The 72,089-nt window shown below is 39.2% G+C and overlaps 3 protein-coding genes across 4 annotated transcripts; all 3 read left to right on the top strand.

Moving 5' to 3' along the window:
- The first annotated feature begins 777 nt into the window (after positions 1–777).
- LOC129624491 (olfactory receptor 7A17-like) lies at positions 778–1,710 on the top strand. The gene has a single exon (XM_055542501.1). The coding sequence runs from the start codon at positions 778–780 to the stop codon at positions 1,708–1,710; it is 933 nt and encodes a 310-aa protein (XP_055398476.1).
- Positions 1,711–14,255: 12,545 nt separating this feature from the next.
- LOC129624484 (olfactory receptor 7A17-like) lies at positions 14,256–21,891 on the top strand. Of its 2 annotated transcripts, none has more exons than XM_055542487.1 (2): positions 14,256–14,268; positions 14,474–15,396. In XM_055542487.1, the coding sequence occupies exons 1-2, from the start codon at positions 14,256–14,258 to the stop codon at positions 15,394–15,396; spliced, it is 936 nt and encodes a 311-aa protein (XP_055398462.1). The 2 variants fall into 2 exon arrangements, with proteins under 2 accessions (XP_055398462.1, XP_055398466.1); XM_055542491.1 differs by lacking the exon at positions 14,256–14,268 and adding an exon at positions 21,879–21,891 and having other exon boundaries at positions 14,464–15,374.
- A 22,164-nt stretch (positions 21,892–44,055) lies between these two features.
- Positions 44,056–45,027, top strand: LOC129619693 (olfactory receptor 7A17-like). The gene has a single exon (XM_055534978.1). The coding sequence runs from the start codon at positions 44,074–44,076 to the stop codon at positions 45,025–45,027; it is 954 nt and encodes a 317-aa protein (XP_055390953.1). The 5' UTR covers positions 44,056–44,073.
- Positions 45,028–72,089: the final 27,062 nt, after the last annotated feature.

Here is a 72,089-nt window from a genome sequence, read left to right as displayed (position 1 = left end):
ACATAAACTGCATCTCCCTCCCTCTCTTGCTTGAGGTCACTGTTCAAATGTCACCTTGTTTGCAGATCTTACCTAAACACCCATGCAAAATATAAAGCCTAATTCACCCTTTCCTTTACATGAGCTTACCCTTTCTATATAGCACTTGTCACCATCTGAAATGTAATGATCTCTATTATTTGCTTAGATTTTCTATCTCCATCATTGAATGTGTGTATATGCTCAGTGATGTCTATCTTTCTGTGACCCCATGGACTATAGCCCACTGGGCTCCTCTGTCCATGGGATTATCCAGGCAAGAATACTGGAGTGGGCTGCCATTTCTTTCTCCAGGGGATCTTCCTGACCCAGGGATCAAACCCTAGTCTCTTGCATCTCCTGCATGGGCAGGTGGATTCTTTACCACTGCACCACATGGGAAGTACTCCCATCATTTAATAGTAGGGTCCTATTTTGTTCTTCAGCAAACTATACTTGTTGCCTAGACATTGGTAACATGGTCAGCTCTCAATTTTACTACTGAAATGCATGAAAAAATTTCTAATGAAAATTATAGGATGCATAATCCCTCAGGGAAAGAGTTGACAAGGTCAAAAATTCCGTATCAATGGTGGCATGAGGGAATCTAAAGGAGACCATATTCATACACAAAATATATTTTATTGAATTACATGATGGAAATATGTAAATGCCAGCATTTAAAATGTGGGAGTAAACCATGTAGTTATGAAAATTAGTCATGTCTCTTTCCTCTTTCTGTGAAGCCACTTCCATCATATGGAACGAGGTAATGATACACGAATTTCAGAATTTCTTCTTCTGGGATTTTCAGAGGATCCAGAACTACAGCCCATCATATTTGGGTTTTTCCTCTCTATGTACCTGATCACTGTGTTTGGAAACCTGCTCATCATCTTGGCCATCACTTCAGACTCCCACCTGCACACCCCCATGTACTTCTTCCTCTCCAACCTGTCCTTTGTAGACATCTGCTTCACTTCCACCACCATCCCAAAGATGCTGTGGAACATCCAAACACAGAGTAAAGTGATCACCTATGAAGGCTGCATCACCCAGATTTATTTTCTCATCCTCTTTGCAGTGTTGGACATTTTCCTCCTGACTGTGATGGCCTATGACCGCTTTGTGGCCATCTGCCACCCCCTGCACTACACAGTCATCATGAACCCAAGACTTTGTGGACGGCTGGTGTTGATGTCCTGGATCATAAATATTCTTAATTCCTCATTACAAAGCTTAATGATGCTGCAGCTGTCCTTCTGCACAAACATTGAAATTCCCCACTTTTTCTGTGAACTCAATCATATGGTCCAACTTGCCTGTTCTGACACCTTTCTTAATAACATAGTGATGTATTTTGCAGCTGTCCTGCTGGGTGGTGGTCCCTTTGTTGGTATCCTTTACTCTTATTCTAAAATAGTCTCCTCTATACGCAGAATCTCATCAGCTCAGGGGAAATATAAAGCATTTTCGACCTGTGCATCTCACCTCACCGTTGTCTCCTTATTTTATTGTACGATGCTTGGAGTGTACCTTAGCTCTGCAGCTACCCACAATGCACACTCAAGTGCAACAGCCTCGGTGATGTACACAGTCATCACACCCATGCTGAACCCCTTCATCTACAGCCTGAGGAATAAAGACATGAAGAGGGCTCTGAAAGTATTCTTTGTGAGAGGAACTGTATAAGAGCTAGTTGTCTTAAAACTGAAAAAGCACTTGAGATTGCAGAGGTCAAAGCCTCAGAGTCAGAAATTGTGACTATTTGATCAGACAATGATATTAGAACTTGCTCTTTTTATTTTTTTTAATTTTATTTTATTTTTAAACTTGACATAATTGTATTAGTTTTGCCAAATATCAAAATGAATCCACCACAGTTATACATGTGTTCCCCATCCTGAACCCTCCTCCCTCCTCCCTCCCCATACCATCCCTCTAGGTCGTCCCAGTGCACCAGCCCCAAGCACCCAGTATCGTGCATCGAACCTGGACTGGCAACTCGTTTCATACATGATATTTTACATGTTTCAATGCCATTCTCCCAAATCTTCCCACCCTCTCCCTCTCTCACAGAGTCCATAAGACTGTTCTATACATCAGTGTCTCTTTTGCTGTCTCGTACACAGGGTTATTGTTACCATCTTTCTAAATTCCATATATATGCATTAGTATACTGTTTTGGTGTTTTTCTTTCTGGCTTACTTCACTCTGTATAATAGGCTCCAGTTTCATCCACCTCATTAGAACTGATTCAAATGTATTCTTTTTAATGGCTGAATAATACTCCATTGTGTATATGTACCACTGCTTTCTTATCCATTCATCTGCTGATGGACATCTAGGTTGCTTCCATGTCCTGGCTATTATGAACAGTGCTGCGATGAACAGTGGGGCACACGTGTCTCTTTCCCTTCTGGTTTTGTCAGTGTGTATGCCCAGCAGTGGGATTGCTGGATCATAAGGCAGGTCTATTTCCAGTTTTTTAAGGAATCTCCACACTGTTCTCCATAGTGGCTGTACTAGTTTGCATTCCCACCAACAGTGTAAGAGGGTTCCCTTTTCTCCACACCCTCTCCAGCATTTATTACTTGTAGACTTTTGGATCGCAGCCATTCTGACTGGTGTGAAATGGTACCTCATAGTGGTTTTGATTTGCATTTCTCTGATAATGAGTGATGTTGAGCATCTTTTCATGTGTTTGTTAGCCATCTGTATGTCTTCTTTGGAGAAATGTCTATTTAGTTCTTTGGCCCATTTTTTGATTGGGTCATTTATTTTTCTGGAGTTGAGCTGTAGGAGTTGCTTGTATATTCTCGAGATTAGTTGTTTGTCAGTTGCTTCATTTGCTATTATCTTCTCCCATTCTGAAGCCTGTCTTTTCACCTTGCTAATAGTTTCCTTTGATGTGCAGAAGATTTTAAGGTTAATTAGGTCCCAGAACTTGCTCTTTTTAAATAAATACATTCATGGAATTTGCATTTATTTGACTAACTTTTCTATTCAATTTGTGTAAATCACTTTATTAAGCTTCCTTTTCTGACATCCATCTGCTTTCTCTTTGTTTTATTCCCACTTTCACAAATTTACTTCATCAATGTTGGGAAATTCCCACTGACTAAATGAGACAACATAGATTTTTTTTTTTTTTTGTAGAATAACTTTTCACAAATGACATACCTGCTTAGTCGCTCAGTCACGTCTGGCTCTATGCAACCCTATGGACTGTAGTCCACCAGGCTCCTCTGTCCATGGAATTTTTCTGGCAAGGATACTGGTGTGGGTTGCCATTTCCTCCTCCAGGGATCAAACTTGTGTCTCTTTCACCTGCATTGGCAGGCACATTCTTTACCCCTAGTGCAACCTGGGAAGCCCCACAAATGACATTTGTCTTACCAGATATTTTTCTTCTGTTTCTCTAAAAGAAGTGTCATGAGTTGTACTCTTCCTACCAAAAAACATATGTTTGATCATGAAGACAATTTATATAATTTTATAACAGAGGAAAACCTGAGACACTATTTTCACCTTTATATCCAATATTCTCATGTACATCACTATCTTATCTGCCTTTTCTCGCCATTGAGACTGTAACATACTATTGTGATTTGTGACAAGTCATTGATTTTTATTCTTCTCATTTGGATCCTGTTCTTGGCATCCATATTGCCCACAATAGCCACTGTCAACATTATCAGATACATGTCTGCAAAAGGAGTCCCCACTGAAAGACACATTTTAATCAACAGATTGACCTAATATGGCTTTAGAATCACAGATGAATATCAATATTTCAGTTCATTTGCTCAGTTGTGTCCAACTCTTTGCAACCCCATGGACTGCAGCATGCCAGGCTTCCCTGTCCATCACCAACTCTCAGAGCTTGCTCAAACTCATGTCCATCCAACCATCTTATTCTCTGTCGTCCCCTTCTCCTCCTGCCTTCAATCTTTCCCAGCATCAGGGTCTTTTTCAATGCGTCAGCTCTTCGCATCAGATGGCCAAAGTATTGGAGTTGCAGCTTCAGCATCAGTCCTTCCAATGAATATTCAGGACTGACTTGTTTTAGGATTTAGGTTTGATCTCCTTGCAGTCCAAAGGACCTTCAACACAATGAAACAAAATTGTGATTCATACATTGTATTACTTTGAAAAATACTCATTTTCCATGCTGTATATCTACTCATTGGAGAATGGAGGATTGGTGTCCATGTGTTAAGGGGAGGTTTATACATATTAGTGAAAGATTGATTAACATTTTTTTCTTTTTTTATTCAATTATCTTCCTGTTTCTGCTTGAAAACTTTCAGGGCTACCTGTAATATGATTCATGTCATTGATTTAATGAAACTGTATCTCCACTGCATTTTGTCATAACCCAAGAAGGATGGTGAATGATCACTATCATCCTCCATAACTCTGTTATACGCATGATTCTATTCACATTTTATGATCAAAGAGTGACTCAACAGACATCTTGAATTGCTGTCCAGTCATGTGAATCAGAGTTACCAGTCTTTCTTCCTACATAGACATACCCGTCCTTTCAACCTCTTCTGGTTACTGAGAAATGAACCGCAGTGAGAGATTTCAATTACAGTTATCTGAAATGAACTGAAATGACAGGGTAACCACGAAAGCTATCCTGAAATATAAGAACAAATGATGGCAGTTCAGGATTGGGAACACGTGTATACATGGCAGATTCATGTTGATGTATGGCAAAACCAATACAATATTGTAAAGTATAAAAAAAAAATCCCTTACAAAAAAACAACAACAACAAAAAAAAAAGAACAAATGACAAGAATAATCAGGAGCAATTATAACTGTCCTCATTCTGTTCACTTTGATTATTGTATCAGTTAGATATTGTTGCATAACAAGCCATCCTAAAGCTAATGCTGTAATATACTGTCTTTGTTACCAGATGAGATTATAAGGTAGAGTTGTTCTGAGCTCTGCTGATCTCCTAATGAGTGTAAACTCAGCTGTGAGTCTCTACATTGCTTTTCTTAGGTTTATCCATGATACGATGTGTGAGATGATACCTTTTTCACTTGACCCAATGTGATCAGTTTGTTTCTCTGGTTGTATCTTGAATTTTACCAAGAGAGTACCAAGAGTGAATTGCTTTAATTTACTTCTATTTCTATACCCATATATGACACTTTTCTTTTCACCTGGGTAATGAGATATCTCTCATCACTGCTCAGTGTGCATCAGCTATCTGTGCTCTAGATCCTACTCCGATCCACACACCTTTAGACTTCAAAGTGATGCACTGGAAAATAATTGCATACCATAAACTGCATATTTTGAAATGATAAATAAAATGATCTGTACCAAATTTACAATGCATATAGTATATTTCCATTGCACATAATTCATGACAGTGCACAATAACTTTAAAGGCTTTTAAAAGTGTTTAAATATGTTAATCTCCCTGAGCCTAAATCAGTATCTATGTAGGTAATGTGGGATAATAAACATAACTTCAGAGGAAGATTTCAAGAAATTAATGATGTAAGTGGATGTATTTTTGTGGAATCCTAATAAAATGTTCAAATGTAAACTTGTGTTTATTTATTTATATAAATTTATCTTTCAAATGAGCATAAGCATACCTATGTATGTACACACAGAAATGCATCTGTGGTTCTATGTTTTATATAGAAAGAAAGCTTGAGAGAAAGTTGGAGAGGATACACTACTGGGCATATATACTGAGAAAACCATAATTCAAAAAGATAATTCAAAGCACATGTACCCCAATGTTCATTGCAGCACTATTTACAATAGCCATGATATGATATGGAAGCAACCTAGATGTCCATCAACAGATGAGTGGATAAAGAAGATGTAGTACATATATACAATGGAATATTACTCAACCATAAAAAGGAATGAAATTGAATCAGTTGTAGTGATATGGATGAACCTAGAGCCTACCATACAGAGTGAAGTAAGCCAGAAAAACAAATATCATATATTAATGCATACATACAGAATCTAGAAAACTGGTGCTGATGAGCCATTTGCAGGAGAAGAACAGAGATTTAAATGTAGAGAATAGACCTGTGAACACAAAGGAGAAAAAAGAGGGGGAACAAACTGAGAGAGTGGCATTGACATATATATACCACCATGACTAAAATAGATAGCTGGCAGGAAGCTGTTGTATAACACAGGGAGCTCAGTTCAGGGTGCTCTGTGATGACCTGAGATAGGGGGTGGGGTGGGAAGGAGACTCAAGAGGATAGGAATATATGCATACATATAGCTGATTCACTTTGTTGTACAGCAAAAATTGACATAACATTGTAAAGCAATTATATTCCAATAAAAATTTTAAAAACAGTATGAGCAAAAAAAAAAAGAAGAAGACTGTAAAAAGTCTACAGCTACACGTGGATCAAGTCCCTCTGAAAAAGACCTGAAAACTAGCTGAAATGTTCCTTTGTATCAAGTGAGAAAAGACTACATTGAGGCAGATAGGAGAGACTGAGATGATCTCTTGCCAAAACCCCCAACCTTGATGCAGCAACCCAAATTCAGAAGGGGTTTTACAAATCTGGAGCCTCTTCTTGAGGATTAAAATGTTCATAGCCTATATTAAGACCTGCTCTTAATACTAAGACCCCAACTCTTAAGACCTGCATGTGGGAGATGAGCCATCAAAATACTATCTTTGAAAACCATCAGGATTTATGTCTATGAGATGCAAAGAGACATAGCAAATGGAGACACTGCTTTTAAAAGATTCACACATAGACTCAATCACCACATAAACTCAAGGCTCACTGCTGAAGCAAAAGTTTGAAAAGTGCCTAGACTATATGTGAGGGACTGTTGCTGTTTATTTAGTCGTTAAGTTGTGTTCAACTCTTCACGATCCCATGGACTATAGCCCACTAGTTCCTCTGTCCATGGGATTTCCCAAGCAAGAATACTGGAGTGGGTTGCCATTTCCTGCTACAGGGGATCTTCCCCACCCGGGGATCAAACCCACGTCTAGTGCATTGGCAGACAGATTCTTTACCACTGAGCCACCTGGGGGATATTGAGTTGCTAATCTAACTACGCCCACCAAAAGGCCAGAAGCCTATTGAAATTCTCTCTTGGCATGGAGGCATTGGTGGGAGCCATCTCACACTGTCATTCTGCATCACTAAAGTCAGCAGATATAATTCCTTGGCTCATCCTTTGTTAAGTTCCACACTACTATTATCTCCTAGAGGGGAGATTTGCACATGTCTGGTCCTCTATGATTTTTTTTTCTTTATGTGCAGCATCCCAGTTTCTCTGGCAGCATTCCAGAGGACATTCTTTGTGTCCCTGGCTCTAGAGGCCAGGATACTTGCATTCCAAGGTCTGACTGGATTGCAAAATCAAAAAGACAGTTCTTGACAGCCTACCACCTCCAGGACATTGCACAGGTAGCAGACTGAATCACACTCCAGCCTTTCTGGAATAGAGGCCCCCGCTTGCTTGTCCAGGAGCTTTGGCCTGAGGGGCAGGCTTCTGTTCTGGTGTGCTCCTAGAGGTCTGTGGCTATGATCTCAGGGAACAGAGATGAGCCTGGTGGATAAGTCTTTGTGCTCTGCCTCTGCTCTGTTTCAACTTGATACTGAGCTTATACCCTTGTCTGGCCTCCTGATTTTTGCAGCTGCTTCCTGGGACAACATTCCCCTTCCCAGGAAGACAGTGGAGCTTGTACTCTCAAGAACTGCAGGACTATAACCAAGGGAGGAAGAGTTCTTAAACTGCTACCACTTTCAGGACACAGGAAATAACAGACCTAGATACTCAATCTTTCTGTGAAATAAGCTTACAACATTATCATCAATTGTAGCTGCAGCCTTAGAGACAGGCTTCTCATTTAACACATACCTACAGGCTTCCCTGGTGGTTCAGTGGTAAAGAATCCACCTGCCAATGCAACATGGGTTCAATCCCTGGTCCGGGAAGATACCCTGGAGAAGGAAATGGCAGCCCACTCCAGTATTCTTGCCTGGGAAATCCCATGGACAGAAGAGCCTGGCAGATTACAGTCCAGGGGGTTTGCAAGAGTCAGACACAACTTAATGACTTTACAATACAAGGACATGGTCTGACTATAAACCTTTCCAGTTACCTTGAAAGGTGGATATTATCTTCATGCTGTCTCTTTACCATGCCCCAGACCCCCAGTATGCCTTGGAGTGGAATTCTCATATGTGTCTGGTGCCCCAGTTTTTACATCCAATGGCCTGGATTTTGTATCTACTTCACAAGGAATCATTCTCAATTGCCTGGCTCTGGAGGCTGGAGGTGGGGAGGCTTGTATGTAGTGCCCAAGGTTCACTAACAAAAAAACTCAGTTCCTCCCCCTGTTGAAAAGGGGAACAGAACTTTTCTGGAGGTTCGGAATCTGTGTCCCCATCATAAATCAAAGCTTTGAAGACACAAGAGACCCAATCCAGACAGGTTCCTCAGTTTTTGACTTGGGAGAAAATTCTAATTGAGAGCTGAGATAAGATGCTAAGAGATTTAGAGATACGAAAGGGGGGCAATTTAATGGAGAAAGAGTAAAAAGAAAACAAAACTGGATTCAATTGACTTCTACACTGGCCTCTTGTGACCAGAAAATCATTAGGAAAAATTTCCTTTCTTCCAGAAGAGCTTTCCACAGGGGAATTATGTACTTAGAGGTTGAAATAACAAGAGAGAAGTGTGCTTACTGAGCAGATACAGGGAGCTATAAATATCTCCACGTCTGAAGTCTCCTCGGTGTTTGCAAACCTTGCCTAGAAGGGCCTTTATTTTGTTTTGTTTGATTTGAGTCCTAATCCTGGCTGGGGGGCTGTAGATTCACTCTTTCCTGCTGCTCGTCTGGGGACAGAACCTTAGTCTCCATCATTAACCGTCCAAGGAGGGGTTCAGACTCCTCCTCGGAGACCTTCCTCTCAGTTCCCATCCAGGTGAGTCCAACAACCCAGATGATGGTGTATGAGATGGTCAGAGAGAATGGAAGCCAATTCAACTCAGCCCAGAGGCAAGAGACTGCTGCTCTTGTTCCTTTGTTTGATTAATTAATGTGTTTATTTCTGTGATTACATATTTCACAATGCAAGAGTGCTATTTACACCTTTGACCATCTTTCACGTTCTTTATCATTAAATTGCTGTTATGTCAGTGCTAGAAAAATATGTTGAGATTGTTAATTTAAAACTGTGCTTCTAGTCAGGGGATTAGATTTTTCCCCGGGGAACAATTGAACAATGTCCAAGGACATTTTTAGCTGTCACACTGGAGAGGGATGAGTGGAGACCATGGATGCTGTAAACGTCTTTCAATGCACAGGACAGAGCACACAATAGAGATATTCACAGCACTTGGGGTTGAGAAAGCCTGAGTTAAAAAAACAACATTTATTGCAATATTTATAGTTGTCTTGAGAGTCCCTTGGACTGCAAGGAGATCCAACCAGTCCATCCTAAAGGAGATCAGTCCTGGGTGTTCATTGGAAGCACTGATGTTGAAGCTGAAACTCTAATACTCTGGCCACCTGATGCGAAGAGCTGACTCATTTGAAAAGACCATGATGCTGGGAAAGATTGAGGGCAGGAGGAGAAGGGGATGATAGAGGATGAGATGGTTGGATGGCATCATCGACTCAATGGACATGGGTTTGGGTATACTCCGGGAGTTGGTGATGGCGTGCTGTGGTTCATTGGGTTGCAAAGAGTCGGACACTGCTGAATGACTGAACTGAACTTACAGTTGTCTTCAGGTTTCTTTCCAATCTTGTAACATTTTATGTTTCTAACAGCAAAGTTAGAGAACTGCTTTTGCTGCCAGTTTAAAAGATCTAATCACAATCAACGTGACAGTTCTTTAAGGGTTCCCCCCACTCCACCAGGCTGATGGGTATGAAAGACACTTCTTGTTTCTTAAGCTATAGCTCAGATTCAACACACTTTACGTATTTGATCACCATTTTGATCTACCTATTATGCTGCTGTTGTTGTTTCATGGCTAAGTCATGTCCAACTCTTTTGTGATCCCATGGACAGTAGCCCTCCAGGCTCCTCTGTCCATAGGATTTCGCAGGCAAGAACACTAGAGTGGGCTTCCATTTCCTGCTCCAGGGGATCTTCCCAACCCAAGAATCAAACTCCCAACTCCTGCATTGGCCTATATAATAATTACCTATTTTTATACAGTTTTTAGCATTTCAAAAAATTTCTACTGATCATAGCTTTTCAATTGACTTTTGCAGGATATTTTTGGCCATAAAAAGTTTTATTTTATTGAAATATATCTATATTCTTAGTTTTGAATTTCTTGTTTTATTGGATGGTTTTGCCCCCTGCAAATTGAATATGTCATTTTCTAGATGTTCATCTAAAATGTATTGGTTACCCCTACACAGAGCGTGGATGCAATATGTTTCTTTTGTATGAAGTTTGAGGGAGCAGAACTGTCATAGTGGGGACAGGACTTATAGAACATGCCCCATGGCAGCCTCTGCATGTTGGATGAAGTCCAGAATCATGATTAGAATGTGCCCACTGAGAGTCTCAAAAAAGAGATGAAATATTACAGAACGGGAATGGTAAAAGAAAGATACCACATGAGAAATTTGAGGAAAAGGCTAATCTCATCCATTATTGGGCCATACAAAAACTGTATGGTCAGGGACCTCCCTGGTGGTCCAGTGGTTAAGAATTCGCCTTCCAATGCAGGGGGTGTAAGTTCAATCCCTGGTACTGGACTCCACATGCCTGATGGCCAAAAAACTAAAATATTAAAAAAAAGAAGAAGCAATATTGTAACAGTAAAGACTTTAAAAATTCAGTAAAGACTTTAAAAATGGTTCACATCAAAACAATCTTAAAAAAAAAAAAACCTAATTGGTCAAGTAATTATGGAATAGGCGCAGGAAAAGTAAATCTACTGCATCATACTAACAATGTCCAACTTTTGTTATACTGTATGCATTTTCTCTGGGGAAATGTTGGTTTATCCCTTTGTTCATTTTTTGGTGGATGTACCATATATAAAGTGCTTGACACCATTAAAGAAAATCAGTGCTGCTGCTGCTAAATCGCTTCAGTTGTGTCCGATTCTGTGTGACCCCATAGACGGCAGCCCACCAGGCCCCACAGTCCCTGGGATTCTCTAGGCAAGAACACTGGAGTACTTCTGTCTTTTAGACAAGTTTTTTTTTGTTTTTTTGTTTTTTGGTTTTTGTTTTTTGTTTTGTTCTCTTATTATTTTCTCTGGGCATCAAGGGAATGTAATCAGGGTTGGAATGCTGCCAGAACCAAGGGAGATTATTCTTCCTCACAATCTCTCTGGGACCAGCTGAGCTTATTAGATCTTTTCCTCCTGACCCACTTTATTTTTTCTCTCTTTCTGTTAATTGAACAGATTCTTTTTTGATTAAAAAAAATCAACCAAAAATGGCTCTATCAGTATGGAGTCCCAGGTTTATATGTCCATGGGAAGTTGAAGAATTGGAATATCTGAGGACCATTTCTGCATTCTACAGGGGAAAGATCACTGATTGGGCCAGTTTGGGTTTTATGCATTTCTAGTGCAAAGCTCAACATTCAGAAAACTAAGATCATGGCATCTGGTCCCATCACTTCATGGGAAATAGATGGGGAAACAGTGGAAACAGTGTCAGACTTTATTTTGGGGGCTCCAAAATCACTGCAGATGGTGATTGCAGCCATGAAATTAAAGGATGCTTACTCCTTGGAAGGAAAGTTATGACCAACCTAGATAATACATTGAAAAGCAGAGATATCACTTTGCCAACAAAGGTCGGTCTAGTCAAGGCTATGGTTTTTACAGTGGTCATATATGGATGTGAGAGTTGGACTGTGAAGAAAGCTGAGTGCCAAAGAATTGATGCTTTTGAACTGTGGTGTTGGCGAAGACTCTTGAGAGTCCCTTGGACTGCAAGGAGATCCAATCAGTCCATCCTAAAGGAGATCAGTCATTGGAAGGACTGATGCTGAAGCTGAAACTCCAATACTTTGGCCACCTCATGAGAAAAGTTGACTCATTGGAAAAGACTCTGATGCTGGGAGGGATTGGGGGCAGGAGGAGAAGGGAACGACAAAGGATGAGATGGCTGGATGGCATCACCGACTCGATGGATGTGAGTTTGAGTGAACTCCGGGAGTTGGTGATGGACAGGGAGGCCTAGCGTGCTGCGATTCATGGGGTCGCAAAGAGTCAGACACGACTGAGTGACTGAACTGAACTGAGTGCAATTAGTAAAGGAAATCAAAGCTGAATATACACTGGAAGGACTATTGCTGAAGCTGAAGCTCCAATACTTTAGCTACTTGAAGACCTGAAGACCCAACTCATTGGAAAAGACCCTGATCTCAGGAAAAATTAAAGGCAAAAGGAGAAGAGGGCACCAGAGGATAAGATGGCTAGATAACTGACTCAATGGATATGAAATTCAGCGAACTCTAGGAGATAGTGAAGGACAGGGAGCCTGGCATGCTGCAGTCCATGGGGTTGCAAAGAGTCAGACAGGGCTTAGCAACTGAAAATCAACAACAACAAAGTGTAATCAGAAAGGCGGTGGCTGAGAAAGACATGGAAATACTACAGTGCTGGAGGCCACTGTGTGTGTGTGCGAGAGACACTTGTGGAGTGTGACCAGTCTTCAGAACAAGAATACAAGGACTCATACATTCCAAGATGATTCTAAAGTCCTGGGACCAGAACTCAAACAGAGGAGATACTAAGGAGGGGAGCTGTTTCTTTTTTAAAATATTGACTGATTGACTTGGCTGTGCAGAATCTTCGTTGCAGCCTATGAGATCTTTAATTGCGGAATGTGAACTCTTAGTCTTCTCATGTGGGATCTAGTTCTCTGAGAAGGCATCAAACCCTGGCCCCCCCTGCATTGTAAGCAAGAGTCTTAGCCACTGGATCACCAGAAGAGTCCCCTGGGGACCCTTTAGCAACAAGATGAATAAAATTCAAGTTGTAGTATGGAACAGGAAATACCTGTACCCTGGAGTTTCAGCAGTGGCAGAGAGACCACCTCCCTCCTCAACATGTGTGACACCACCTCTTCTCAGTCTTTCAGGTCCATTCACTTGCAACACTGCTTCTCTGTATTTTAATTGAGCACAGGAAACAAGCACCTTCTTTAGGGCCTTTGCCCTGGCTGTTCCCTCTGCTGGACACACATGTCCCCACATAGACCCAATCTCTCCTTTGTGCCTGTCGTTAGTTTCATGACAGAATCTGTCACCATAAGATGATATATAATTTTACTGTTTAAATAGTCATTCTCTGTTTTTATGTCCTGATTCATTTTTTCAATTTATTTTTAATTGGAGGATAATAATTACTTTATGATGTTGTGCTGGTTTCTGCTATACAATAATGTGAATCAGCCAGAAGTATACACGTATCACCTCCCTCTTGAGCCTCCCTCTCACCCCACCCTGTCCCACCCCTCTAGGTCATCACCAAGGACAAGGCAGGACTCCCTATGTTACGTATCAGCTTCTCACTAGCTATCGATTCTACACATGATAATATATAGATGTCAATGTTATTTTCTCAATCCGTCCCCCTGCTTCCCCTGATGTGTTCACAAGTCGATTCTCTACATCTGCATCTCTATTCCTACACCTCAGATAGGTTCATCTGTATCATTTTTCTAGATTCCATATATATGCATTAATGTGCAATATTTATTTTTCTCCTTCTAACTTACTTCACTCTGTATAACAGGCTGTAGATTTGTCCACCACCCTTCAGTTGAATCAAATTAGTTCCTTTTTATGGCTGAATGATATTCCATTGTGTATATATACCACAACTTCTTTATCCATTCATCTATCCATCTAGGACATCTAGGTTGCTTCCATGTCTTAGCTACTGTAATACTGCTGCCCATAAACTTTGGGGTACATGTGTTGTTTTGATTTATAGCTTTCTCAGATTATATACCCAGTTGTGGGATTGTGGAATCATATGGTAGTTTTATTTCCAGGTTTTTTTAAGGCATCTCTACACTATTTTCCATAGTGGCTATATCAACTTACATTCCCACTATATATTCATTCTCTATAATTGAAATGAGACTTTGGGGACTTTTGCTTTTTAGCACCTTTTACTCAGTGCTTAAAAACGATAGACTGTATTACATTCTTGAATTACACTATGAAATTCTCATTAAAAATGCAAAACTCATGACCCTTATGGTAAAAGCTGGTTGGGGAAAAAATTCCACATTATGTGGGGCACAAAGATACCTTCCATGGGGCTATACAAAATACACAAAATATCAAATTAATATTTGACAACAAAATATAAATTTGAAACACCATTTTGAATATGTGAGTAATACAAGTTTGTGTGAAAATTAACCATGTTATAGCCTTTCTTTTCCAGAAGTCACCTTCCTGCATGGAACCAGACAATGATACACAAATTCTAGAATTTCTCCTTCTGGGACTTTCAGAGGAAGTAAAAGCACAGCCCCTCATATTTGGGCTTTTCCTCTCCACGTACCTGATCACTGCCTTTGGAAACCTGCTCATCATCTTGGCCATCACTTCAGACGCCCACCTGCACACACCCATGTACTTCTTCCTCTCCAACCTGTCCTTTGTAGACATCTGTTTCACCTCCACCACCATCCCAAAGATGCTATGGAATATCTGGACACAAAGCAAAGTTATCAGCTATAAAGAATGCATCACACAGATTTATTTTCTCATCCTCTTTGCAGTGTTGGACATCCTCCTCCTGACCATGATGGCCTATGACCGTTTTGTGGCCATTTGTCAACCTCTCCACTACACAGTCATCATGAACCCCCAGCTCTGTGGACTACTGGTGCTGATATCCTGGATCATAAGTGTCCTGAATTCCTTATTACAAAGCTTAATGGTGTTGCAACTGTCCTTCTGCACAAACATTGAAATTCCCCACTTTTTCTGTGAACTCAATCATATGGTCCAACTTGCCTGTTCTGACACCTTTCTTAATAACATAGTAATGTATTTTGCAGCTGTCCTGCTGTGTGGTGGTCCCTTCTTTGGTATTCTTTGTTCATATTCTAAAATAGTTTCCTCGATATGCAGAATCTCATCTGCTCAGGGGAAATATAAAGCATTTTCCACCTGTGCATCTCACCTCACCATTGTCTCCTTATTTTATTGTACGATGCTTGGAGTGTACCTTAGCTCTGCAGCTACCCACAATGCACACTCAAGTGCAACAGCCTCGGTGATGTACACAGTCATCACACCCATGCTGAACCCCTTCATCTATAGCCTGAGGAATAAAGACATGAAGAGGGCTCTGAAAGCATTGTTTGTGAAGGGAAATATATAAAGGCCAATTACTGTAAAACTGAAGAAGTACCCAAGATTGAAGAGGTCAAAGCCTCAGAGTCAGATCTTGTGACTGTTTGATCAGACTATGAAAGCAGAACTTGCTACTTTTATTTTCTTGAATTTCCATTTCTTTGATTTCAACTTTTCTATCTTAACTTGTAGCTCATTTTATTTTTTTAATTTTATTTTTAAACTTTACATAACTGTATTAGTTTTGCCAAATATCGAAATGAATCCACCACAGGTATACATGTGTTCCCCATCCCGAACCCCCCTCCCTCCTCCCTCCCCATTCCATCCCTCTGGGTCGTCCCAGTGCACCAGCCCCAAGCATCCAGTATCGTGCATCGAACCTGGACTGGCAACTCGTTTCATACATGATATTTTACATGTTTCAATGCCATTCTCCCAAATCTTCCCACCCTCTCCCTCTCTCACAGAGTCCATAAGACTGTTCTATAAGCTTTCTTCTTCCTTTGATATCCAGCAAATTTCCCCTTGTTTTATATTTTTTAATTTATTTTTTTTATTTAAGGATAATTGCTTTAGAGAATTTTATTGTATTCTCAACATGAATCAGCCATAGGTATACATATATCTCCTCCCTTTTGAACCTCTCTCCCATTTCCCAGCCCATTCCACCCCTCTAGGTTGATACAGAGCCCCTGAGCTATACAGCAAATTCCCATTGGCTATCTATTTTACATATGACAGAGTAAGTTTCCATGTTACTCTTTCCATGCATCTCACTCTGTCCTCCCCTCTCTCTATGTCCGTAAGTCCATTCTCTATGTCTGTTTCTCCATTGCTGCCCTGTAAATAAATGCTTCAGTACCATTTTTCTAGATTCCGTATATATGTGTTAGAACATAAAATTTATCTTTCTCTTTCTGACTCACTTTATTCTGTATAATAGGTTCTAGGTTCACCCACCTCATCAAAACTGACTCAAATGCATTCCTTTTTATGGCTGAGTAACATTCCATTGTGTATATGTACCACAACTTCTTCATCCAATCATCTGTCAATGGACATCTAGGTTGCTTCCACGTTCTAGCTATTATAAATACTGCTGCAATGAACAATGGGATACATGTGTCTTTTTCCATTTTTGTCTCCTCAGGGTATATTCCTAGAAGTGGTATTGCTGGATCATAAGGTGGTTTTATTTCTAGCTTTTAAGGAATCTCCATACCGTCTTCCATAGAGGTTGTATCAATTTACATGCCCACCAACAGTGCAAGAGCATTCCTTTTTCTCCACACCCTCTCCAGCATTTATTGTTTGTAGACTTTTTAATGATGGCCATTCTGACCAGTGTGAGGTGATATCTCTTTGTAGTTTTGATTTTCATTTCTGTAATAATGAGTAATGTAGAGCATCTTTTCATGTATTTGTTAGCCATCTCTATGTCTTCTTTGGAGAAATGTCTGTTTAAGTACGTTTTGCACTTTTTGATTGAGTTGTTTGTTTTTCTGGCATTGAGTTGTATGAACTATTTGTATATTTTGGAAATTAATCCTTTGTCAGTTGTTTCATTTGCAATTATTTTCTCCCATTCTGACAGCTGTCTTTTCACCTTGTTTATAGTTTCCTTTGCCATGCAAAAGCTTTTAAGCTTAATCAGGTCCCATTTGTTTACTTTTGTTTCTATTTCCATTACTCTAGGATGTGGGTCATATAGGATCTTGCTTTGATTTATGTCATTGAGTGTTCTGCCTATGTTTTCCTCCAAGAGTTTTATAGTTTCCGGTCTTACATTTAGGCCTTTAATCCATTTTGAGTTTATCTTTGTGTTTAATGTTAGGAACTGTTCTAATTTCATTCTTTTACATGCAACTGTCCAGTTTTCCCAGAACGATTTATTGAAAAGGCTGTCTTTGCCCCATTTCTCCTTTGTCAAAAATAGGGTACCCATCGGTGCATGGGTTTATTTCTGGGCTTTCTATCTTGTTCCATTGGTTTGTGTTTCTGTTTTTATGCCAGTACCATGCTGTCTTGATGACTGTAGCTTTGTAGTATAATCTGAAGTCAGGAAGATTGATTCCTCCAGCTCTGCTCTATTTCTCGGGACTGCTTTGGCTATTTGGGATCTTTTGTGTTTCCATATGAATTGTGAAATTTTTGTTCTAGTTCTGCGAAAAATGCCATTGGTAATTTCATAGGGATCACATTGAATCTGTAGATTGTATTTGGTAGTGTAGTCATTTTCACAATATTGATTCCTCCTACCCAGGAGCATAGAATATCTCTCCATCTCTTTATGTTGTCTTTATTTAATTCATTAGTGTCTTATAATTTTCTTTGTACAGTTCTTTTGTCTGCTTCGGTAAGTTTATTCCTAGATATTTAATTCTTTTTGTTGCAATGGTGAATGGAATTGATTCCTTAATTTCTCTTTCTGATTTTTCATTGTTAGTATATAGAAATGCATGTGATTTCTGTGTATTGATTTTGTATTCTGCAACTTTGCTAAATTCACTGATTAGCTCTAGTAATTATCTGATACTATTTTTAAGGCTTTCTATGTACAGTATCATGTCATCTGAAAACAGTGAGAGCTTTACTTCTTGTTTTCCAATATGGATTCCTTTTACTTCTTTTTCTTCTCTGATTGCCGTAGCTAGGACGTCCAAAACTGTGTTTAATAATAGTGGTGAAAGTGAACATCCTTGTCTTGCTCCTGATCTTAAGGGGAATGCTTTCAATTTTTCACCATTGAGAATAATGTTTGCGGTGGGCTTATCATATATGGCTTTTACTATGCTGAGGTAGGTTCCTTCTATGCCCATTTTTTGAAGAGTTTTGATCATAAATGGGTGCTTAATTTTGTCAAAGGTTTTTTTTCTACATCTATTGAGATGATCATATGGTTTTTATCTTTCAATTTGTTAATATGGTGTGTCACATTTGATTGATTTAGATATATTGAAGAATCCTTGCATGCCTGGAATAAACCCAACTTGATCATGTTGATGTGTTGTTGAATTCTGTTTGCTAAAATTTGTTGAGGATATTTGTATCTATTTCATCTGTCATATTGGCCTGCAGTTTCCTTTTTTGTGTTGTCTTTGTCTAGTTTTGGTATCGGGGTAATGGTGGTCTTGTAGAATGAGTTTGGAAGTGTTCCTTCCTCTGCAGTTTTCTGAAAGGGTTTTAGAAGGATAGGCATTAGCTCTTCTCTAAATGTTTGATAGAATTCTGTGAAGCCATGTGGTCCTGGGCTTCCGTTTTGGGGGAGATTTTTTATCACAGTTTCAATTTTAGTGATTGTAATTGGGTTATTCATAATTTCTATTTCTTCTTTGTTCAATCTTGAAAGATTAAACTGTTCTAAGAATCTGTCCATTTCTTCCAGGTCCATTTTATTGCCACATAGCTGTTCATAATAATGTCTTATAGTCCTTTATATTTCTGCATTGTCTGTTGTAACCTCTCCTTTTTCATTTCTAATTTGTTGGTTTTATTCTTCTCTCTTTTTTTTCTTGATTAGTGTGGCTAAAGTCTTGTCAATTTTCTTTGTCTTCTCAAAGAACCAGATTTTAGTTGTATTAATCTTTACTATTGTTTCTTTCCTTCTTCATTTATTTCTTTCTTTCTTCACTTTTTTTTATTTATTTCCTTCTACTAATTTTGAACTGCAGTGATGGAGAAGACTCTTGAGAGTCCCTTGGACTGCAAGGAGATCCAACCAGTCCATCCTAAGGGAGATGAGTCCTGGGTGTTCATTGGAAGGACTGATGCTGAAGCTGAAACTCCAATACTTTGGCCACCTCATGCGAAGAGCTGACTCACTGGAAAAGACCCTAATGCTGGGAGGGACTCGGGGCAGGAGGAGAAGGGGACGACAGAGGATGAGATGGCTGGATGGCATCACCAACTTGATGGACATGAGTTTGGGTAAACTCCGGGAGTTGGTAATGAACAGGGAGTCCTGGCATGCTGCGATTCATGGGGTCGCAAAGAGTCGGACACGACTGAGAGACTGAACTGACTGACTGAACTGACTAATTTGGGGGATTTTTTTGTTCTTCTTTTTCCAGCTGTTTTAGGTGTAGAGTTGGTTGTCTATTCGATGTTTTTTCTTGTTTCTTGAGGTAAGGTTGTATTGCTATGTACTTCCCTCTTAGAACTGTTTTTGCTGCATCCCATAGGTTTTGAGTTGCCATGTTTTCATTGTCGTTTGTTTCTAGAAATATTTTTTATTTCCCTTTTTATTTCTTCAGTAACATGTTGGTTATTTAGAAACATGTTGTTTAATCTCCATGTGTTTGTGTTTTTTATAGTTTTTTTCCTGTAATTGCTGTCTAATCTCATAGTGTTGTGTTCAGAGAAGATGCTTGATATGATTTCAGTTTTCTTAAATTTACTAAGGTTTGATTTGTGACCCATGATGTGATCTATCCTGGAGAATGGTCCATGTGCTTTTGAGAAGGTGTATTCTTCTACATTTGTATGGAATGTATTGATATCAAAGAGATCCATCTCATCTAATGTATCATTTAAGACTTGTGTTTCCTTATTAATTTTCTTTTTTGATGACCTATCCATTGGTGTGACAGGTGTTAAAGTCTCCTACTATTATTGTGTTACTGTCAATTTCTCCTTTTATTTCTGTTAGTGTTTGTCTTATGTATTGAGGTGCTCCTATGTTGGGTGCATAGATATTTACAATTGTTATGTCTTCCTCTTGGATTGATTCCTTCATCATGATGTAGTGTCCTTCCTTATCTCTTGTAATCTTCTTTATTTAATGGTCTATTTTGTCTGATATTAGGATTGCTACTGCAGCTTTCTTTTGCTTCCCATTTGCATGGAATATATTTTTCTATCCTCTCACTTTCAGTCTATATGTGTCTTTAGGTCTGAAATGAGTTTCCTGTAGACAGCATGTATATGGGTCTTGTTTTTGTATCCAATCAGCCAGTCTCTGTCTTTTGGTTGGAGCACTTAATCCATTTACATTTAAAGTAATTATTGATATATATGTTCCTATTGCCATTTTCTTAATTGTTAGGGGTTGATTTTGCAGATCTTTTTTCTTCTCTTCTATTTCTTGACTATATAAGTTCCTTTATCCTTTGTTGTAAAGCTGGTTTGGTGGTACTGAATTCTCTTAATTTCTGCTTGTCTGAAAAGCTTTTTATTTCTCCATCAATTTTAAATGAGATCCTTACCAGGTACTGTAATCTTGGTTGTAGATTTTTTCTCTTTCAATACTTTAAATATATCCTGCCATTCCCTTCTGGCCTGCTGAGTTTCTGCTGAAAGGTCAGCTGTTAAGCGTATGGGGTTTCCCTTGTATGTTACTTGTTGCTTCCCCTTACTGTTTTTAATAGTCTTTCTTTGTGTTTAGTCTTTGTTAGTTTGATTAGTATGTGCCTTGGTGTGTTTCTCCTTGGATTTAATCCTGTATGAGACTCTTTGTTTCTCTTGGACTTGATTGACTATTTCCTTTTCCATGTTGGAAATTTTCCACTGTAATCTCTTCAAAATTTTTCTCATGCTCTTTCTTTTTCTCTTCTTCTTCTGGGACCCCTATAATTCAAATGTTGGTGTGTTTGATGTTGTCCCAGAGGTCTCTGAAACCATCCTCAGTTCTTCTCCTTCTTTTTACTTTATTCTGCTTTTCAGAAGTTATTTCCACCATTTTACCTTCCAGCTCACTGATTCATTCTTCTGCTTCAAATATTCTGCTATTGATTCCTTCTAGAGTATTTTTAATTTCAATAATTGTTTGTCTCTGTATGTTTATTCTTTAATTCTTCTAGGTCTTTGTAAATTGATTCTTGCATTTTCTCTATGTTGTTTTCAAAGTTTTTGATCATCTTTATTATCATTATTCTGAACAATTTTTTTTTTGGATAGTTGGCCTATTTCCTCTTCGTTTATTTGGACTTCTGTGCTTCTAGTTTGTTCCTTAAATGGTTTAGTATTTCTCTGCCTTTTCATTATTTTTTTTTAAACTTAAAAAAAATACCTTGTGTTTAAGATTTCCTTTTCCCAGGCTTCAGGGTTCAATTCTTTCTTCCTTTTGGTTTCCGCCCTCCTAAGGTTGGTCCAGTGGTTTGTGTGAGCTTCCTATAGAGTGAGATTTGCGCTGAGTTTTTGTTTGTTTGTTTTTCCTCTGATCAGCAAAGCTGAGTGAGGTGGTAATCCTGTTTGCTGATGATTGGGTTTGTATTTTTGTTTTGTTTGTTGTTTAGATGAGGCATGGCAACCCATTCCAGTAAGTACTCTTGCCTGGAAAATTCCGTGGACTGAGGAGCCTGGTAGGCTCCAGTCCATGGGGTCGCAAAGAGTGAGACATGACTAGCGACTTCACTTCACTTCACTTCCTGCACAGGGTGCTACTGGTAGTTGGGTGATGCCAGGTCTTGTATTCAAGTAGTTCCTTTGTGTGAGTTCTCACTATTTGATACTCCTAGGGTTAATTCTCTGGTAATCTAGAGTCTATGAGTCAGTGCTCCCACTCCAAAGGCTCGGGGCTTGATCTCAGGTCAGGAATGAAGATTCCACAAGTCGTTTGATATGACATTAAGTGAGATTAAAACAAATATCCAAAAATGAGAAACCAAAGATGAATCCCAGACAAACAGCAGTTACAAAATCAGGCAAATACTAATTAAAATAATGAAATATAGATATATACATATACACTCATGAGCAAAGTGAAAACAGTCCAACAAAAATAAAGTACAGTACATTGACCCAGCAAACAAAGTAAATCAAAAATTATATTTAGCAGTTAAGAACAAAGCTAACTAAAGCACAGACTTGAAAACAAAACTAAAGCAAAGTTCCAAGTGGGGGATAAAGCAATGAAAACAAAACTAACAAATATGTTTAGAGGAAAGGAAAGAAAGAATAGATATGCAAAGTTAATAGAGGTAGATGAAGAAGATTTATATTCATTAAAGATTAATGCAAGGGGAAAAGAATAGTAGGAAAGGAAAACAAAGGAATACGTTTAGAAAAAATATAATAGGTTTTTTAAAAATTAAAACTATAAAAATGAGAAAAGAAAAAAAAATGGAAGAAGAAAGAAAAAAGGGAAAAAAGAAAAGGAAAACTCCACAGAACTGTAAAAGCCCAACAAAGAGGCAGAGATTTATAGCAACAGTAAAAAGTGTGACTGAATACACACACACACACACACACACACACACACACATATATATATATATATATATATATATATATATATATATACACACACACACACACACCCATAAGCAAAATCAAAACAGTCCAGCAAAAATAAAGTACAATAGATTGACCCAAAAAACAAAGGCAACTAAAAATTATATCTATACCAGAACAAAACTAGTTAAAGCACAAACTGGAAAACAAAACTAGAGCAAGCTGCCAATTGGGGGAAAAAAGCAATGAAAATAAAACTAACAAATATGTAGAGAGGAAAGGAAAGAAAGAAAAGAAAGAAAGAATAAATATGCAAAGTTTAATATAGATAGATAAAGATTTATATACATTAAAGATTAACTGCAAGGGGAATAGAACAATAGAAAAAGCAAAGGAATAAATGTAGAAAATAATAATAATAATAGGTTTTAAAAATTAAAATTGCTTAAAAAGAAAAGAAAAAGGAAAACTCCACAGAACTACAAAAGCCCAACGTAGAGGCAGAGGTTTATAACAGCAATAAAAATGTGACTGAGGAAAAAAAAAAAAGCTCAAAAGCTTGTAGTCCCAATAAAATTGACAACTACAACAGAGGTGGGAAATGGGGCGGGTGGGGGGGGGGGCGGATCCAAAAGCATCTACAGAGTAAGTCAAAACATAAGAATAATAAATGTTTTTCTTGAGTCACTGCTGTCAGAATCCTTTCCCTCAGGAGTCACAGTCCACCTCACCTCCCTAGGATGCCCTCCAACACTGTGGTGATCTCTGGACCTGCTGTGGGGGCAGCGCAGATTCTAATCAGGTCCTATTCCTCTGTGTTCTTGCCTCCAACGTCCACAGCTATCAAAACTAGTACATTTTCTTTTGGGGGAGCTCTCAATGGCCTTGTATATATTCCATAGACACAGAGTCTGCCTAGTTGATCATGTGGATTTAATGTGCAGCTCATACAGATGGTGGGAGGGTTTTGGGTCTTCTTCCTTAACAACACTGCCCCTGGGTTTCAATTGCGGGTTTATTTCCACCTCTGCATGTGGGTCGTCCACTGGGGTTTGCTCCTGAGGCTGCCCTGGAGGACTTGGGTTTGCCCCTGTGAAGGCCAAGTGTGGAGGTGGTGCAGCTGCTTAGGTTGCTGAGGTTCTGGCAGCACAAGGTACTCAGGAGAGTTGGCTTCTAGGACAGCAGGAAATATAGTGCTCTAGAATGGTATGGAAACCAGTATTGGCCAATAGGCACCAGTATTCTTGCCTTGAGAACCCTCTTCCCTGACAGAAAAGCCTGCCAGCCCACAGTCCATGGGGTCGCAAAGAATTGGACACTACCAAAGCAGCCTGCACACATAGAAGCAAGATTTTTTTTGCTTGTGGCAGCTCTGCCCCAGTAAGAGTTGAGCATGAAGGTGGTGCAGCTGCTTGGCTTGCGGGGACCCTGGCGGTGCCAAGTGTGCAGGGCATGGACTGCCTCCACTACAGGAGTTATGGCCCTATCCGAGTCTTTCTTCAAGCCTCTTGTAGCTGGCGATCAGAAAGCCTCTTTGGCCAGCTTTCTCCGTAGTTCCACCCATTCAGGCACTTAGAGGGCTCCCTTGCCTGGGGTCCTTCTCTGTTGCTTGGCACATCAGGCACTTAAAGGGGCACCCTGGGTGGAGTCCTACTCTGTAGTTTAATGTGTCAGGGGCTTGATGGGCCAGCCTTTCTGTTGTTCAGCTGCTGATATATTGTGCATGGTTCTATATACTCTTTTCCTCTGGTCAGATACTCCTGTCCACTCTCAGCTGATGTTCTGCATGCCCTTCTGTGTCTGAAGGTATATTCCTTGTGTATCCATGAAGAGATACATACTCCATGTCCAGCTACTCCTCCGCCATCTTGTTCTCCCCTCAGGCAATTACTTTTCAGCACAGAGCAAGCAGCTTAAAATGAAACACAAAACATCCTTGCCTTTGAACATCCTCTGGCCATTGGTGACACATAGCCTTCCCGCAGATTGTCAGCCTCCATTTTTTTTTTTTTTTAATATGACAGAGGAGCCTGGTGGACTAAAGTCCATGGGGTTGCAGAGTCGGACATGACTGAGCGACTTCATTGATTGATTGATGTATTTATTTATGTGGCTGTTCCAGGCCTTCATTGAGGCATGTGAACTCTTAGTTGTGGCATGTGGGATCTAGCTCCCTGACCAGGGATCAAACTAGGCCCCCTAAACTGGCAGCACAAAGTATCAGACCCAGGGATTGAACCTTGGTCTCCCACATTGCAGGGAGGTGCTTTACCGTCTGAGCCACCAAGGAAGTTCCTCCTTTGTTTTTTTCCTACTTTTTCAAATTTATTTCAACAATATATCAAAAATGTTTGGAAATTCCCCTTTGCCTAATGAGACAATAGAGATCTTTTGAAGAGGAAGAGGCAGTAAATTTATTCATATGCCTATTTGACAACATAGCAGCATAATTTCTACAACAGTGAAAATGGCAAACAGATAGGGTAATTTCCATTTTTAAAAAATACTTTTTCTCAAATGGCCTATAACACACCAAATATTTTTCTTTTGTTTTACTAAAAGAATTTTCATTAGTTGTATTAACCCTATCAAAAAAAGTACACTGGATGACCAAGGAAATTTATAATAGAGAAAAATCTAAGACACAATATTCACTTTCATACCTAATATCCCTTGTACATCACTATCTTGACTGTTCTTTCTCACCACTTAGACTGTAACATAGCACTGGGAGTTTAGCAGGCCATTGATTTTTATATTGGCTTCCCTGGTGGTTCAGATGGTAAAGCATCTGCCTGCAACACAGGAGATCTGAGTTCCATCCCTGGGTCGGGAAGATCCCCCGGAAAAGGAAATGGCAACCCACTCTAGTACTCTTGCCTGGAAAGATCCCATTGATGGAAGAGCCTGGTGGGCTACAGTCCAAGGGGTTGCAAAGAGTCAGATATGACTGAGCAACTTCATTGATTTTTATACTCCTCTTTAGGATCCAGTTCTCTCTTAGATGGGTGACCACCATGCTCATCATAGCCACTGGCAAAACGATTATCAAATACATGTCTGAAAGGGAAGTCGTCATTGATAGACAGGTTTTATCTAACAGGTTGACCTAAGATGGCCTTAGAATTATAGCCTTCAATATGATGAAGCAGAATTACAATTCATACATTGTATCAAATTGCAAATTATTTATTATGCTGTGTAACTACTCATTGGCGTATGAAGGATTGGTGTTTATGTGTCAGGGAAGGTTTTTACACAGTCATGAAGAATTGTTTGGCCTTTTTCGATTTGTACTTAATTATCTTCTTATTTCTGCTTGACAGCTTTCACTGCTACCTGTAATATGATTTCTCTCATTGCTATAGTGGAGATAAACACCATTCCTTCATTTTCTGATAACCATGAATGGGTTATGATATGTGTTGTAGACATTTGTTTTACCTCCACCACCATCCCCAAAATGCTAGTGAATATACAGACCCAGAACCAAGTTATAATCTTTGAACTCTGCATCACTCAGATGTACTGTTTCATATCCTTTATAGAATTGGAAAGCTTCCTCCTGAACGTGATGGCCTGTGACTAGTTTGTAGCAATCTGTCACCCTTTCACTACATGGCCACCATGAAACCCCAGCTCCCTGAACTGCTGGTTCTGGTGTCCTGGAACATCAGAGTCCTATATTCCTTGTTAGAAAGCTTAATGGTGTTATGACTGCCATTCTCTAGAGTTGAACATTCCCACTTTTTCTGTAAAATTAATCCAGTGATCCAACTTGCTTATTCTAGCAACTTTCTTAATGACTTCTTGAGATATTTTGCAGCTCAACCTCTGGGTGGAGGTCTTCTGGCTGGTGTCTGACTTCTACTCTAAGAAAGTCTCTTCCATTTGTGAAACCTCACCAGCTAGCTGGTGGCTCGGATGGTAAAGGATCTGCCTGCAATGATAGAGACTCAGTTTCCATCCCCGAGTTGGGAAGATTCCCCTGCAGAGGGGAATGGCTACCCACTCCAGTCTTCTTGCCTAGATAATTCCACAGAAGGAGAAGGGCTACAGTCCATGGGATCGCAGAGTTGGACACAACTGAGAGACTAACACACACACACACACACACCCCCCAGCTACCTAAAGCTGCATAACAAGCTTTCACAAATGGCATGGTTTACATAATGACTTAATTACCAGATGAGATTTTATGTTTCGGAGTCATTTTGATCTATGCTTCGATATTCACAGTCTATAGTCAGCTGTGAGCCACTACATCATCTTTTTATAGTTCATATATAATATTTTGTGAGACTGTTGTATATACCACTGTGCTAAGTCACTTCAGTCGTGTCCGACTCTTTGTGACCTCATGGACTGTAGCCTACCAGGCTCCTCTGTCCATGGGATTCTCCAGCCAAAAACCCTGGAGTGGGTTGCCATCTCCTCCTCCAGGATATACCACTGGCTTGAGCCAAATTATGTCAATGTACTCCATGTATAGGGACTTCCCGGGTGGCACTAGTGGTAAAGGACCCACAAGCCAGTGCAGGAGATGTAAAAGACATGGTCCATCCCTGGGCCAGGAAGATTCCCTGGAGGAGGGCATGGCAACCCACTTTAGTATTCTTGCCTGGAGAATCCCATGGACAGAGAAGCCTGGTGGGCTACAGTTCATGGGGTCGCAAAGAACTGGACATGACTGAAGTCACTTAGCATAGCACAGCAGAGCACTCTATGTATAGGTTAATCTAGTTTACAAAAAGATAAGTTTACCAAATTTGATTTGCCTCAAGTCAGTGTCACTTGCATCCACATATGACATTTTGCTTTCTATCTAGTGATATGTCTCCTTAACTCTGTTATTAAAACGTGACTCAGCTACCTGGTTCCAGGTCCTACCTTGAGCCATGCATCATTAGATATTTTTTTCCCTTTAATTTAACTGATTGAAGTATAATGCAAACATATACAGCACACGTGTAAGGTGTACAATTTGCTGAATTAAAGGAACCATATGAAAATTGAGTACATACTGCCTAGGTTTATTTATGTATTTATATAATTAGAGGAGGTGTACAAAAGCTTTAAATTCATTGTTAAATAATTATAAAAATAAAAGTTGAATATCCCTTAGCCTCAGGTTCTTTATTTCTGATGTTCATGTGGAACAATAAGCCTAATTCAGAAGAATGTGATGAGGAATAAATTAAATGTGTGAAAACCTTTTTGAGTATAAGAGCTATTTCATGAATTAGTAGTGTTTATGTGTATGTGTATTTATATAAGATTTTCTTATAAATAAACACACATATATGTACATGGGCTGCAAGTGGGCTAAGTCCCTTCAGTCATGCCCAACTTTTTGCGACCCTATGGACTGTAGCCCTCCAGGCTCCTCTGTCCATTGGATTCTCTAGGCAAGAATACTGGAGTGGGTTGCCATGCCCTCCTCCAGGGGACATTCCCAACCCAGGGATCAAACCCACATCTCTTATGTCTCCTGTATTGGCAGGGTTCTTTACCACTAATGCCACCTTGGAAGCCATATATGTACACAGAGAGATTCCATGATCTCATCATTTATGTTGAAAAGTTTTTAATCAAGAATTGAAGAAGATAGAAATAAAAATTGTTATAGGTGAATTAACAGGAAATTACTCAAGTGTAGAAAGTTAGACAAAAAGTTTTGAAGTAGAAAAGTTTTCCTAATTTTTAATAACAAATTATTTTTCCTACCTTAATGTTCAAACTCAAAGTCAGGACCACATTTGCATTTATAAAATGAGAAATCCTCGGTATCACATTTGTAGAATGGCCAAATTAACTTTAGATTTTTTTTTCTTCCACATACACTCGGTTTTCAATACAAAATGTTCTTACTCAGGGGAAAAAAAAGAAATGAAACTGAAAAGTTTAAATTTAGTCACCTCCAAAAACATTTTATTGGATAAATGTCTGTGTAATATTGTTGTTGATGCTATAACAAATTACCACACTAGAGCTTTAAAAGAAACAAATATATCTGCTTTTAGTTCTGGAAGTCAGAAGCCCAATTAGAATGCTAACGTCAAGATTCTGTAGGACTGGATTCCTTCTGGGTTTTCCAGGAGAGACTCCATTTCCCTCCATATTCCAGTTTCTTGAGCACACACATTCCTTGGTTCATGGCCCATCTGCCATCTTCAAGGTCAGCAGCATATACAAATCTCCCTCTGATTTCAACGATTTTGCTTTTTCCACATTCAAAGGACCATGCTGACTACACCAGTTTGTACATGAATAATCGTGGCCAATCTTTTATCTTTGGGCCACCTGATTAGCAAACATATCATCAGTTCAGTTCAGTCACTCAGTCGTGTCTGACTGTTTGTGATCCCATGAATCACAGCATGCCAGACCTCCCTGTCCATCACCAACTCCCGGAGTTCACACAGACTCATGTCCATCGAGTCGGTGATGCCATCCAGCCATCTCATCCTCTGTCGTCCCCTTCTCCTCCTGCCCCCGTTGCCTCCCAGCATCAGGGTCTTTTCCAATGAGTCAACTCTTCACATGAGGTGGCCAAAGTATTGGAGTTTCAGCTTCAGCATCAGTCCTTCCAATGAACACCCAGGACTAATTTCCTTTAGGATGGACTTGCTGGATCTCCTTGCACTCCAATGGACTCTCAAGAGTCTTCTCCAACACCACAGTTCAAAAGCATCAATCCTTCGGCGCTCAGATATCCGCTACCTTAATCCTCCCTTGCTCTGAAAACACAATATTGCAAGTTTCTGAGGACCAAGATGTGGGTTATGTTTTAGAGGATCTTATTGAGCCTACTATAAAATCTTTTTCAGAGATATGTTACTTGGTGACATTCAAGAGCCTTTATGATGGGAATACCAAACCACCTTATCTGCCTCCTGAGAAATCTGTATGCAAGTCAAAAAGCAACAGTTAGAACTAGACATGGAACAACAGACTGGTTCCAAATTGGGAAAGGAGTACTTCAAGGCTGTATACTGTCCCCTTGCTTATTTAACTTCTATGCAGAGTACATCATGAGAAACACTGGGCTGGAAGAAGCACAAGCTGGAATCAAGATTGCTGGGAGAAATATCAATAACCTCAGATATACAGATGACACCACCCTTATGGCAGAAATCGAAGAACTAAAGAGCCTCTTGATGAAAGTGAAAGAGGAGAGTTTAAAAGCTGGCTTAAAACTCAACATTCGAGACATCCGGTCCCACCACTTCATGGCAAACAGATGGGGAAACAGGGGAAACAGTGACAGATTTTATTTTCTTGGGGCTCCAAAATCACTGCAGATGGTGACTGTGGCCATGAAATTAAAAGATGCTTGCTCCTTGGAAGAAAAGCTATGAACAATCTAGACAACATATTAAAAAACAGAGACACTACTTTGCCAACAAAGATCCATCAAGTCAAAGCTATGGTTTTTTCCAGTAGTCATGTATGGATGCGAGGATTGGACTATAAAGAAAGCTGAGCAGTGAAGAATTAATGCTTTTGAACTGTGGTGTTGGAGAAGACTCTAGAGAGTCCCTTGGACTGCAAGGACATCCAGCTAGTCCATCCTAAAGGAAATCAGTCCCGAATATTCATTGGAAGGACTGATGCTAAAGCTGAAACTCCAATACTTTGACCACCTGATGCAAAGAACTGACTCATTGGAAAAGACCCTGATGCTGGGAAAGATTGAAGGCAGGAGGAGAAGGGGACGACAGAGAACAAGATGGTTGGATGGCATCACCAATTTGATGGACATGAGTTTGAGTGAACTCTGGGGGCTGGCGATGGACAGGGAAGCCTGGCCTGCTGCAGTCCATGGGGTCGCAAAGAGTTGGACATGACTGAGCGACTGAACTAAATTGGAGGATAATTGTTTTACAGTGTTCTGTTGGTTTCTACTACACAACAGTGTGAATCAGCCATAATTACACATATGCCCCCTCCATCTTGAACCTCCCTCCCACTCCCGACCCCTCTAGATTGTTACAAAGAACCAGGTTCTTTGCCACTAGCGCCACCTGGCTCATTTATTTTTGTTTTTATTTCCATTATTCTAGGAGGTGAGTCATAGAGGATCTTGCTGCAATTTATGTCAAAGAGCATTGTGCCTGTTTTCCTCTAAAAGTTTTACAGTTTCAGATCTTAAATCCATTTTGAGTTTGTTTTTGTGTATAGTGCTATAATTGATATATAGTTGGCATACAATCTTGAGAGTCCCTTGGACTGCAAGGAGATCCAACCAGTCCATTCTGAAGGAGATCAGCCCTGGGATTTCTTTGGAAGCAATGATGCTAAAGCTGAAACTCCAGTACTTTGGCCACCTCATGCGAAGAGTTGACTCATTGGAAAAGACTCTGATGCTGGGAGGGATTGAGGGCAGGAGAAGAAGGGGAAAACAGAGGATGAGGTGGCTGGATAGCATCACTGACTTGATGGAACATGAGTCTGAGTGAACTCCGGGAGTTGGTGATGGACAGGGAGGCCTGGCGTGCTGCAATTCATGGGGTCGCAAAGAGTTGGACATGACTGAGCGACTGAACTGAACTGAACTGAGTGTTAGTTTCAGGTGTAATATATAGTGAGCTGACATTTGCATACATTATGAATTGATCTACTGGTTCAGTTCAATAACCATCTGTCCCCAAAGTTATGACAATATTATTGACCATATTCCCTATACTGTTTATTACATCCCTGTGGCTTACTTATTTTATAACTGGATATTTGTATCTCTTAATCCCCACCACCTATTTTGCTCCATCATCACCCTCCCCCCTGTCAAACATTCATTTGTTGTCTGTATCTATGAGTCCGCTTTTTTTTTTTTTCACTCATGTGTTTTGTGTTTTTTACTCCAAATAAAAGTGATATTCCACATATAAGTGAGTCTTTCTCCATCTGACTTTTTTCACTTAGCAAAGTACTATCTGGAGCCATCATATTGTCTCAAATAGCAAGATTTAATTTTGCTCTCATCAGGAACATAAAAACAGATTTTTCAAGCTTAACAGTGAACTCAGAGTTGGGCTAAAGTACTGGGACCTTAAGGTTTATTGTTCTGGAAGACAAGAGATATCATGGAAGATGTAATAATCACTGAATTAATCTGGCTTGTAACAGTGTCTCCTAGACATGGAGAATGAGCAGGAAAATTCTGTTATTTGTCCAGACCAGTGTCCCAGAAGGAAACCAGTTATTAGAGATTGGCATAACAAGAGGGCAATATGCTAATGAACAGACATAGGGAGTTATAAATATCTCCTCTGTTTCATCCCTCAGCCTGTGCAACCTTTGGATGAACAGGACATGGTTGTTGCTTATGGACTCATAACTCTGGCTGGGGGAACCAGTGCTTGACTTCCATCCTGCTGTCTTGTCTGGAAACAGAGCTTCTATCTCCACCATCAACCATCCAAGAAGAATTTGGACCTCTATGATAAGATCTTCTTCTCAGAGACTCCACCCAGGTGAGCCCAAGAGTCCAGTAAATACTGCAGAAGGTCAGAGGGAATGGCAGGCAATAACATTTACCTGAGTTCACCTGATAGGCAACCCAGACTAATCTAGGGCCAAGATCACTGTGGTCATTTGCTTGACTAATTAATTAATGCCTTATTTTATGATGCCACAAATAAAAAGGAATATTGAATTCAACAATGCAAGGAGCAATGCTGACCATAAAACAGCGGACATGGAAGCCCAATTAGAAGAGGAAATGGGAGGTGTAAAGTGCTTCCAGTAAAACCTTGAACCTAAGTCCAAGCACTTCTACAATTCACTTGAGTAGAGACAAAGGGTATTAGCTGTGGAGGTTTGTACAGAGATGCAGGGTAGTTTTCTTAAGAAGGAGCATATTTGACTATGATAAGTAAGATCCAGACCAACAGCAGTTCATGAAACATACACTTCATAGTATCTTCCTTCTCTTAGTATTCAAGTGAAAATAATTATTCATTATGTGCAAATAGGTGTGCAAATTAGCTTTCTTTGCAATGAACAAATGCCCTGCAAATCTGAATACATTTGTTAGGTTAGTTAATTACTTCTTCTACTTGAAATTGCCTGCCAGCTCCTTTCCTTTCAAATAGTGAATTCAGCACATTTTTATTCCTGTTTTTCACTGTATTCTTCCAAACTAAAAATTGAATTTTTTTTCATAAAGTTTGCTGTTTGCCACTTAGATATGTACGTATACAATTATGTTTGCAGAATGTCTGAGGGTTTATAATTATTACAAAGTCTGTGTCAGTCATTTTATGTTCTCTCTATTTTTTAAGGGATGGAATTGAATCTTTGCCTTAAACAAAAGCAAAGATTACAGAACATTTGTTTTTTAGCACCCTACACTCCCTGCATAGACAATACATGGAACGTAGTCACATTTCAATTTATATTTTATACAGGCATGAAGGAATGTATCATTAAAACCGTGGAATTCACGACATGTTGAGGGGAAATCACTATTAGAGATGATACAGAGGATTCTCTAAAGAGGACCAAATCCATAAACAAAATATTGAAAAGTTGAGAATCTTTGCCTTAAACAAAAGTGAAAATGAATGGTCTTCTTACTTCATCTTACCCTGTCGCCAACACTAAGTTTTTTAATTATAATAAGTTTGTTAAAACATAATTGCATATAATGTGCTAGTTGCTTCAGTCATGTCTGACTCTTTGCGACTGAAAGCCCTCCAAGCTCCTCTGTTCATGGGATTCTCCAGACAAGAATACTAGAGTGGGTTGCCATTTCCTTCTCTAATATGGCCTCCCAAGTGATTCAGTGGTAAGGAATCCACCTGCCAAAGCAGGAGACACAGGTTCAATGCCTGGGTAGGAAAGATAGATCCCCTGGAGAAGGAAATGGCAAGCCACTCCAGTATTCTTGCCTGGAGAACCCCATGGACAGAGGTGCATGGCAGGCTACAGTCCATGGGGTCAGAAAAGAGAGCTGGACACGTTTTGGAAACTAAACAACAACATGTAATATACTGTATCCATTGAATGTGTAAAAATTGAAGAAATTAAAATGTCATTTAAAAATTAAGACTATATTCTGTTAGTTTCCGTTGTATGCAACTTGAGAAAGTCTAAAATAAGTTTTACTGCTTTGTTATGAATTTGTTTTAAATGGTTCATAGCAATACAGGCATACCTCAAGAAACAAGAAAAAAGTCAAATAAATAACCTAACTCTACACCTAAAGCAACTAGAAAAGGAAGAAATGAAGAACCCCAGGGTTAGTAGAAGGAAAGAAATCTTAAAAAATAGGGCAGAAATATGTGCAAAAGAAACAAAAGAGACCATAGCAAAAACCAACAAAGCCAAAAGCTGGTTCTTTGAAAGGGTAAATAAAATTGATGAACCATTAGCCAGACTCATCAAGAAACAAGGGAGAAAAATCAAATCAATAAAATTAGAAATGAAAATGGAGAGATCACAACAGACAACACAGAAATACAAAGATCATAAGAGACTACTATCAGCAATTATATGGCAATAAAATGGACAACGTGGAAGAAATGGACAAATTCTTTGAAAAGTACAACTTTCCAAAACTGGACTAGGAAGAAATAGAAAATCTTAACAGACACATCACAAGCACGGAAACTGAAACTGTAATCAGAATGTAAAATTTAAAAATAAAATAAAATTAAAAAAAAAAAAAAAGAAATCTTCCAGCAAACAAAAGCCCAGGTCCAGATGGCTTCACAGCCGAATTCTACCAAAAACTTAAAGAAGAGCTGACACCTATCCTGCTCAAACTCTTCCAGAAAATTGCAGAGGAAGGTAAACTTTCAAACTCATTCTATGAGGCCACCATCACCCCAATACCAAAACCTGACAAAGATGCCACAAAAAAAGAAAACTACAGGCCAATATCACTGATGAACATAGATGCAAAAATCCTTAACAAAATTCTAGCAATCAGAATCCAACAACACATTAAAAAGATCATACATCATGACCAAGTGGGCTTTATCCCAGGGATGCAAGGATTCTTCAATATCCGCAAATCAATCAATGTAATACACCACATTAACAAATTGAAAAATAAAAACCATATGATTATCTCAATAGATTCAGAGAAAGCCTTTGACAAAATTCAACATCCATTTATGATCAAAACTCTCCAGAAAGCAGGAATAGAAGGAACATACCTCAACATAATAAAAGCTATATATGACAAACCCACAGCAAACATTATCCTCAATGGTGAAAAATTGAAAGCATTTCCCCTAAAGTCAGGAACAAGACATGGGTGCCCACTCTCACCATTACTATTCAACATAGTTTTTGAAGTTTAGGCCACAGCAATCAGAGCAGAAAAAGAAATCAAAGGAATCCAAATTGGAAAAGAAGAAGTAAAACTCTCACTGTTTGCAGATGACATGATCCTCTACATAGAAAACCCTAAAGACTCCACCAGAATATTACTAGAACTAATCAATGAATATAGTAAAGTTGCAGGATATAAAATCAACATACAGAAATCCCTTGCATTCCTATACACCCATAATGAGAAAATAGAAAGAGAAATTAAGGGAACAATTCCATGCACCATTGCAACGAAAAGAATAAAATACTTAGGAATATATCTACCTAAAGAAATTAAATTTCTATATATATAAAACTATAAAACACTGGTGAAAGAAATCAAATAGGACACTAATAGATGGAGAAATATACCATGGTCATGGATTGGAAGAATCAATATAGTGAAAATGAGTATACTATCCAAAGCAATTTATAGATTCAATGCAATCCCTATCAAGCTACCAATGGTATTCTTCACAGAGCTAGAACAAATAATCTCACAATTTGTATGGAAATACAAAAAACCTTGAATAGCCAAAGCAATCTTGAGAAAGAAGAATGGAACTGGAGGAATCAACCTGCCTGACTTCAGGCTCTACTACAAAGCCACAGTCATCAAGACAGTATGGTACTGGCACAAAGACAAAAATATAGATCAATGGAACAAAATAGAAAGCTCACAGATAAAGCCACACACCTATGAACACCTTATCTTTGACAAAGGAGGCAAGAATATACAATGGATTAAAGACAATCTTTAACAAGTGGTGCTGGGAAAACTGGTCAACCACTTGTAAAGTAATGAAACTAGAACACTTTCTAATTCCATACACAAAAATAAACTCAAAATGGATTAAGGATCTAAACATAAGACCAAAAACTATAAAACTCCTAGAGGAGAACATAGGTAAAACACTCTCCGACATACATCACAGCAGGATCCTCTATGACCCACCTCCCAGAATATTGGAAATAAAACCAAAAATGAACAAATGGGACCTAATTAAACTTAAAAGCTTCTGCACAACAAAGGAAGCTATAAGCATGGTGAAAAGACAGCCTTCAGAATGGGAGAAAATAATAGCAAATGAAGCAACTGACTAAGAATTAATCTCAAAAATATACAAGGAACTCCTGCAGCTCAATTCCAGAAAAATAAACGACTCAATCAAAAAATGGGCCAAAGAACTAAATAGACATTTCTCCAAAGAAGACATACAGATGGTAACAAACACATGAAAAGATGCTCAACATCACTCATTATCAGAGAAATGCAAATCAAAACCACAATGAGGTACCATTTCACGCCAGTCAGAATGGCTGCGATCCAAAAGTCTACAAGCAATAAATGCTGGAGAGGGTGTGGAGAAAAGGGAACCCTCATACACTGTTGATGGAAATGCAAACTCATACAGCCACTATGGAGAACAGTGTGGAGATTCCTTAAAAAACTGGAAATAGAACTGCCATACGATCTAGCAATCCCACTGCTGGGCATACACACTGAGGAAACCAGAAGGGAAAGAGACACGTGTACCCCACTGTTCATCGCAGCACTGTTCATAATAGCCAGGACATGGAAGCAACCTAGATGTCCATCAGCAGATGAATGGATAAGAAAGCTGTGGTACATATACACAATGGAGTATTACTCAGCCATTAAAAAGAATACATTTGAATCAGTTCTAATGAGGTGGATGAAACTGGAGCCTATTATACAGAGTGAAATAAGCCAGAAAGAAAAACACCAATACAGTATACTAACGCATATATATGGAATTTAGAAAGATGGTAACAATAACCCTGTATACGAGACAGCAAAAGAGACACTGATGTTTAGAACAGTTTTTTGGACTCTATGGGAGAGGGAGACGGTGGGAAGATTTGGGAGAATGGCATTGAAACATGTATAATATCATATATGAAATGAGTCGCCAGTCCAGATTTGATGCACGATACTGGATGCTTGGGGCTGGTGCATTGGGATGACCCAGAGGGATGGTACGGGGAGGGAGGAGGGAGGAGGGTTCAGGATGGGGATCAAGTGTATACCTGTGGCGGATTCATGTTGATATACGGCAAAACCAATACAATATTGTAAAGTTAAAGAATTAAAAAAAAAAAGCATTAATTCTTCAGTGCTCAGCTTTCTTTATGGTCCAACTCTCACAAAAAAAAAAAAAAATGTGATTACCTGACATCAGTTTTCTTATTTCATAAGGTAATGTGGGATAGGAAACTTCTGAGGGATGTGGTGAGAAAAAATGAAATCTGTAAAACTATTTGTGTAGACCAAAGAAGATATTCAAGGGTATGGTGTGTGTATGTCTGTGTGTTCTTTGTATATATTTTTCTCTCAAATAAACCCATTCACATACATGTGTATAAATGCACACAGATTCATTTATAATCCCATATAGTATGTTGAGGGAAACATTTAAAGAGAGTTGGATGGTAAAGAAATGAAAAGAATGAATGTTAGACTTAAGATAAAAGTCAAAGATTGTATAAATGTTGACAAAAAGACACAAAGAGAATGTGTGACTTTACTTTTGATATGAATTATCTACCTTAAGGCCTCAAAGTCAGAACTACATCTATATTTAAGGAATTTGTAACTCAATTCATCAGAAATGGGGCAAAATATCCCTTAATTGACTTTGATTTTCTTCTTCTTTTAATGTGGGACTTCAACACAAAATACCTTGATCTAGGGGAAACTAAATGGCTAAACTGAGAAGCTTAAAACCATTTCCGATGAGCCATATGTTATTGGATAAATGTGTATATTACATTCCTATTGCAACTATAACAAATTACTATACTAATGGGTGCAGAATTAAAGCTCTGGAGAACAGAAGTTGCTCTCCCTCTCACTGGACTCAAGGCAAATGTGTGTGAAAGCCGAGATGCCTTTGGACACTCCAAGAAAGAATGAACAGCCTTACTAGATTAACTTCTAGTGGCCTCCTGCATTCCTTATGTCATAGTCCTTTCAGCATCTTCAAAGCCAGCAGCACGGCATCTTCAAAGCTCTCCCTGGCTACAATTCTTCCTCTCTCCTCCACATTTAGAATACCATTGCCATTACTTATGTTGTTCAGTCGCTAGGTTGTATCTGACTCTTCAAGACTCTTCATGGACTGGAGCATGCCAGGCCTCCCTATCTTTCACTATATCCCAGAGCTTGTTCAAATTCATGTCCACTGAGTCAGTGACTCTATCTAACCATCTCATCCTCTGCCACCCTCTTCTCCTTTTGCCTTCAGTCTTTGCCTTTGCATTACCAACCTGGATAATCCAAGCTAATCTTCTCAGCAGAGAATGAATGATCAGAAAGTTTTTTATCTGCTATATTTATTCCCCCCTATACAAGCTAACATATTTAAAAGTTCTTGTGATTAGGATGTGGACAGCTTTTTTGGACCATTATTCTGCCTACTACAAAGGGTTTTCCTGATGTATATAATGTGATGTCATTCAAGAGCTGTTATATGAAGACGTGAACACAGAATGCATTACAGCTATGACAGTGAGTAAAATCTTTTTCTTATAAAATTATATACAAAAATGATATTGGGTACAGAAGATGTAAAGTATCACCTATACCCTATTGTAACACAGTGTGTGCTAAGTTGTCTCAGTAGTTCACCAGGCTCCTCTGTCCAGAGGATTCTCCAGGCAAGAATACTGGAGTGGGTTGCCGTACCTCCTCCAGGGGATCTTCCCAACCCAGGGATCAAATCCACATCTCTTACATCTCTTGCATTGGCAGGCAGGTTCTTTACCACTATCACCACCCGGGAAGCCCATATTGTAACAAAGGACCTTAGCCTTATTAAAGTGTGCCCACAGACCAGGACCTGCAGCATCACTCGGGAGCTTGTTAGAAATGCAAGGTCCTAGGGCTCACTGCAGAGCTAGCTGGTCAGATTTTGTACTTGAATTAGAATCCCTGATGATCTGTATGTGCAAGGACATAAAAGAAGTGCTGGTATAAAATGGGTTTTCTCACCTTCTCAGGGTTAACATTTGTGGCAGGATAATTATTTGTGTCAAGTGCTATACTGTTTATTTTGGGGTTTTAGCAGCATCCCTTAAAACACTGCCAAATATCCCCAGGAGCAAAATCATCCCTGATGGAAAACCACAACCCAAAGTTTGAGAACTGGAAACATTCTGATGGAATTCCATTCATGACTCCAACCTGAAATAGGCTTGCAATTTTCAGTAGAAAATAACATACAGCAGAACTTTACATACTTCTGAATTCTATACCTGAAATGGAGGATGGAGTTATAATAGTGCTACCTCACAGAAACTGGTTCTCTGAAAATTAAATCAGATAATCCCTCTAGTGTGCTACGGTAGGTTATGGTGCTTGAAAATACCAAAATATGCATCATAACTTACAAATATTTTTAATTAGGAACTAATCAATTCCCCTTAACTTCAGAAATAAGTATGAAGTCCTATCTTCCTGACCCAGGGATCAAAGGCAATCTCCTTCATTGCATGCAGATTCTTTACTGTTGGAACCACCAGGAAAGCCCACTTAGCATACTCAATTCCCCTTCACTTCAGGAATAGGTCTGAAATTCCTAGTAGAGTTAGTAAAAGTGTCAGGAAGAGGGGAAGTGCACTGCTCAATATTTTACATCAAAGGAGCAAAGTTGGTCCTCTAATAAACAGGGCAGTAATAATTTCCTAAGGGTATCTTGGGCCATGCCCCCACCACAAGTCAGTGCTTTGAAGAACCAAGGAACCTATGCAAGAGAATTGCCTCATTCTCATAGGGCTGATAACCTGCTCTCCTGAGAAACAGAAAATCACCAGGAAAAAAATTTTTCTTTCTGTCCAGACCAAGTTCCACAGGGAAATCCAGTGTTTATACGTTATTGTAACGCAAGGGAAATGCTTCTAATGAGCAGATTGTTGTTTAGTCACTAAATCATGCCCAACTATTGTTAGGACCCCATGAACTGTAGCCCACCAGGCTCCTCTGTCCATGGGATTTCCCAGGAAACAATGCCGGGGGTGGGTTGCCATTTCCTTTTCCAGAGGATGTTCCAGATCCAGGGATCAAACCCATGTCTCCTGCATGGGCAGGTGGATTTTTTTACCACTGAGTCACCTGGGAAACCCAACGAGCAGATATTGAGCTGTAAATATCTCCTCCGCTGCATTCCCTGAGTCTGTGTAACCTGAACATGAATGAGACACAGCTGTAGTTTTGGAGTCCTATGTCTGACTAAAGGATCAATGAGTGACCCCTTCCTGCTGTCTTACTGGGGAAAGAGTTTCAGACTTCATCATCAGACATCTGGGAAGAGATTCAGATTTCCACACAAAAAAACTGTCTCAGAGTTCCCATGCAGGTGAGTCCAAGAGCCCAAAAGACACTGATGGAAAAGGTCAGAGGAAGGAAATTCTAGAATGCTTACTTGACATCACCTGAACAGCTGCTTAGCCCAGACCAGAGCCCAGAGACCACTGTGGTTGTTAGCTTGCTTGATTAAATATCAAGGCTTCTTTATGATGCTAAAAAGAAAAGTGAACACTGAATTCAATAAGACAATGCTCAGTGATACCCACCAAATGATAGGAATGAAAGCCCAATTATGAGAGGCATAAAGTGCTTCCAGTAAAAGTAGAACATATGTCCAAGCATCTTCCTAATTAACTGGAGTAGAGAAATAGGGTATCAGCTGTGCAGTGTATAAAATAAAGCGAAGGCATTTCTTTCTAACTTTTAAGATTGAATTTTTTACCATATTTCCAAATTAATGAGAAGGATCCACACCAAGGCATACCTGCAAATACATCCTTGCAACTACAGTACATATATTTAACAGTATAGGAAACATATGTCAGAGTGTCTTCTGTGAATACATGAAAAAAATTAAGATATAAAAAGGAGTATGCTAATGAGGTTAAAGTGAAGTGTGAAAGTTGCTCAGTCGTGTCCGACTCTTTGCGACCTCATGGACTATACAGTCCATGGAATCCTCCAGGCCAGAATACTGGAATGGTAGCCTTTCCCTTCTCCAGGGGATCTTCCCAACCCAGGAATTGAACTAGGGTCTCCTGCATTGCAGACAGATTCTTTACCAACTGAGCTATCATGGAAGCCCTAAAATACTGTAACACTTTGTATTTCTGCAGAAAACTTAGAGACTCAAGAAAACCCTTGCTACTCTTTTGACAGTTCTCACCCCAAAATATGACAGATCTTTAAGGTTTTCCCAGGTCTATGATATGAAAGAGATTTCCTATGGCTTTCTTAAATTATACACTGAGTTAGAGAAAAGATTTATATATTTGGTCACCTTTTTATTTATCCATTTTTTAATTTTCAACCTTTCAAATAATTTTTACAAATGACTTTTGTTCAATTGACTTTTGGGCATATTTTTGGCCATAATATTTTAAATTTATTTACTTAAATATGTTTATTATCTTACTTCTGAGTTCCTTTCCTTATTTAAGGTGCTTGTGCCCACCCTTGGTTATTGTTCAGTCACTCAGTCATGTCCTACTCTTTGTGACCCAATGGACTGCAGCATGCCAGGCTTCCCTGTCCTTTACCATCTCCCAGAGCTTGCTCAAACTCATGTCCATTGAGTTGGTGATGCCATCCAACTATCTCATCCTCCGTCAACCCCTTCTCCTCCTGCCTTCAATCTTTCCCAGCATCAGGTCTTTTCTAATGAGTTGTCTCTTCGCATCAGGTAGCCAAAGTCTTGGAGCTTCAGCTTCAGCATCAGTCCTCCCAATGAATATTCAGGATTGATTTCCTAAACAGTATGAAAAGGCAAAGAGATATGCCCACCCTTATATTTTATATATTTAGATATCAAGGCATTATTCTTATGCTGAAGTTGTAATCTCTTTAATTTTTTGTAAAATGTTAGAAGGAGGAAAAGAGGCAAAGTTTTTTTGCAAACAGTTCTTCAAATAAATATGAAATATGCACAGGAAAACCATGTTCTTCTATCTGATTTTTAAAATGACAAATTTCATTTTATATTCATTGTATGTTTTAAACATCCTCTTTTTGAAGCTTTGGTTTTTTCCCATTCTTTATTTTTCTCTTGGGCTACAGATTTCATACATCTATCAAACCATAAAGATAATATTATTTTATTCTTTCTTTGGATTAATTTATTTTTTCTTTTTAATCATTTTTCTGGGCATTAAGCAAATATAAGAGAACATGAAATTTCACCATAACCAAAGAAGTTTTTCTTCACCACAGTCTCTCAATGGATCATTTGAGCTTATTAGATCTTTATACCCTCTGACGTCCATTTTCTCTATATGTGTGTGTCTCTATTTCTCTGCCTCTCCTTCTCTGTCTCTCTCTTTCTCCCTCTGTCTCTGTCTCTGCTTCTCTCTCTCTCCGTGTGTGTGTGTGTGTGTGTGTGTGTGCGCGCGCGCGCGCGCGCGTGTGCACGCTTAATCACTTCAGTCATGTCCAACTCTGCAACCCCATGGACTGTAGCTGACCAGACTCCTCTGTCTGTGGGATTTTCCAGGCAAGAATACAGGAGTGGGTTGACATTTCCTCCTCCAGGGAATCTTCCTGACCCAGGTGCAAGCCCATGTCTCTTGAGTCTCCTGCATTGTCAGGCAGATTCTTGACTATTACACTGAGAAGCCCAAATATATATACATACATATTTCTTAAAATCCAGGTTTTGAGAAAGAATATAGACTCATATACAGACACATATTCACTTAACAACTCTTTATGTATGTTTAATACATGGCATAAAAAAGCAATGCTAATTTCAAAGCACAAGTTTATTGAACCTGGGAAGTTTGACACTGGACGTTCTGGGTGCCTTTTGTGTATAACCTGATCTGATTAATTTGAGCTATTTTGACCTCTAACTTAATCAGGATAGTTAGGGGTGAAAAGGATATGTTAGTAACAGCCTATGAAGCCAGGATGTACTCTGTGTGTGTGTATGTGTGTGTGTGTTTCTGTCCCTGACTTGTGGAATGTGAGATGTCCTCAAAGCAAGGATACTGAGCTCACATATTCCAAAGTGACTCTTACACTAAGAGACCAGAATTCAGTCAAAAGAAGGGATTCATTTAAAGATACAGGTCACCTTTGCAACAATTTCATAAAGTGCTAGGGGAAAATAGTGTGGATGAGGGGATCCTTGTGCCTTGAAAAGTTAGCATCAGCTAGAAGGCCACCTTTTTTTTTTAACATCCTCTGACTTCATTTCTCCTCACTCTCCCTCCTGTCCATTAATCTCCCCAAATTGGCTTTCTTTTTTTAAAAAACATAAATGTTATGAACAAATACACTAGAGGCTTCTGCAATGAATGTATATCCTGCCTACATTACAGTTCTACTGATATATTCATAGTTTTTTTTTCTTCCTTTAGGTCTCTAACCAAATATACTGTATTTTCAAGTTTTTCTTGAAGCCACAAAAAATAGCACACCCTTTTTGCTTTGTCCCTTAAACCTACTGCAGCCATCTGACATGCTACATATATTGCATATATTTTTAATTAGCTTATATTATTTTTTATAACTGGAATTTAGGAGCTTTTTGTTTCTCAGAACCCTGTACTTGTTGCCTTGATGGCACCTGGACATTGCCCAAGTCAATTTATATTCCCCAAAAGAATGAAAGAATTTCTCATTAAAACTATGGAATAGTAAAACAATTGTACTATAATAAAAATTAATTTAAAATAAAAAATCAATTTAGAAAAATTAACTTGAAAAGTTAAGAATATGAAACAGAAAAAAAAAAACTGTGGAATACATGACATCTTGAGTAAAAAGATAAAAGCACTAGTTTGCTAGTTAGAGAAGGCACAGACAATTCCCTAAAGAGGATCAAATCCATGAACAAAATATTGGCAACCTATTGTGACAGAAAATTATATTGTGCTTAGTCATGTCCAACTTTTTTTGACTCCTTGGACAGTAGCTGCCAGGCTCCTCTGTCCATGGGATTCCCAGGCAAGAATACTAGACTGGGTCACCATGCCCTCCTCCAGGGGAACTTCCTAACCCAGGTCTCCCACATTGCAGGCAGATTCTTTGCCATCTGAGCCATCAGGAAAGTCCTCAGAAAGTTATAAATGGTAGCATTTCAACTGTGTGGTTAATGTCATTTGGTGCAAAAAAAAAAAATCACAATATTAATGTTTTCCTTGTAGTCACCTCTATCACATGGCACCAAGAAACATAACAAGAGATTCAGAATTTTTGCTTCTGGGACTTTCGGAGAAACCAGAACTGCAGCATCTCATATTTGGACTTTTCCTCTCCATGTATCTGATCACTGTGTTTGGAAACATGCTCATAATCCTAACTGTCAGCTCAGACCCCCACCTCCACACCCCCATGTACTTCTTCCTCTTCAACCTGTCCTTTGTAGACATTTGTTTCACCTCCACCACCATCCCAAAGATGCTGTGGAACATCCAGACACAGAGCCAAGTTATAACTTATGAAGACTGCATCACCCAGATGTTTTTTTTCATGCTATTTGCAGGGTTGGACATCTTCCTCCTGACAGTGATGGCCTATGACCGTTTTGTGGCCATCTGTCACCCGCTGCATTACACAGTCATCATGAACTCCAAAATATGTGGAATTTTGGTTCTGGTTAGCTGGATCATCAGTGTCCTGGATTCCTTGTTACAAACCTTAATGGTCTTAAGGCTGTCCTTTTGCAAAGAGGTGAAAATCCCTCACTATTACTGTGAAGTCAAGTTGTTGATCCAACTTGCCTGTTCTGACAGCTTTCTTAATGACATGGTGATGTACTTTGCAGCTGGACTGCTAGGAGTTGGTCCCTTTGCTGGCATCCTTTACTCATATTCTAAGATAGCTTCTTCCATACATAGAATCTCATCAGCTCAGGGGAAGTATAAAGCATTTTCCACCTGTGCATCTCACCTCTCAGTTGTCTCCTTATTTTATTGCACAGGCTTAGGAGTGTACCTCAGCTCTGCTGCTACCCACAGCTCACATTCAACTGCAACAATGTCAGTGATGTACATTGTGATCACACCCATGCTGAACCCCTTCATCTACAGTCTGAGGAACAAAGACATAAAGAGGGCTCTGAACACTTTCTTTAGAACGCCACCTAGAAAAGGATTACTTGTCTTCCACTGAGGAAGGGCACATGATTGAAGGCTTCAAAGCCTCAGAGCCAGAAATTGCAGATCTTTAATGAGATTCTTTGATCAGATTGTGGGATTCAAACTTGCTCCTTCTATTTATTTCCTGGAGTTTCCACTTATTTGACTTCAACGCCTCCCTACAATTTCTGTAACTAGCTTGATTAAGCTTGTGAGCTCCCTCATATCTAAAAGATTTTCCCCTTTCTGTTTTTTCCAACTCTCAAATTTATCCTCACCCTTGGATCTGAAAAATTGGGGAATTCACATTTATCATAGGATTTATCACATTTATCATAGAAGGGTTTCTTTTTTTAATTGAAGAAGAGTAGTTTACAATGTTGTTAGTTTCAGATATATAGCAAAGTGACTCAGTTATACATATACATAAATTTTTTCAGGTTATTTTCTCTTGTACTTTATTACAAAACGTTGAGTATAATTCCCTGTGGTATATAGTACATCTCTATTTGTTATCTATTTTATATATAGTAGAGAAGGCAATGGCAACCCTCTCCAGTACTCTTGCCTGGAAAATCCCGTGAACGGAGGAGCCTGGTGGGCTGCAGTCCATGGGGTCGCTAAGAGTCAGACACGACTGAGCGACTTCACTTTCACTCTTCACTTTCATGCATTGGAGAAGGAAATGGCAACCCACTCCAGTATTCTTGCCTGGAGAATCCCAGGGACAGAGGAGCCTGGTGGGCTGCCATCTATGGGGTCGCACAGAGTCGGACATGACTGAAGCAACTTAGCAGCAGCAGCAGCAGCATTGTGGATATGTTAATCCCTAACTCTTAAATTATTCCACCCCCTACCATTTTTCTTTGGTAATCATAAGTTTGTTTTCTATCTGTGGTATATTTCTGTTTGGTACATAGGTTCACTTGTATCATTTTTTTAGATTTTACATATAAATGATACCATGTGATATTTTTCTTTGTCTTAGTGTGATAATCTCTAGGTCAATCCATGCTGCTGTGAATGTCATTATTTTATTCTTTTATGGATGAGTAATATTCCTCTATATCTGTACCACATACATATGTTCAATGAGTTTTATTCTCCTCATTAAGATTCCACTGTGTTCTTCAGCTCTGTGTCCATAATGCCTACCACTGGCAAAAATTGATTATTGAATATACCTGTCTTCATGTAGATTCCAAAAGTGAAAGTGGAGTCTCTTAGTCACGTCCGACTCTTTGTGACCCCACGGACTGTAGCCTACCAGGCTCCTCCGTCCATGTGATTCTCCAGGCAAGAGTACTGGGGTGGTTGCCACTTCCTTCTCCAGGGGATCTTCCCAACCCAGAGATCGAACCTGGATCTCCCTCATTGGAGGCAGACGCTTTAACCTCTGAGCTACCAGGGAAGCCCCAGAAGATTCTGAAGGTAACTCAAATTTGAGTAGTTTGTCAATAAATACATGAAACATAATGAAGAATTTTTAAATATACTTTACACTATTGTGCAAAATATTTCTTTTTCAAGCTGTACATCTACTCTTCATATTATGGAAGATCAACATTCATGTGAAGTGGATTTTATATATTGGAATGAAACAGTTGATGGCTTATCTATGGGTTTGTATTGTATTATTTTCCTGTTTCTGCTTGAAAACTTCCAGTACTTGCCTATACATGAATCTTTCATTACTCTACATGTAATCTCTCTGTCTTTTTGTGTGTGTGCTTGTTGTTGTTATTTTTTTAGTTGGAGTATAATCACTTTACAATGTTGTGTTAGTTTCTGCTGTACAACAATGTGAATCAACTATACATATATCCCCTCCCTCTTGAGCTCTCCCCCATTCTTCCCATCTCAACCCCTTTAGGGCATCACAGGGCACCAAGCTGAGCTCCCCGTGTTATAAAGCAGCTTCCCACTAGCTATTTTACATATGATAGCATATATATGTCAATGCTACTCTCTCAATTATTCCCACCTTTTCTTCTCCCTCAGTGTCCACAAGTCTGTTCTCTACATCTGCATCTCTTTCTTACCCTGTAAGTAGGTTCACTGTAACATTTTCTAGATTACATATATATGCATTGCTGTTTAGTTGCTATGTTGTGTCCAACTCTTTTGCGACCCCGTGGACTGTAGGCCACCAGGCTCCTCTTCCATGGGATTTCCCAGGCAACAATACTGGAGTGGGTTGCCATTTCCTTCTTCAGGGGATCTTCCCAACCCAGGGGTCAAACCCATCTAAAAATAAACAAATGGGACCTAAGTAAGTTTAAAAGTTTTTACACACCAAAAGAAATCATAAACAAGATGAAAATATAACCTCCAACTTTTTCTCAATGGGAAAAGATGTTTGCAAACAAAGTATGGAAAAATGATTAATCTTCAAATTATAGAGACAGCTTATTAAACTCAGTATCAAAAAAAAAAAGAAAGAAAGAAACAACTCAAGCAAAAAATGGGTGGAAGACTGAGATAGATTTCTCTCCAAAGAAGACATACAGGTGGCCAAGAGGCACATGAAAAGATGGTCAACATCACTCATTATTAGAGAAATGCAAATCAAAGCTCAATGAAGTATCACCTCACACCAGTCAGAATGACCATCTTCAAAATATCTACAAACAATAAATGCTAACGAGGGTGTGGAGAAAAGGGAACCCTTTTACACTGTTGGTGGGAATGTAAATTGATACAGCCACTGTAGAGAACAGTATGGAAGTTCCTTAAAAAACTAAAAAGAGAACTAGCATACGATACAACAATCCCACTACTGGACATATATCCTGAGAAAGCCATAATTCAAAAAACACATGGAGCACAATGCTCATTGCAGTACTATTTCAATAGGATGTGGAAGCAACCTAGATGTCCATTGGCAGATGAATGGATAAAGAAGTGTGGCACATGAATACAATGGGATATTACTCAGCCATAAAAGAGAATGAAGTTGAATCAATTGTAAGTGATGTGGATGAACTTAGAGTTGTCATACAGAGTGAAGTAATCAAAATATAAAGAGAAATATATATTAACACTTATATGGGGGCTTCCCTGGTGGCTCAGTGGTAAAGAATCCACCTGTTATGGTATGGGGAGGGAGTCTCAGTCTTCCACCCATTTTTTGCTTGAGTTGTTTCTTTTTTTTTTTTTTTTTTTTTTGATACTGAGTTTAATAAGCTGTCTCTATAATTTGAAGATTAATCATTTTTCCATACTTTGTTTGCAAACATCTTTTCCCATTGAGAAAAAGTTGGAGGTTATATTTTCATCTTGTTTATGATTTCTTTTGGTGTGTAAAAACTTTTAAACTTACTTAGGTCCCATTTGTTTATTTTTGTTTTTAATTTCATTACTCTAGGAGGTAAATCAAAAGAATATTTTGCTGTGCTTTATGTCAAAGAACATTCTGTCTATGTTTTCCTCTAAGAGTTTTGTAGTGTCTGGTCTTTAAGTCTTTAATCCATTTAGAGTTTATTTCTGTATATGGTGTTAGAAAGTGTTCTAATTTTATTCTTTTACATGTAACTGTACAGATTTCCCAGCACCACTTATTGAAGAGGCTGTCTTTTCTCCTTTGTATATTCCTGACCCCTTTGTCATAGATTAAATGACCTATGGGTTTATCTTTGGACATGGCTTTGTCTTTGGACTTTCCATCCTGTATCATTGGTCTATATTTCTTTTTTTGTTCAACTGCCATACCATCTTGATTACTGTACCTTTGTATAGCTTGAAGTCAGGGAGACTGATTCCTCCAGTTCCATTTTTCTTTCTCAAGATTGCTTTGGCTCTTTGGGGTCTTCTGTGTTTCCACACAAATTGTAAGATTTTTTTTGTTCTAATTCTGTGAAGAATGCCATTGGCAATTTGATAGGAGTTTCTGTACTGAATCTGTAGATTGCTTTGGATAATATATTCCTTTTCACAATATTGATTCTTCCAGTCCAAGAACATGGTATATTTCTCCATATGTTTGTATCATCTTTGGTTTCTTTCATCAATATTTTATAATTTTTTGATTACAGGTCTTTGCTTCCTTAGGTAGGATTTTTTTGCTAGGTGTTTTATTATTTTTGTTTCAATGGTAAATGGTATTATTTCCTTAATTTCTCTTTCTGCTCTTTTGTTGTAGTGCATAGGAATGCAAGAAATTTCTGTGCATTAATTTTGTATCCTGTATCTTTACTAGATTCATTGATTAGCTCCAGTAGTTTTCTGGTGGCATCTCTAGGATTTTCTATGTATAGTAACACATCATATACAAATAGTCTCAGTTTTACTTCTTCTTTTCAAATTTGTACTATTTAATTTCCTTTTCTTCTCTGATTGCCATGGCCAGGACTTCCAGACTATGTTGAAAGTGGTGAAAGTGTACATTCTTGTCTTGTACCCAATCTTACGGGAAATAGTTTTTCACCATTGAGAATGTTTCCTGTGGGTTTGTTGTATATGACCTTTATTATGTTAAGGTTCATTCCCTCTATGCCCACTTTCTGGAGTTTTTTTTTTTTTTTTTATCACAAATGAGTGGTGAATGTTATCAAAAGATTTTTCTACATTATTGATCTTTACCTTTGTTTTCTTTGCTTCTATTACATTTATTTCTACTCTGATCTTTATTGTTTAGTCCCTTCTAATGACTTTGGGTTTTCTTTTTTTCTACTTTTGCTAGTTGCTTTAGGTATAAAAAGTTAGATAGTTTACTGGAGATGATTCTTGTTTCTTGAGGTGAGATTGGACTGCTATAAACTTCCCTTTTAGAACTGCCTTTGGTACATCCCATTGTTTGGGGCTTTCATTGTCATTTGCTTCTAGGTATTTTTGAATGTCCTCTTTAGTTTCATCAGTGATTTCTTGGTTATTTAGCAGTGTAGTTTAGCCTCCATGGGTTTGTGTTTTTTACAGTTTTTTCCTGTAATTGATTTCTAATCTCAGCATTGTGATCAGAAAAGGCTCTTGATAAGATTTCAATTTTCTTAAAATTTCTAAGGCTTGATTTGTGACCTCAGATATGTCTATGCTGGAGAATGTTCCATGTGCACTTGAGAAGAAAGTGTGTATTCTGCCTCTTGCAGGTGGAATGTCTTATAAATATCAATTAAATCTATCTGGTGTATTGTATCATTTAAAACTTGTGTTTCCTTATTTATTTTCTGTCTAGATGGTCTGTCCTTTGGTATAAGTCAGGTGTTAAAGTCCCCCACTGTTATCATGGTACTGTCAATTTCCCCTTTTACAATTGTTAACATTTGTTTTGAGGTGCTCCTATATTCAGTGCATAAATTCTGTCTTTTCTAAATTTTGTCATAATAATAAAAGGAGCAATGTATTGAAAAGTTATCATTGAGCCATGAAAGACGCCAGGATTCTTGGCCTTTGGAGGAGAGGAATTCAATGTGGGGCCAGTGACGAGGCTTGATCACTCAGAGCTTTTGTGTGACAAAGTTTTATTAAAGTATAAAAGAGATAGACAAAGTTTCTGACATAGATCAGAAGGGGGCAGAAAGAGTGCCCCCTTTTCTAGTTTTAGCAAGCTGTCTTATGTCTGTTAAAAGGCTATTATTCAGAGGCAGTCCTAAGATGGCGGAGGAATAGGACGGGGAGATCACTTTCTCCCCCACAAATTCATCAAAAGAACACTTAAACGCTGAGTAAAATCCACAAAACAACTTCTGAATGCCGGCAGAGGACATCAGGCACCCAGGAAAGCAACCCATTGACTTCGAAAGGAGGTAGGAAAAATATAAAAGACAAAAAAAGAGACAAAAGAGGTAGGGACGGAGCTCCGTCCCGGGAAGGGAGTCTTAAAAAAAGAGAAGTTTCCAAACACCAGGAAACACTCTCACTGCTGAGTCTGTGCCGAGCCTTAGAAGCACAGAAGGCAACATAATAGGGAGGAAAAATAAGTGAATAAAACCCACAGATTACGAGCCCAACGGTAACTCCCCCAGCGGAGAAGCATCACAGATGCCTGCACCCGCCACTAGCAAGCAGGGGCTGGGCAGGGAGGCGTGGGCTGCATTGCTTAGACTAAGGATAGGGCCTGAATGCCCCCGAGGCTAATCAGAGTGAACTAATTTGGGCTAACAAACCAGACTGTTGGATAGCTACCACACGAGAAGCCCTAAGACACCACCAGGCCCGTGCACAAAACAAAGGGCGGAACAAAACTAGCTGGCTGCAGACCTTCCCCCTCCGGTGACAGGCAGCCAGAGCCAGAAGGGGGCAATCGCAGCCCCAGAAAGACATTATCTACCAAACTGCAAGCAGGCTTCTTTGCTTACTAAGACTTCTTGGGGTTCCGGACAGTCATCTGCCTGAGAAGGTGCGCCAGTTGTACACCCAGAAAACCAAGCGGCAGGGACAGGAGAGGCAATAAGTCGCAGTGACCGCGCTCGCCAAACACCTCATCACCCGAGCTGCTCGAAGCTGGGAAAGGCACAAAACGCAGGCCCAACAGAGTCCGCCTCTGAGGACTACCCAAGTGCCTGAACCTAAGAAGCTTAGATCTGGGAGGTGCATGCAGCCCATGGCCGGCCTCGGACAGTTCCCAACGGAGCAACCTAGAGCCTGAGCTGTGTGGGCAGGGGGGTGCATGCGCCATGAGCGGGGGCAGGCCCAGTGTGGCTGAGACACTATGAGCACACGCCAGTGTTATTTGTTTGCAGCGTCCCTCCCTCCCCACAGCGCGACTGAACAAGTGAGCCTAAAAGAAAGTGTCCACCACCGCCCCCTTTGTGTCAGGTCGGAAAACGGACACTGAAGAGACCAGCAAACAGAAGCTAAAACCTAGGGAACCGCCTTGGAAGTGACAGGTGCAATAGATTAAAATCCTGTAGTTAGTACCGACTACATAGGAAGGGGCCTATAGATCTTGAGAAATATAAGCTGGACCAAGAAACTATCTGAAAATGAACTGACCCCACACTGCCTACAACACCAGAGAAAGTCCTAGATATATTTTTACTATTTTTACAATCATTCTTTTCTTTTCTTTTTTTTCTTCTTCTTATTTTTTCTTTTTCTTTTTCTTCTTTTTTTAACTTTTTTTTTATTTTGAAGTCGTCTATTACTCCTTTAATTTTCATTTTTATAAGCTACTATTACTTTTCAAAAAAAAGACTATTTTTTAAAGCAAACTCCATATATATATATATATATATATATATATATATATATATTAAATAACTTTTGTGACTTTGTTTTTTTATTCTTCTTCTTTTCTTTAATATTGTATTTTTGAAAATCTAACCTCTACTCTAGAATTTTAATCTTTGCTTTTTGGTATTTGTTATCAATTTTGTACCTTTAAGAACCCAATCTTCAGTACCTATTTTTACTTGGGAGCGAGATTACTGGCTTGACTGCTATCTCATCCTTTGGACTCTCCTTTCTCTCCACTAGGTCGCCTCTGTCTCCTCCCTCCCCCTTCTCTTCTCTACCCAACTCTCTGAATCTTTGTGTATTCCAGACGGTGGAGGACACTTAGGAAACTGATTACTGGCTGGATCTGTCTCTCTCCTTTTCATTCTCTGCTTTTATCCTCCTGGCCACCTCTGTCTCCTTCCTCCCTCTTCTCTTCTCTGTATAACTCCATGAACATCTCTGAGCAGTCCAGACTGTGGAGCTCACATAAGGAAGTGATTACTGGCTAGTTTGCACTCTCCTCTTTTGATTCCACCTCATCTCATTCAGGTCACCTCTAACTCCCTCCTCCCTCTTCTCTTCTCTTCTCCATGTAACTCTGTGAACCTCTCTGGGTGTCCCTCACTGTGGAGAAACTTTTCATCTTTAACCTAGATGGTTTATCAACGGTGCTGTATAGAAGGCGAAGTCTTGAGACTACTGTAAAAATAAGACTGAAAACCAGAAGCAGGAGGCTTAAGTCCAAATCCTGAGAACATCATAGAACACCTGACTCCAGGGAACATTAAGCGATAGGAGCTCATCAAACGCCTCCATACCTACACTGAAACCAAGCACCACCCAAGGGCCAACAAGTTCCAGAGTAACACATACCATGCAAATTCTCCAGCAACAAAGGAACACAGCCCTGAACTTCAATATCAGGCTGCCCAAAGTTACCCCAAATCCATTGACATCTCATAACTCATTACTAGATACTTCATTGCACTCCAGAGAAAAGAAATACAGCTCCACCCACCAGAACACCGACACAAGCTTCCCTAACCAAGAAACCTTGACAAACTATCCATACAATCCACCCACAGTGAGGAAACTTCATAATAAAGAGAACTCCACAAACTGCCAGAATACAGAAAGGCCACCCCAAACTCAGCAATATAAACAAGATGAAGAGACAGAGGAATAGCCAGCAAGTAAAGGATCAGGATAAATGCCCACCAAACCAAACAAAAGAGGAAGAGATAGGGAATCTACCTGATAAAGAATTCCGAATAATGATGGTAAAAATGATCCAAAATCTTGAAATCAAAATGGAATCAGAGATAAATAGCCTGGAGACAAGGATTGAGAAGATGCAAGAAAGGTTTAATAAGGACCTAGAAGAAATAAAAAAGAGTCACTATATAATGAATAATGCAATAAATGAGATCAAAAACACTCTGGAGGCAACAAATAGTAGACTAACGGAGGCAGAAGATAGGATTAGTGAAATAGAAGATAGAATGGTAGAAATAAATGAATCAGAGAGGAAAAAATAAAAACGAATTAAAAGAAATGAGGACAATCTCAGAGACCTCCAGGACAATATTAAACGCTACAACATTCGAATCACAGGGATCCCAGAAGAACAACACAAAAAGAAAGACCATGAGAAAATACTTGAGGAGATAATAGTTGAAAAATTCCCTAAAACGGGGAAGGAAATAACCACCCAAGCCCAAAAAACCCAGAGAGTCCCAAACAGGGTAAACCCAAGGCAAAACACCCCAAGACACATATTAATCAAATTAACAAAGATCAAACACAAAGAACAAATATTAAAAGCAGCAAGGGAAAAACAACAAATAACACACAAGGGGATTCCCATAAGGATAACAGCTGATCTTTCAATAGAAACTCTTCAGGCCAGGAGGGAATGGCAAGACATACTTAAAGTGATGAAAGAAAATAACCTACAGCCCAGATTACTGTACCCAGCCAGGATCTCATTCAAATATGAAGGATAAATCAAAAGCTTTACAGACAAGCAAAAGCTGAGAGAATTCAGCATTACCAAACCAGCTCTCCAACAAATGCTAAAGGATATTCTCTAGACAGGAGACACAAAAACGGTGTATAAATTCGAACCCAAAACAATAAAGTAAATGGCAACGGGGTCATATTTATCAATAATTACCTTAAATGTAAATGGGTTGAATGCCCCAACCAAAAGACAAAGACTGGCTGAATGGATACAAAAACAAGACCCCTATATATATTGTCTACAAGAGACCCACCTCAAAACAGGGGACACATACAGACTGAAAGTGAAGGGCTGGAAAAAGATATTCCATTCAAATAGAGATCAAAAGAAAGCAGAAGTAGCGATATTCATATCAGATAAAATAGACTTTAAAACAAAGGCTGTAAAAAGAGACAAAGAAGGTCACTACATAATGATCAAAGGATCAATCCAAGAAGAAGATATAACAATTATAAATATATATGCACCCAACATAGGAGCACCGCAATATGTAAGACAAATGCTAACAAGTATGAAAGGGGAAGTTAACAATAACACATTAATAGTCGGAGACTTTAATACCCCACTCACACCTATGGATAGATCAACTAAACAGAATATTAACAAGGAAACACAAACTTTAAAAGATACAATAGACCAGTTAGACCTAATTGATATTATAGGACATTTCACCCCAAAACAATGAATTTCACCTTTTTCTCAAGCACACATGGAACTTTCTCTGGGATAGATCACATTCTGGGCCATAAATCTAGCCTTGGTAAATACAAAAAAATTGAAATCATTCCAAGCATCTTTTCTGACCATAATATAGTAAGATTACATCTCAATTACAGGAGAAAAAATATTAAAAATTCCAACATATGGAGGCTGAACAACACACTGCTGAATAACCAACAAATCACAGAAGAAATCAAAAAAGAAATCAAAATATGCATAGAAATGAATGAAAATGAAAACACAACAACTCAAAACCATGGGACACTGTAAAAGCAGTGCTAAGGGGAAAGTTCCTAGCAATACAGGCACACCTCAAGAAACAAGAAAAATGTCAAATAAATAACCTAACTCTACACCTAAAGCAACTAGAAAAGGAAGAAATGAGGAACCCCAGGGTTAGTAGAAGGAAAGAAATCTTTAAAATTAGGGCAGAAATAAATGCAAAAGAAACAAAGGAGACCATAGCAAAAATCAACAAAGCCAAAAGCTGGTTCTTTAAAAGGATAAATAAAATTGACAAACCATTAGCCAGACTCATCAAGAAACAAAGGGAGAAAAATCTAATCAATAAAATTAGAAATGAAAATGGAGAGATCACAACAGACAACACACAAAGGCTCATAAGAGACTACTATCAGCAATTATATGGCAATAAAATGGACAACGTGGAAGAAATGGACAAATTCTTAGAAAAGTAGAACTTTCCAAAACTGAACCAGGAAGAAATAGAAAATCTTAACAGACCCATCACAAGCACAGAAATTGAAACTGTTTTCAGAAATCTTCCAGCAAATAAAAGCCCAGGTCCAGACGGCTTCACAGCTGAATTCTACCAAAAATTTAGAGAAGAGCTAACACCTATTCTACTCAAACTCTTCCAGAAAATTGCAGAGGAAGGTAAACTTCCAAACTCATTCTATGAGGCCACCATCACCCCAATACCAAAACCTGACAAAGATGCCACAAAAAAAGAAAACTACAGGCCAATATCACTGATGAACATAGATGCAAAAATCCTTAACAAAATTCTAGCAATCAGAATCCAACAACACATTAAAAAGATCATACACCATGACCAAGTGGGCTTTATCCCAGGGATGCAAGGATTCTTCAATATCTGCAAACCAATCAATGTAATACACCACATTAACAAATTGAAAAATAAAAACCATATGATTATCACAATAGATGCAGAGAAAGCCTTTAATAAAATTCAACATCCATTTATGATAAAAACCCTACAGAAAGCAGGAATAGAAGGAACATACCTCAATATAATAAAAGCTATATATGACAAATCCACAGCAAACATTATCCTCAATGGTGAAAAATTGAAAGCATTTCCCCTAAAGTCAGGAACAAGACATGGGTGCTCACTCTCACCATTACTATTCAACATAGTTTTGGAAGTTTAGGCCACAGCAATCAGAGCAGAAAAAGAAATAAAAGGAATCCAAATTGGAAAAGAAGAAGTAAAACTCTGACTGTTTGCAGATGACATGATCTTCTACATAAAAAACCCTAAAGACTCCACCAGAAAATTACTAGAGCTAATCATGAATATAGTAAAGTTTCAGGATATAAAATCAACACACAGAAATCCCTTGCATTCCTATACACTAATAATGAGAAAATAGAGAAATTAAGGAAACAATTCCATTCACCATGCAATGAAAAGAATAAAACACTTAGGAATATATCTACCTAAAGAAACTAAAGACCTATATATAGAAAACTATAAAACACTGATGAAAGAAATCAGAGAGGACACTAATAGATGGAGAAATATACTATGTTCATGTCAATGTATGGCAAAACCAATAAAATATTGTAAAGTTAAAAAAAATTAAACAAATGGGACCTAATTAAAATTAAAAGCTTCTGCACAATGAAGGAAACTTAAGCAAAATGAAAAGATAGCCTTCAGAACAGGAGAAAATAATAGTAAATGAAGCAACTGGCAAAGAATTAATCTCAAACATATACAAGCAACTCCTGCAGCTCAATTCCAGAAAAATAAAAGACTCAATCAAAAACTGGGCCAAAGAACTAAACAGACATTTCTCCAAAGAAGACATACAGATGGTAACAAACACATGAAAAGATGCTCAACATCACTCATTATCAGAGAAATGCAATCAAAACCACAATGAGGTACCATCTCAAGCCGGTCAGAATGGCTGCTATCCAAAAGTCTACAAACAATAAATGCTGGAGAGGGTGTGGAGAAAAGGGAACCCTCTTATACTTGGTGGGAATGCAAACTAGTACAGCCACTATGGAGAACAGTGTGGAGATTCCTTAAATAACTGGAAATAGAACTGCCATATGGCCCAGAAATCCCACTGCTGGGCATACACACTGAGTAAACCAGAAGGGAAAGAGACACATGTACCCCAATGTTCATCGCAGCACTGTTTATAATAGCCAGGTCATGGAAGCAACCTAGATGTCCATCAGCAGACGAATGGATAAGAAAGCTGTGGTACATATACACAATGGAATATTACTCAGCCATTAAAAAGAATGCATTTGAATCAGTTCTAATGAGGTGGATCATTGAATCAGTTCTAATAATCAGTTCTATTATACAGAGTGAAGTAAGTCAGAAACAAAAACACCAGTGCAGTATATTAATACATATATATGGAATTTAGAAAGATGGTAACAATAACCCTATATGCAAGACAGCAAAAGAGAGACAGATGTATAGAACAGTCTTTTGGACTCTGTGGGAGAAGCCGAGGGTGGGATGATTTGAGAGAATAGCATTGAAACATGTATATTATCATATGTGAAACAGATCGCCAGTCCTGGTTCGATGCATGAAACAGGTTGCTCACGGCTGGTGCACTGGGATGACCCTGAGGGATGGGATGGGGAGGGAGTGGGATGGGGGTTCAGAATAAGAAACACATATACACCTATGGCTGATTCATGTCAATGTATGGCAAAAATCACTACAATTTATAAAGTAATTAACCTCCAATTAACATTTTAAAAAATAAAAATAACTATTACAACTTTAAAAATAATCAAATTAATAAAGCAGGAAAGGACTCACATAGATCATTTGAGAGAGAGAAAGCTGATGGCTAACATATCCACATACATAGTCAGCCTCTTGGGAAATGAAATAATAGCAATGTAAGATCATTAGGATTCCTGTTTTCTCATCCTAAATTTTTTTCATTTTCTTCACAAAGAATATGTGAAATAGCTATCTCAGATACTATGAAATATGTGTGCTATTGTTTCACAGGTGTATTTGCAAGCCTCCTTTGGTGGGGATCTTTCTCCTCTTAATATTAAAACATGATCAAATAAGACCCATCATAAAGATTAAAAATATCTTCACTTTAGGTTATACCCCTCTGCAGCTAATACCCTATTTCTGTACTCCATTTAATTAATAAGATATTTCGACACATGTTCTACTTTTACAGGAAGCATTTTATGCCTCTCATCCCTGTTCTAATTGGGCTTCCATTCCTATCACTGACTCTTGAGAGTCCCTTGGACTGCAAAGGGATCAAACCAGTCAATCATAAAGGAAATCAGTCCCAAATATTCATTAAAAGGACCGATGCTGAAGCTGAAATTCCAATCCTTTGGCCACCTGATGGGAAGAACTGACTCACTGGAAAAGTCCCTGATGCTGGGAAAGATTGAAGGCAGGAGGAGAAGGGGATGACAGAGGACAAGATGGTTGAATGGCATCACTGACTAGATAGATGGACATGAGTTTGAGTAAGTTCCAGGAGTTGTTGAAAGACAGAGAAGCCTGGTGTGCTGCAGTCCGTGGGGTTGTAAAGAGTCAGACACAACTGAGTGACTGAACTGATTTCTGTCATTTAGTTGGCATCACAGAACACTGCCTTTCTGAGTTCAATATTCACTTCTTCTTTTCATATCATAACAATATTAATACATTGATATTTAATTAAGCAAACAAACCGACCACAGTGGGCTCTGGGCTCTGGGCTGGGCTGAGCTGGTACTCAAACAACCTCAGGTAAACATCTGGGATATCCTTCTCTCTAATCTTTACCTGCAGTGTCCTTTGGGCTCTTGGACTCTCCTGTATGGGAACTCTGAAAAGAAGGTCTTCCTGTGACAGGCTAAATCCTTTTATGGATGGTTGATGTTGGACACTGAGGCTTTGTCCCCAGACAAGACAGCAGGAAGGAGACAAGCACTGGTCCCTTAGTCGGACTTTGGACTCAAAAAGCAACAACCATGTCTCATCTATGCCCAGGTGATACAAACTCAAGGATGCAGCAGAGGAGATATTTACAGCTCTGTTTGTTTGCTCATTTGAAGGCAATGGCTCATTAGGTTTATTTCCCTAATGTTGTAATGACCATGAATTCCCACAGGGAATTCTGGACAGAATCTTTGACAGAAAGGATTTTTCTCCCCCCCCCCACCCCCACCGGTGATTCTCTATACCCAGGATAGCATTAACAAGCCAGGTGAATTCAATGATTATTATCCTTCTATATTAACTCTTGCTTTCCAAAGGTCTAAACTGCCAACACCTTAACTCAACCCTTAATTTTAATTTTTTCCAATGAGACTGAGGCAATTATCTTGAATAGGTCCATTGACTCATTAAATAATTGACTTGTGATGGCTACATACCCCGTTAAACCTATACAAAATTGTAATTCCCCTCTTTATAAGGAGGCTTACCAGGTGACACAGTAGTGAAAGAATTGCTTGCCAGCACAGGAGACACAAGAGAGGCAGGTTTGATCCCTGGGTTGGGGTGATTCAGTGGAGTAGGAAATGGCAACCACTCCAGTATCCTTGCCTGAAAAATTCCATGGACAGAGGAACCTGGTAGGCTATAGTCCATGGGGTCACAAAGAGTCAGACTCACTAAGCGACTGGGAACACACACACAATCTTTATATGAGGGACAATTTTGTTTCTTTAATGTAAAATATTGGATAGTGCACTCTTCCAGTTCCTGATACTTTTGCTAAAATCATTAGGCATTTCATATTTATATCTAAAGTTGAGAGCTGTCCTTTTGCTTCTCATTATAAAATGTAAGTTTGGGGATATATTTAGATTTTTTTTTAATTTTATTTTATTTTTAAACTTTACATAATTGTATTAGTTTTGCCAAATATCAAAATGAATCCGCCACAGGTATACATGTGTTCCCCATCCTGAACCCTCCTCCCTCCTCCCTCCCCATTCCATCCCTCTGGGTCGTCCCAGTGCACCAGCCCCAAGCATCCAGTATCGTGCATCGAACCTGGACTGGCAACTCGTTTCATACATGTTAGATTTTTTTTTTAAGTACCATAATTTGCCTTAGTACAGTGTATGTATGTATGTGTTAGTCACTCAGTTGTGTCCATCTCTACAATCCCATGGTTGTAGCCCATGAGTCTTCTCTGTCCATGAGATTAACCAGGCAAGAATACTGGAGTGGGTTAGTCATTTCCTCCTCTAGGAGATCTTCCCAAGCCAGGGATAAAACCTGTGTCACCTGCATTGCAGGCAGATTCTTTACCATCTGCACTGCCAAGGAAACCTACCCTAGTACATTATAGCAAGTTAATTTTTAGAGAAGCCTCTTTTGTGAAGTAGTGCTGTTATAACTCCCTCCTCCGTTTCAGGAATGGGTCTGGGATATATTTAATGTTCTGCTGAAAATTGCAAACTGATTTTGGGATGGAGTCTTGATTGGAATTATTTCGGGATGCTTCCAGTTCTCAGGCTTTGGTTAGTGGTTCTCAATCAGAGATGATTTGGCTCCTGGGGTTGTTTGACAATTAAAAGTCAAATGCTGCAAAACACCACAATACACAGGATAGCAGGGAACACAAGTATCCTGTCCCAAAGTTAACACTGAAGATGTGAAAAGCCATTTATACCAGAACTTCTCCAATGCCACTGTGCATACAAGTCACCAGGAACTGTAATTCAGGGCAAATTCTCATTGAGCAGGTGTCCAGTGGGCCTGGGGACTCTGCATTTCTAACAATATCATGGCAGTGTGAAATTGCAGGTCCTAATCTCTGGGTAATATTTTGAGTAACAAGGCTCTTGGCCTGTGTTAGAGTCAGGTACAGGAATATTTATGTGTTCTGTAACAAAGCTAATTTTTTTATACAATTTTGAAAGAAAGGTTGTTGTTGAATCACGTGAAGACACCAGGATTCTTGGCCCTGGGAGGAGAAGAATTCAATCCGGGGCCAGAGATGAGGCTTGATCGCTCAGAGATTTTTTGTAATAAAGTTTATTAAAATATAAAGGAGATAGAGAAAGCTTCTGACATAGGTATCAGAAGGGGGCAGAAAGAGTGATTCAACAACAACCTTTCATCTTGGGGGCTCATCTGGGACCTTCAGGACAAGGAGCCGTGGCTGCGCAGGCGCAGGAGGGCCTAGAGGAGCTATCCCACGTTGGTGATCAGGAAGGGTGGCGGTGAGGAGATACCCCTCGTCCAAGGTAAGGAGCAGCGGCTGCACTTTGCTGGAGCAGCCGTGAAGAGATACCCCATGCACAAGGTAAGAAAAACCCAAGTAAGATGGTAAGTGTTGCAAGAGGGCATCAGAGGGAAGACACACTGAAACCAAACTCACAGAAAACTAGTTAATCTAATCACACTAGGACCACAGTCTTGTCTAACTCAATGAAACTAAGCCATGCCCGTGGGGCAACCCAAGATGGGCGGGTCATGGTGGAGAGATCTGACAGAATGTGGTCCACTGGAGAAGGGAATGGAAAAACCACTTCAGTATTTTTGCCTTGAGAACCCCATGAACGTATGAAAAGGCAAAATGGTAGGGTACTGAAAGAGAAACTCCCCAGGTCAGTAGCTGCCCAATATGCTACTGGAGATGAGTGGAGAAATAACTCCAGAAAGAATGAAGAGATGGAGCCAAAACAAAAAGAATACCCAGCTATGGATGTGACTAGTGATAGAAGCAAGGTCCGATGCTGTAAAGAGCAATATTGCATAGAAACCTGGAATGTGAGGTCCATGAATCAAGGCAAATTGAAGTGGTCAAACAAGAGATGGCAAGAGTGAATGTCGACATTCTGGGAATCAGCAAACTAAAATGGACTGGAATGGGTGAATTTAACTCATATGACCATTATATCTACTACTGCTGGCAGGAATCCCTCAGAAGAAATGGAGTAGCCATCATGGTCAACAAAAGAGTCCGAAATGCAGTAATTGGATGCAATCTCAAAAAAGACAGAATGATCTCTGTTCGTTTCCAAGGCAAACCATTCAATATCACAGTAATCCAAGTCTATGCCCCAACCACTAACACTGAGGAAGCTGAAGTTGAATGGTTCTATGAAGACCTACAAGACCTTTTAGAACTAACACCCAAAAAAGATGTCCTTTTCATTATAGGGGACTGGAATGCAAAAGTAGGAAGTCAAGAAACACCTGGAGTAACAGGCAAATTTGGCCTTCGAATACGGAATGAAGCAGGGCAAAGGCTAATAGAGTTTTCCCAAGAAAATGCCCTGGTCATAGCAAACACCCTCTTCCAACAACACAAGAGAAGACTCTATACATGGACATCACCAGATGGTCAACACCGAAATCAGATTGATTGTATTCTTTGCAGCCAAAGATGGAGAAGCTCTATACAGTCAGCAAAAAAAAGACCAGGAGCTGACTGTGGCTCAGATCATGAACTCCTTATTGCCAAATTCAGACTTAAATTGAAGAAACTAGGGAAAACCACTAGACCATTCAGGTATGACCTAAATCAAATCCCTTCTGATTATACAGTGGAAGTGAGAAATAGATTTAAGGGCCTAGATCTGATAGATAGAGTGCCTGAAGGACTATGGAATGAGGTTCGTGACATTGTACAGGAGACAGGGATTAAGACCATCCCCATGGAAAAGAAATGCAAAAAAGCAAAATGGCTGTCTGGGGAGGCCTTACAAATAGCTGTGAAAAGAAGAGAAGCAAAAAGCAAAGGAGAAAAGGAAAGATATAAGTATCTGAATGCAGAGTCCCAAAGAATAGCAAGGAGAGATAAGAAAGCCTTCCTCAGCGATCAATGCAAAGAAATAAAGGCAAACAACAGAATGGGAAAGACTAGAGATCTCTTCAAGAAAATTAGAGATACCAAGGGAACATTTCATGCAAAGATGGGCTCGATAAAGGACAGAAATGGTATGGACCTAACAAAAGCAGAAGATATTAAGAAGAGGTGGTAAGAATACACAGAAGAACTGTACAAAAAAGATCTTCATGATCCAGATAATCACGATGGTGTGATCACTGACCTAGAGCCAGACATCCTGGAATGTGAAGTCAAGTGGGCCTTAGAAAGCATCACTATGAGCAAAGCTAGTGGAGGTGATGGAATTCCAGTTGAGCTATTTCAAATCCTGAAAGATGATGCTGTGAAAGTGCTGTACTCAATACGCCAGCAAATTTGGAAAATTCAGCAGTGGCCACAGGACTGGAAAAGGTCAGTTTTCATTCTGATCCCAAAGAAAGGCAATGCCAAAGAATGCTCAAACTACCACACAATTGCACTCATCTCACACGCTAGTAAAGTAATGCTCAAATTTTCCAAGCCAGGCTTCAGCAATATGTGAACCATGAACTTCCTGATGTTCAAGCTGGTTTTAGAAAAGGCAGAGGAACCAGAGATCAAATTGCCAACATCCGCTGGATCATGGAAAAAGCAAGAGAGTTCCAGAAAAATATCTACTTCTGCTTTATTGACTATGCCAAAGCCTTTGACTGTGTGGATCACAATAAACTGTGGAAAATTTTGAAAGAGATGGGAATACCAGACCACCTGATCTGCCTCTTGAGAAATTTGTAAGCAGGTCAGGAAGCAACAGTTAGAACTGGACATGGAACAACAGACTGGTTCCAAATAGGAAAAGGAGTACGTCAAGGCTATATATTGTCACCCTGCTTATTTAACTTATATGCAGGGTACATCATGAGAAACGCTGGACTGGAGGAAACACAAGCTGGAATCAAGCTTGCCGGGAGAAATATCAATAACCTCAGCTATGCAGATGACACCACCCTTATGGCAGAAAGTGAAGAGGAACTCAAAAGCCTCTTGATGAAAGTGACAGTGGAGAGTGAAAAAGTTGGTTTAAAGCTCAACATTCAGAAAACGAAGATCATGGCATCTGGTGCCATCACTTCATGGGAAATAGATGGGGAAACAGTGGAAACAGTGTCAGACTTTATTTTTCTGGGCTCCAAAATCACTCCAGATTGTGACTGCAGCCGTGAAATTAAAAGACCCTTACTCCTTGGAAGGAAAGTTACGACCAACCTAGATAGCATATTCAAAAACAGAGACATTACTTTGCCAACAAAGGTTCATCTAGTCAAGGCTGTGGTCTTTCCTGTGGTCATGTATGGATGTGAGAGTTGGACTGTGAAGAAGGCTGAGCGCTGAAGAATTGATGCTTTTGAACTGTGGTGTTGGAGAAGACTCTTGAGAGTACCTTGGACTGCAAGGAGATCCAACCAGTCCATTCTGAAGGAGATCAGCCGTGGGATTTCTTTGGAAGGAATGATGCTAAAGCTGAAACTCCAGTACTTTGGCCACCTCATGAGAAGAGTTGACTCATTGGAAAAGACTCTGATGCTGGGAGGGATTGGGGGCAGGAGGAGAAGGGGACGACAGAGGATGAGATGGCTGGATGGCATCACTGACTCGGTGGACGTGAGTCTAGGTGAACTCCAGGAGTTGGTGATGGACAGGGAGGCCTGGCGTGGAGTCGGACACGACTGAGTGACTGAACTGAACTTGAAAGAAAGTGTTTCACCCACTGCACAGGTTGATTCTTTTATATAAATGCTTTTGATAGTAAATAATATATGTCAGGAAAAGACAGAATACAGGCCTCAAAATAATGTGCACATCCAATCCCAGGCACTTTTAATATGTCACCTTATATAAAAGGGGATAAAGCTAGTAGATAAAATAAATTTGCTAATCATTGACCTTAAAATGGGCTTCCCTGGTGGCTCAGATGGTAAAGAATCTTCCTGAAAGGCAGGAGAACCAGGTTTGATCCCTGGGTCTGGAAGATCCCCTGAAGAAGGGAATGGCTACCCACTCCAGTATTCTTCCTTGGAGAATTCCAGGGACAGAGGAGACTTGCAGGCTATATAGTCCATGGGGTCACAAGAGTCAAGCACGACTGAATGACTAACACAGACAGACAAGACCCATCAATCCCACTACTGGGCATATACCATGAGAAAACCACAATTCATAAAGACGCATAAACCCCAATGTTCATTGCAACACCAATTACAATAGCCAGGACATGGAAGCAACCTAGATATCCATCAATGGGTGAATGGATAAGTTGTGGTACATATATATAATGGAATATTACTTCATCATAAAAAGGAACAAATTTGAGTCAGTTTGAAGTGGATGAACCTAGAGCCTGTTATACAGAGCAGAGTCTGAAAGAGAAAAACAAATATCATATATTCATTTCAATTCAGTCACTTGGTCATGTCCGAATTTGTGTGACCCCATGGACTGCAGCACGCCAGGCTTCCCTGTCCATCACCAACTCCCACTTGCGGAACTTGCAGAAACTCATGTCCATTGAGTCAGTGATGCCATCCAACCATCTCATCCTCTGTCGTCCCCTTCTCCTCCTGCCTTCATTCTTTCCCAGCATCAGGATCTTTTCCAATGACTCAGTACTTTGCATCAAGTAGACAAGTATTGGAGTTTCAGCTTCAGCATCAATCCTTCCAATGAATATTCAGAACTTATTTCCTTTAGGATTGACTGATTGGATCTCCTTGCAGTCCAAGGGACTCTCAAGAGTCTTCTCCAACACCACAATTCAAAAGCATCAATTAAAACAATTTTTTTTTACTTTCTTTTTTTTTAATTTTATTTTATTTTTAAATTTTACATAATTGTATTAGTTTTGCCAAATATTAAAATGAATCCACCGCAGGTATACATGTGTTCCCCATCCTGAACCCTCCTCCCTCCTCCCTCCCCATACCATCCCTCTGTGTCGTCCCAGTGCACCAGCCCCAAGCATCCAAATAAATAAATTTTTAAAAGCATCAATTATTTGGTGCTCAGCTTTCTCTATAGTCCAACTCTCACATCCATACATGACTACTGGAAAAACCATAGCTTTGACTACAGGGACATTTCTTGGCAAAGTAATGTCTCTGTTTTTAATATGCTGTCTAGGTTGGTCATAGCTTTCCTTCCAAGGAGCAAGTGCCTTTTAATTTCATGGCTGCAATCACCATCTGCAGTGATTTTGCAGCCCAAGAAAATAAAGTCTCCCACTGCTTCCATCATTTCCCCATCTATTTGCCATAAAGTGATGGGACCAGATGCCATGATCTTAGTGTTTTGGATGTTGAGTTTTAAACCAACTTTCTCACTCTCTTCTTTCACTTTCTTTTTTTTTTTTTTTTTGGTCCAAAATGTCATTAGGTTATTTTTTTTTTAATTTAAATTTATTTATTTTAATTAGAGGCTAATTACTTTACAATATTGTATTGGTTTTGCCATACATCAACATGAATCTGCCATGGATGTACACATGTTCCCAAATCTGAACCCCCCTCCCACCTCCGTCCCCATACCATCCCTCTGGGTCATCCCAGTGCACCAGCCCCAAGCTTCCTGTATCCTACATCGAACCCGGACTGGCGATTTGTTTCTTATACGATATTATACATGTTTCAATGCCATTCTCCCAAATCATCCCCACACACACACACACACACAGAGTTCAAAAGACTGTTCTATACATCTGTGTCTCTTTTGCTGTCTCACATACAGGGTTATCATTACCATCTTTCTAAATTCCATATGTATGCGTTAATATACTGTACTGGTGTTTTTCTTTCTGGCTTACTTCACTCTGTATAATAGGCTCCAGTTTCATCCACCTCATTAGAACTGATTCAAATGGATTCTATTGAATGGCTGAGTAATACTCCATTGTGTATATGCACCACAGCTTTCTTATCCATTCATCTGCTGATGGACATCTAGGTTGCTTCCACGACCTGGCTATTATAAACAGTGCTGTGATGAACATTGGGGTACACTTTTCTCTTTCAATTCTGGTTTCCTCAGTGTGTATGCCCAGCAGTGGGATTGCTGGATCATAAGGCAGTTCTATTTCCAGTTTTTTAAGGAATCTCCACACTGTTCTCCATAGTGGCTGTATTAGTTTGCATTCCCACCAACAATGTAAGAGGGTTCCCTTTTCTCCACACCCTCTCCAGCATTTATTGCTTATAGGCTTTTGGATCGCAGCCATTCTGACTGGCATGAAATGGTACCTCATTGTGGTTTTGATTTGCATTTCTCTGATGAGTGATATTGAGCATCTTTTCATGTGTTTGTGAGCCATCTGTATGTCTTCTTTGGAGAAATGTCTATTTAGTTCTTTGGCCCATTTTCTGACTGGGTCGTTTATTTGTCTAGAATTGAGCTGCAGGAGTTGCTTGTATATTTTTGAGATTAATTCTTTGTCAGTTGCTTCGTTTGCTATTATTTTCTCCCATTCTGAAGGCTGTCTTTTCACCTTGCTTAAGTTTCCTTCATTGTGCAGAAGCTTTTAATTTTAATTAGATCCCATTTGTTTATTTTTGGTTTTATTTCCAATATTCTGGGAGGTGGGTCATAGAGGATCCTGCTGTGATTTATGTCGGACAGTGTTTTGCTTATGTTTTCCTCTGGAAGTTTTATAGTTTTTGGTCTTACATTTAGATCTTTAATCCATTTTGAGTTTATTTTTGTGTATGGTGTTAGAAAGTGTTCTAGTTTCATTCTTTTACAAGTTGTTGACCAGTTTTCCCAGCACCACTTGTTAAAGAGATTATCTTTAATCCATTGTATATTCTTGCCTCCTTTGTCAAAGATAAGGTGTCCATAGGTGCGTGGGTTTATCTCTGGGCTTTCTGTTTTGTTCCATTGATCTATATTTTTGTCTTTGTGCCAGTACCATACTGTCTTGATGACTGTGGCTTTGTAATAGAGCCTGAAGTCAGGCAGGTTGATTCCTCTAGTTCCATTCTTCTTTCTCAAGATTGCTTTGGCTATTCAAGGTTTTTTGTATTTCAATACAAATTGTGAAATTATTTGTTCTAGCTCTGTGAAAAATACTGTTGGTAGCTTGATAGGGATTGCATAGAATCTATAGATTGCTTTGGGTACTATACTCATTTTCACTATATTAAATCCTCCAATCCATGAACATGGTATATTTCTCCATCTATTAGTGTCCTCTTTGATTTCTTTCACCAGTGTTTTATAGTTTTCTATATATAGATCTTTAGTTTCTTTAGGTAGATATATTCCTAAGTATTTTATTCTTTTCATTGCAATGGTGAATGGAATTGTTTCCTTAATTTATCTTTCTATTTTCTCATTATGAGTGTATAGGAATGCAAGGGATTTCTGTGTGTTGATTTTATATCCTGAAACTTTACTACATTCATTGATTAGCTCTAGTAATTTTCTGGTGGAGTCTTTAGGGTTTTCTATGTAGAAGAGCATGTCATCTGCAAACAGTGAGAGTTTTACTTCTTCTTTTCCAATCTGGATTCCTTTTATTTCTTTTCTACTCTGATTGCTGTGGCCAAAACTTCCAAAACTATGTTGAATATTCGTGGTGAAAATGGGCACCCTTGTCTTGTTCCTGACTTTAGGGGAAATGCTTTCAATTTTTCACCATTGAGGATAATGTTTGCTGTGAGTTTGACATATATAGCTTTTATTATGTTGAGGTATGTTCCTTCTATTCCTGCTTTCTGGAGAGTTTTATCATAAATGGATGTTGAATTTTGTCAAAGGCTTTCTCTGAATCTATTGAGATAATCATATGGCTTTTATTTTTCAATTTGTTAATGTGGTGTATTACATTGATTGATTTGCAGATATTGAAGAATCCTTGCATCCCTGGGATAAAGCCCACTTGGTCATGGTGTATGGTTCTTTGAAAGGATAAATAAAATTGACAAACCATTAGCCAGACTCATCAAGAAACAAAGCGAGAAAAATCAAATCAATAAAATTAGAAATGAAAATGGAGAGATCACAACAGACAACACACAAATACAAAGGATCATAAGAGACTACTATCAGCAATTATATGGCAATAAGATGGACAATGTGGAAGAAATGTACAAATTCTTAGAAAAGTACAACTTTCCCAAACTAAACCAAGAAGAGGGAGAGGGTGGGAAGATTTGGGAGAATGGCATTGAAACATGTAAAATATCATGTATGAAACGAGTTGCCAGTCCAGGTTCGATGCACGATACTGGATGCTTGGGGCTGGTGCACTGGGACGACCCAGAGGGATGGAATGGGGAGGGAGGAGGGAAGAGGGTTCAGGATGGGGAACACATGTATACCTGTGGCGGATTCATTTTGATATTTGGCAAATCTAATACAGTTATGTAAAATTTAAAAATAAAATAAAATTTTAAAAAAAAAGGAAAAAAAAAAAAAGAAGAAGAAATAGAAAATCTTAACAGACCCATCACAAGCATGGAAATTGAAACTGTAATCAGAAGTCTTCCAGCAAACAAAAGCCCAGGTCCAGACGGCTTCACAGCTGAATTCTACCAAAAATTTAGAGAAGAGTTAACACCTATCCTACTCAAAGTCTTCCAGAAAATTGCAGAGGAAGGTAAACTTCCAAACTCATTCTATGAGGCCACCATCACCCTAATACTAAAACCTGACAAAGATGCCACAAAAAAGGAAGACTACAGGCCAATATCACTGATGGACATAGATGCAAAAATCCCTAACAAAATTCTAGCACTCAGAATCTTCTTTCACTTTCATCAAGAGGCTCTTTAGTTCTTCTTCACTTTCTGCCATAAGGGTGGTGTCATCTGCATATCTGAGATTATTGATATTTCTTCCAGCAATCTTGATTCCAGCTTGTGCTTCATCCAGCCCAGGATTTTGCATGATGTGCTCTACATATAAGTTAAATAAGCAGGATGACAGTATGCAGCCTTGACATACTCCTTTCCCAATTTGGAATCAGTCTGTTGTTCCACATCCAGTTCTAACTGTTGCTTCTTGACCTGCATACAAATTTCTCAGGAGACAGGTAAGATGGTCTGTCAGTCCCATCTCTTTAAGAATTTTCCACAGTTTGTGGTGATCCACACAGTCAAAGGTTTTGGTGTAGTCAATAAAGCAGAAGTAGATGTTTTTCTGGAACTCTCTTGCATTCTCAATGATCCAACAGATGTTGGCAATTTGATCTCTGATTCTTCCTCTGCCTCTTTTAAATCCAGCTTGAACATCTGGAAGTTCATGGTTCACGTATTGTTGAAGCCTGGCTTGGATAATTTTGAGCATTACTTTGCTAGCGTATGAGATGAGTACAATTGTGTGGTAGGTTGAACATTCTTTGGCATTGCCTTTCATTGGGATTGGAATGAAAACTGGCATTTTTCAGTCCTGTGGCCAATGCTGAGTTTTCCAAATTTGCTGGCATATTGAGTGCAGCATTTTCACAGCATCATCTTTCAGGATTTGAAATAGCTCAACTGGAATTCCATCACCTCCACTAGCTTTGTTCATAGTGATGCTTCCTGATGCCCACTTGATTTTGCATTCCAGGATGTCTGACTCTAGGTCAGTGATCACACCATCGTGATTATCTGGTTCGTGAATATTTTTTTGGACAGTTCTTCTGTGTTTTGTTGCCACCTCTTCTTAATATCTTCTGCTTCTTTTAGGTCCATATCATTTCTGTCCGTTATTGTGCCCATCTTTGCATGAAATGTTCCCTTGGTATCTCTAATTTTCTTGAAGAGATCTCTAGTCTTTCCCATTCTATTGTTTTTCTCTATTTAATATCATGTATTAACACATATATATGGAATCTAGAAAAATGGTATTGATGAACCTATTTGCAAGGCAGGAATAGAGACACAGACGTAGAAGATGGACTTGTGGACACAGCTGGAGAGGGTGGGACAAATTGAGAGGATAGCAATGACATACCATTGACACTAGCATGTATAAAATAGCTAGCTAGTGGGAAGCTGCTGTATAATACAGGGAGCCCAGCCCGATGCTCTGTGATGACCTAAAGGTGTGGGATAGGGAGAGGGTGGGAGGGGGGCTAAAGAAGGAGGAGATATATGTATAAAAATAAAAATAAAATGAAATTATATACAAAAAATGATTTTGGGTACAGACCTAAATATTCCTATACCTGACTCTAGCAGAGGCCAAGAGCCTTGTTATGCAAAGTGTGACCCTCAAGACCAGAATCTGCAGCTTCATACCCCTACACAGCTATTAGAAATGCAGAGTCCTTGGACCCACTGGAGACCCGTTCAATGAGAATTTGCCCTGAATTACAGTTCCTGGTGACTTGTATCCACAATGGAATTGGGGAAGTGCTGGTGTAAGTGGGTTTCCTCTCCTGTAGACATTAACATTTGGGACAGGATAATTATTGGTGTTGAGTGTTATCCTGTTAATTGTGAGTGTTTTACAGCATCCCACCTTACATTACTGAATAACCCCAGGAGCAATACCACCTCTAGATGAGAACCACAAATGAAAGCCTGAGAACTGGAAGCATCCTGATAGAATTCCAATCAATATTCCATGAAAAAATCAATTTGTAATTTTCTGCAGAACATTAAATTCCTCTGAGCCCCATTTCTGAAACAGGATGAAGTTATAACAGTGCTACCTCACAGAAGGAACTTCTCTACAAAATAAATCAGATCATCCCTATAATGTGCTAAGGTTGGTCATGGTGCTTGAAAATATATAAATATATCTCATAACTTACATATACTTTATAATGAAGGGAAAAATGACAGCTCTCAACTTCAAGTATAATATGAAGTTCCTAATGGTTTTAGCAAGTGTCAGGAAGCCAAAGATTTCCCAGGTGGTACAGTGGTAAAGAATCCTCCTTCAACACAGGAGATGTGGGTTCAATCCCTGGGTTGGGAACACACCCTGGAGGAGGAAATGACAACCCACTCCAGTATTATTGCCAGCAAAATCTCATAGACAGAGGATCCTGGCAGGTTGCTGTCTGTAGGGTTGCAAAGAGTGGGACAGACTGAGAATGCATGAAAAAAAAAAAGAAAGTCAGGAAGACAAAAGGTGCACTGATGAATGTTTTCCATTTGAGAAACAAAACTGTCCCTC

The sequence above is a fragment of the Bubalus kerabau genome, chromosome 1 (genome assembly GCF_029407905.1).
Source record: "Bubalus kerabau isolate K-KA32 ecotype Philippines breed swamp buffalo chromosome 1, PCC_UOA_SB_1v2, whole genome shotgun sequence".
NCBI lineage: Eukaryota > Metazoa > Chordata > Mammalia > Artiodactyla > Bovidae > Bubalus > Bubalus kerabau.
This window is presented reverse-complemented; position numbering and strand designations above follow the sequence as displayed.

What these genes read in the sequence shown, in the direction of transcription:
- LOC129624491 (XM_055542501.1), top strand. Translation starts at nt 778, where the DNA reads ATGGAACGAGGTAATGATACACGAATTTCAGAATTTCTTCTTCTGGGA.
- LOC129619693 (XM_055534978.1), top strand. Translation starts at nt 44,074, where the DNA reads ATGGCACCAAGAAACATAACAAGAGATTCAGAATTTTTGCTTCTGGGA.